The sequence below is a fragment of the Scomber japonicus genome, chromosome 15, assembly GCF_027409825.1.
Source record: "Scomber japonicus isolate fScoJap1 chromosome 15, fScoJap1.pri, whole genome shotgun sequence".
Taxonomy (NCBI): domain Eukaryota; kingdom Metazoa; phylum Chordata; class Actinopteri; order Scombriformes; family Scombridae; genus Scomber; species Scomber japonicus.
This window is the reverse complement of record NC_070592.1, coordinates 11,757,531-11,826,079: the sequence shown is the minus strand read 5'-3', so window position 1 is coordinate 11,826,079 and position 68,549 is coordinate 11,757,531. Positions and strand designations below refer to the sequence as shown.

The 68,549-nt window shown below is 38.5% G+C and overlaps 2 protein-coding genes across 3 annotated transcripts; both read right to left on the bottom strand.

Annotated features, from left to right (window-relative positions):
• Positions 1–9,529: 9,529 nt before the first annotated feature.
• atp9b (ATPase phospholipid transporting 9B) lies at positions 9,530–54,644 on the bottom strand. Of its 2 annotated transcripts, XM_053334289.1 has the most exons (30): positions 54,555–54,617; positions 54,054–54,125; positions 47,241–47,414; positions 43,643–43,793; positions 42,503–42,616; positions 41,969–42,077; positions 41,214–41,272; positions 40,447–40,498; positions 38,833–38,927; positions 37,027–37,107; positions 34,861–34,936; positions 33,391–33,467; positions 29,956–30,116; positions 29,459–29,601; positions 27,808–27,920; positions 24,899–25,150; positions 20,859–21,020; positions 20,472–20,564; positions 18,821–18,904; positions 17,005–17,175; positions 16,655–16,753; positions 16,447–16,536; positions 15,916–16,060; positions 15,432–15,496; positions 14,919–15,074; positions 14,589–14,653; positions 14,221–14,329; positions 14,046–14,103; positions 12,408–12,611; positions 9,530–11,458 (listed from the first exon to the last, which is right to left on the bottom strand). In XM_053334289.1, exons 2-30 carry the CDS (start codon positions 54,059–54,061, stop codon positions 11,322–11,324), a joined length of 3,303 nt encoding a protein of 1,100 aa, XP_053190264.1. In that variant the 5' UTR covers positions 54,062–54,125; positions 54,555–54,617; the 3' UTR covers positions 9,530–11,321. The 2 variants fall into 2 exon arrangements, with proteins under 2 accessions (XP_053190264.1, XP_053190263.1); XM_053334288.1 differs by lacking the exon at positions 54,054–54,125 and having other exon boundaries at positions 54,555–54,644.
• A 1,729-nt stretch (positions 54,645–56,373) lies between these two features.
• Positions 56,374–65,377, bottom strand: sall3b (spalt-like transcription factor 3b). The gene is made up of 4 exons (XM_053334452.1): positions 65,296–65,377; positions 58,002–60,980; positions 57,541–57,878; positions 56,374–56,766 (listed from the first exon to the last, which is right to left on the bottom strand). Exons 1-4 carry the CDS (start codon positions 65,375–65,377, stop codon positions 56,374–56,376), a joined length of 3,792 nt encoding a protein of 1,263 aa, XP_053190427.1.
• Positions 65,378–68,549: the final 3,172 nt, after the last annotated feature.

Sequence of the window (68,549 nt, the reverse complement as noted above, 5' to 3'; positions counted from 1 at the left end):
GTGTCTCATGGGGTTTTGAAGTTGTTGCAAAGGCAAATAATTGCTTTTCCACTTCCTACTGACAGACTGCATGTCTGCGGGGCATGAAACACATAATTATCCATACTTGCATAGAAGTACTATATAAAAATCAAGTCCTATACCCAGTCATTTGACACGCTGAACTGAGAATCTTCATAGAGTTTTCCATAAGCCGCTCTATGCGGTTGGTGTATACTTATTCGGCTTGTCTCCTCAGCGCATTCAGTCCCATGCAGGCAGGGTTGTTGCTATCTTTGGCAGGTCTGGACCTTTCAGCAACTGGCAGTAGGCCCGTGGTTTCTGTGATGACAATAGTCACATGGTGGCTCTCTAAGAGTCTGTCTATCCTTGGAGGTGGGAAGCTACTTTACAGCAATGCAGCATCTTATCAGCTGACCCTGTTTGGTGTGATCCTTAGAGGTGGTTGTGTTCCATGCAACTGTTATTCTCAGTTATGGGGTGTCAAAGGTGCAGTTTGTAGATATTAGTGGCATCTAATGGACTGGACTTAGCAGGAATGGAATATAATTTTCACAAGTATATTGTATTGTATATGAGAATCCTGTTTGTCACCTTAGAATGAGCAAGTCCCCTTCCATGGAGGCTGGCATATTGCACCGCCATATTTCTACAGGTGCTCAGAATGGACAAACCAAACACTGGACTTTTGCGTTCTTTTCAAGTTAAAGGTTGTTCTTGTTATCTTCAGTGTCCTAAGTAATGTTTCTGCAATACAATTTTCATCTTTTTGGGTCATTTTAGATTTTCTTTGTTGATTCTCTGAATGTATCAGGATAATAACTTGCATATCCAAGATCTGTCATTCAGTTGAATTGGAGAGGGGCTCAATAATCTCACATTCTGCTCTTGCATCTGCTATATTCATGTGATCATTACATCAAAGTAATGTTTAGTGCCTGCATGCCTTCATTTGAATGTGAGTCTTCTGTCACATCCAATAGGGAAACAACATTCACTCAATGCATAGCTTGTTTAAACAGATCAAACTTTGTCTCATCTTGTTTTATAATTGTATATCTCACTTATAGATCTTCTATTATCCTCCCACTGAAGAATGCTGCAGAAAGCAACCTGCAAAAGATCAAGAATATGAGAGGCAGATACATTTCTTTTACAAAATGCAAAAAATGCAAAGTGTCTTGCATCAAATTTGAAACATTTTGATAAGGTACATGTATTATATGCCTCACTGCATCAAAGTGCAAATTACTTCCATGAATGTCAGAGCCTAACAACATGATTATCTTTCAAGTAGAACTTTGTCTTCCCTGTTTGTGTGATTTCAGTGACGAGCAGTGGAGAAAATGTTTTTGAAATCCCCTCTTAATCCACATTTGTCTCCATTGTGCAACAACATGGCATGCATGCCCCACATCCAAAGCAATATTCCCTCCTCACCCATTGGGATCTCATTTTGGCAGAGCTCACTTGCCAGCAGAGTATCTGAGGGAGTGACGGCACTTGTGAAATCCTAGCTGTCTGTTTCATCATGGGGACGTGGCGTGGTGCCTCCCCAGTCATTTAAAGAACCCCAGTCATTTCTTTGACCTCATGGAAAGCTGTCATGGGGGTTAGAGGTCTAATTGGGGCAAAAAGGGGGGGACTGCTACTCCATAGCTATGTGTAACTGAAACATGCACTGCAGTAAACACTTCCACCCATCTGCAGTTAATAAATAGCTCTGCTGCTGATTGACTCGTGGGCTCTTCTACGTCACAGCGGTGCCGGGCCCGTAGTTTTTCCAGCCAGGCCTGTTGCTGGTTAGCGGACACCTTGGTAACAGGCCACTACAGACCAGATGGATCCAGAGCCCCAACTGAGAGAAGGGCAGAGGAGATAATGAAAAACACCACCAATATCCTGGTCTGATAATACAGACGAGACGGAGAGAAAAGACCCTCTTTGATATAAAAAAGAAGCTGTGTTTCACTGCTGTGAGTCACACAAAAGGTGCTGATGTGATTTCATACCAGAGCTGGTTTTAAGTTTTGTTTGTCTTAGTGAGATCTCATGTCTTGAAAAAACAAGTCTCTTGTCCTCCAGGGTAAGTCCAAGTCCAAGTCTGTCAGGTCTGTCATTAAAATGACACGGCATTTGGCATCTGCCTTTCAAAAGTTGAGTCTGAGTCCGGGAATCCAAATAAAATATTCAAAGTGTGTGCCTATTCAAGTCCTGCTTGACACTGTCAAAACTTGAGACTCAAATGTCTCAAGTCTTTATTTTGTCAAATCTGTCGAAATCGAGCATCAAGTCCTTAGTTTTATGATTTAAAGCTGCACTAATTCACATTATTCATATTAACAATAAATCAAAAAAGTATCCATGATGTAAAAGGGCTCAATCATCGTAATGAGCCCACAGAGAAAATTCACTTAACAGTTCCCTTCAGCTGTATGCAGTGTTTTAGCAACTTTTAGCTCATTGTTTTGGTTGCCGCTGCTCATCATGTTACTGTTTGGGTCTACTGTCACTGACTCTCTTGGTTGTGTCAGACCACGAACAGCAGCTGCATGTTTAAAGAGTAGTTTGATACCAGGCTGGTGTGCATTGTTGCACCTGTAACCCCATGCAACAGTGATGTCATAGCGTACTGACACACTCAGCAAAAACACTACTGTCAACTGCTGCTCTGTAATACAAAGACTGACTTTCACATATTGGGGCTTTAAGGCAGTGAAACACAGGGCAATTGTTGAGCAACTTAGACGGATAGCAAAGACTTGGCTCTGAGATGTCACTTTAATCCCACAGGATTTTTATTTAGCAGCAAGTGAACAGACACTGTGGCACACTTTTGTTGCTTGTTCACATTCCCCAAGTGCATCTATATAATAAAAAGATTGAAGATGGATTACATATACACATATGTTTTTGCAATGACAGGATTGTCACATTATAACTGTAAAGGGTTGCAGATTCCTTAAAGTCAAACTGTGTTTATTGTGTGTCCTTCACTATGAGCTGACAGAAGAGCTTAGAGATGGCAACACAATGCAAATACAAAGCAATACTATACACAGCATCCTTTATGGTGCAGTCTTTTTCTAATGAGTGGCACAGTCGCTTGGCTAATTTAATCAGAGTGTAGCTCATCTTGTTTCCAGGAAACATTCAAACACATTTTTGTCCCGTCGTCTCAATGTGATCGCTGCTGCCGGGAGCTTTGCCCAACTGTGTTTCCCAAAGTTTTGCCTGGTGTATCATAATATTGAAAGTCTGGGATAGGGGTGAAGCATCATTGGTTGGGGGTGGTCTCACTGTGACAAGCCCACACATTTTTGTCTTCTGCTATCCCGTATGTGGCTACTGCGAAACTGTTCAAATACCCTGCCCGGTATGACGTGGTTTGGCTGCAATGAGGTGGAAAAGACCTAGACTCGCTTTTCTTTCCACAGTTCTAACCCTCAAAATCCAATGCCCGACTTTATTTGTGTCTGAACAAAAACAAAATGGAACACTGGACAGCGTTGTAAGTTATTCATAAACTGAGAAACAAGCAGCCCAAAATGCCGGCTTTCCCACTGCTGAATCACCTGCTTGTTTTGGAAAACAAAATTGGAAGGAAACTGAGAAATTATTACTGTACTTCTTTGTGTTATTGAGTCAGCTAACACACCCCTCGCACCACATGTGTACTCATAACTGCGATTTTATAAAGTGTTTCTTGACGTCGAATAATAAAACATAAATATAGTTTCTATGAGAACAAGTTAAACTCAAACTATGATCAAATATCTGGTTTCAAGGGACATAACTTACTTATGACTAAGACTTTAAAATATGTTTGGCGCAGGTTACAGTGGCCTGAAAAGACACAGCGAGATTTAAAAAAGGCAAGTGGTGAAGTCAAGATAGTGTATCCATATGCAAAAATTCTGCATTAATAATGCTGCTTTCGTCACTGCATAGGAGGCAGTAAATATTGTTCTTTTTGCACCTTTAAAATTGGCTGTCATTTTGTTATAGGGTAGGCAGGTTGAGTGTTTTGTTGTTATTCAGCAGTCAGAGCAGTGGTGACCCCCCTGCCACACCTCACCGCCATCCCCGTTCTTACAGTCAGACTTCCTGTCTCCCATCAATGTTCTCCTTTTTTCTCGGCTGCTGTGACGGAATCCCCTGCTCTGTTTCCTGTTTTGAAGGCCCGTTGCTAGGTTACAGCCAGGGGAGGAGTTTTCAGCGCCGAGGGAGCACTTGCAGAGGGCCGGGAGGTTCATTTTCTCTCCCTAACAGTCCCAGAGCCGGCATGAAATTCAGGCACAACACTAAGCAACAGCTCCCCATGGTACACAACACTTTACTGTCTCTCTGCTGTTGGTCATGGTTGCACAGGCCCTGCGTGTCCAAGGTCGTTTACATAAATCAAGAATGGAGCTAGTGTAACTGCAGTGTGGTTACCATAGGCCAGTTTGTTACTGAGAAGTAGGCCTATGAAGACGCCTGTTGGCTCATTTGAAAGAGTGTGCCTACATGATTTTAATCGTTACATGCAGTTACATCCTCAGTATCTGTTCAGCATTTTGAATACATTTCCTTACTTCTGGTGATAAACAAAGACTGAAGGAAGTCAAATAATATTAAGGAAAGACCAAAAAAAGTTCACAAACAGAATACTTTTTGGTCAAGACATATTATTATAATCAGAGAAAATGAGTCACTATGAGTCCATAAACAATCATCCAGTGGGAGGATGGAGCCGAAAAATTTAAGGAGGAATGATGTTGATTAGTATGGTATGAACTAGAAAAGGCTCAATTGTAAGTGCAGCATTGACATACATTAAAATGTTAATTCTTTGCATGAGAGTGTAAGTGCCAAAATCAGTTGAAGTGCTGTTACTGAAAGCATTGTAGTTAATGCCCTGTAGGCAGCTAAGATGTCGGTTTTTACTTGAGATAGCTGAAGAGTAAGAGCTGAAAACAGGTGAAATGTCAGCTAAAGAGAAAGAGATGAAAGCAGCTCAAGTGTCACTAGATGAGTAAGCATGGAGTTGAAGAAAAGAAGCACTTGAAATTAAACAGGAAAATGTTATTGAAATTCTAGTTGATAGAGTATTTTAACAGTCAGTTGAAAGGTAAAAATTATTTATGTGTTAGTTGATGAGCAGAAAATTAAAGACTGAGAGCAATGTTATCTTTTTCTGGAATTGCTACAAAAACACATAGTTACACACATTCACATCCCGAAGCTTCCCAGTACAACCCGAGTGATAATTACTACCACAGCTTGAGACTGAAGGCAATGTGGAAGTATGTGAAAGTGCAATGCCACAGACGGCCACTAGATGCTCCAACTGAATCCAATTCAAAAAGCATCTCTAGAAATACTAAGATAGTTTATATATAATGAGTCATTATGGTCTCAATCCCTAAATTAAGGCTCTCTAATATGTGCTGGTGGTCATTTTGGAAATTATTTAATAAAATTATAAAATTGAAAGATTTATAGAAGGCTTTGATGTTAGCATAATTTAACTAAAGTAGTTAACGTTAGCCCAAGTGTGCAGCGCTTCGTGTTCCCAGATTGAGTCCGAGGAAGCGGGGTGAGTTGGCAGAGTGTGAAAGGCAACACCCAACACTCCTTGTCTGGAAGCTCCTGGGTCCAAACAGAAAACATGGTGCCGACCAGAAGCTGCAAACTGCCTCCTGTGCAAATCAGTGGTTGACATCACACTACACTACATCTATATGAAAGTAGTTCTCAAACCTTTTCACACCAAGGACCCCTAAACTGACACAAGTTAGATCACAGACACTAATTGGATTTTTCCCTTTAGATGTTTCACTACAGAAAGTTTATGAAACCCATGACCAACATAATCATACATTCTGGCAAAGTGTTAGTTATGGATGGATTATAGTGAAAATAAATCGTTCCCCTTTTTGCTGGGGACCCGTTGGAAACCCCTCAAGGACCCCACTTTAAGAAGCTCAGCTCCATGGTACAACCACAGTCTGGCACCTGCATTTAGGAAAGACAAAGCAAAGTTTATCTTTAATAAAACTGGGCATTCTACAACAATTGTGGCAAGATAATATTACTAAGTGTGAATGTAATAATAAACCTTTGTGTTACATAATGAATGTTAAACGTGTTATTGATAAATCCCACATGCATAATGTAGGATTCTCTGAGTCTTTCCCAGACTATTATTTTCCTGGTTGAATTTAATTTGCATATATATATTTTGTATGTCCCATGATTAACTTATGCTGTCCTCCATTTTTATTATTGTCTTGTTGTTATTGGATAAGGTCAGTGATATTAATGGTTTATCCAGTTAGTATGGGACTTAAACCAGCAAACCTGCGGTCACAGCAGCATTACAAAATAACACAATGTTGAAGTTCTTCTCTGACAAAGATGGAGACACTGCATGAAATTAAGAAATTACAGTAACTGATATATTTGTATGAATAAATAACTGAATGTTGGAAACACTTCCCAATTGGACCCCTGGATTGAGGAATAGTTTTGTCTTCCTTAAGATTTATACACTCCTCTCCCCCATCAAGCCAGTTGGGGAATATCATTACTAGTAACTTTATCTCTACTGGTTGTTGTTTCTTAATTCAAACGGGGTGCTGTGGAATTTTAAAACAAGCCCAGTCTGATGGAATATGGCTGGAGAAGCCACTTAGCCGCTCAGTAACAAGATAGCATAATGGCATAATGACAGGTCTCCCTCCAGCATATAAAAAAGCAGCACAAATGTAACACAAAAAAAAAGAAAAGAAAAAAGAAAATACTAATTTGACAAATGTTCCATCTGAAATTTCTGCAGCATAAGTGTTTTGTACCCCACTTCTGGGCTGGATAAAATCTCATTTAGTTGAGAAGTGTTTTGCAAAAACGCCTCATTCTGCAGGGCTTCAAATTAAGTTATGAAATCATTTTTTCTATTCCAGGAGATAATTTGTTGTACAAGAGATGAAACGTCCGATTGTTAACATCCATTCTGACAATGTAATAGCTCCTCTGTCATGTTTTTACATGCACACAATTAAATCTAAGCCTACAGATCTGTCAGGAGATTGTGCAGAAAAAAGGCTCAGAGTTGTTGGCTTTGCAGGGCACGTTTGGACACTCATCTGTGCAGGTTTTACATAAAGTATGCACTGAATATGTGTAAACACATTTGACTGTCAAACTGCTGCATGGAATAGCCTGCCTGGGTGAGAAATCCATAATGATCTGAACATTTCTAACACTATTAAACCTAAATAGTCTTGTTAAGGAATACAAACGCAAATTTGTCTATAATACTGAAACAGAAGCTACATCATCTTAAATGAATGATATAGTCTAGTATAACTCTCTCTGTCTTCATTTATCATAGCCATGTCTCAAAGTGATCCTCAGGATTCAAATATTTCTAATTGGTCCACTTTGCATCCTCTTTTAGAACTCCTAAAGACTAATAATCTGTGCTCACTTGTATTAAAATTTCTGTTTGGAATTTATAAAATCTCAAAGTTTAAGTTCAGATTCATTAAGATATTAATTAATTAAGTTAACTTCAGAATATAGTTTTTGTGGATTTTATCCCTCATCTTTTACTATACAGGGAAATCACTTAATCTTAGTTCAAACAAGAGGAACAACTAAAGCTACCAGTAATGCCTTTAGTGTATATGTGGGCTTGTGAGTATTACATTAATATAGACTTGAAAAAATGCGAACCTGTCCTTTAAGTTGTACTTCTACGTACACACACACACGCACGCACGCACACATCTTCTAATATGTGATGGTATGAACCTGAAAGAAGCTTGACATCAGCAGGTCAAATGTTCCCTAGTTTTATTGCTCTTTTTACTGCGAAGTGCTAAAATACGTGATCATATATTGTACATAAAACGAAACGTAAAAATGTTTCATTATTAAGCCGTAGATTAATTCTTAAAGCCCACATGAGAAGAAGAACCTTCCAACACAGACAAACTGTTTTCTGTTAGCACAATAAATCATTATTCAAATGAACATGATCTGGTCCATCACTGCTCCTCATGCAGCACATTAACTCTCAGCTTGGAAAACGCACCACAATAATCTTCCAAGACACACATAAGAACAGTTAAATACAAGCTATATGGTGCAGCCCTTCTTTCCCTCCCATACTGTGGATGTGCAGCCACAGAGTGAACACGAGGAGATGAAAGAGATCATTTCTTAACATGTTAAAGCCATCAGACCATCACATTCATCACTGGGTCGCCCTCTATCCAAAGTACTTCCTCCTCTAGGGGAGAAATTGATAACACATTGTCTGTTTACTCAGTGACTGTCTTAGATTACATGGTTAAACATATCCGTCTTTTTAAGTATACATTAAACCTTCCTCTATAGTGCTTTAAAGGCACAATCTGTAATTGGACAGTGAGCTTTGTTTAAAAACTACTTCACTATGGCTCTGTTTATGTGCAGCTCTGCTTATACTTTACTATATACTCAGATGTTTTGATTTAGAGGCCTACGGCATGTGACAGTGATACATGTGTGCAAGTGCTTCAAGGGCTTACCATGGTGTTAAAGGTATTACTTGTTAAAATTGAACATAATACTTAAAGAATAGGTTTGCAATTTTTAAAGTTTTTCTTAAACCAACAGTCAGTCACCCATATTTACATTGGATAGGTTTTTCTCACTGTAATCATTCCTCCTGTTCATACAGGCCTCAAATTGTGTTAATACTGTAAGTGATGGGAAAAGAAATTCACAACCCTAATGATGTGCAAAAATGTGTTGAACAGTCTTCCGAGTTAGTCAAATAAAGTGGGTATCTTTCAAGGTTAGTCTTTTTAGTATAACATTTGTGTTTTATTGTTCGACTGTAGTGAAAATGTCTTAACAAAGAGAGGCAATTAGGTACTAAAAAGTCAGTCAAACAAAGTGGAGTTACTAATTTGATTTTGTTCCCCATCACTTACATTGAAAGTGCTTAGTGAAAGGATCTCCTAATGCCCAATGTGAACAGAAGGAATCATTACAACAAGAAAAACATGTATTAATGTGAATATGTTCACCTAACTATTGTTTTAGGACAGACCTGAACATTTTTTACTGGTTTTTTACAAAGAAATATATACATTTCTTCTACAAATGAAATATACATTTAAAAAAATAAATTACCTTAATGATGTGTCAATCTTTTAAGTTTAATAATGTGCATTTATGTCATATTATTGGATTGAAAAGCAGTGACCAAGGGGGACTTTAAAATCCTCATATGCCTTTATACACCCCACAACAGCAACACATCAGACATTTTTTAATCTCAGAGGAGCAACAGTATTTTCATCAATCACAGAAGGAGAAAATCCTCTAAAGGTTCAATAATACTGTGTACTTTTGAGTGTAGTACTCCTTTACATGGTGCCACATCCTCATTCTGTCCAGTATTGAGCCTCTACCTCCATCTAGTGGCCACATGATAAAATCTTGGGTTCCAGTCAGACAAAACAGAAAACTTTTTGGCATCTGTTGTTTCTTTTTATTATTCATTAATCAATAACAATATTATAAATAACAGACATACTGTTAGAAATTGCAGTGTAAGACATGGAACGCGGAAAGTTCACGAGAAAGAAAAGTTTATACAACAACACACATAAAACACGTATCTCAACAGAAAACACAGGGATTGACATCTGGAATTGCTCTTCGTAAGAATGGAAATCACAAATTTAAAAACACTGAATGTGATTTGAATTGAAGTGTAACAGTTGCACCTCTTTCCCAAATAACTACATCCACTATTTGTCTTCATTGTTATAGAATAGCTACATTTTACAGTATGGTTGCCACAATTTAAACAAAATGGTACAACGATTGAAGTATTTTAGGAACGATCAACCTGAGTTTAACTCAATTATGATTCTTGACAACCTAACTAATAAACATAGCTAAACTACATCCTATTATAACTGAATTGTACATTTTGAACATTTTCCCGATTGTGATTTTCCCCACTGTGCTTAACACATGCTTAACACTTTAAGTACATGAGTGAATGATAAAACTCATCCCTCTTCAACAAGAGCTGAATGTCAATGTCCACTAAAGGCCAAAGTCACACAAAAACCCAGGGGTCATATAGTGTCAGTAAAGCCCTAAAAATACACAGCTTTCAAGGTTCAGGGTCCTTTTTGTGACTTTTCGAGTAGTTCAACTATCATAAAAAAAATGTTTTCTGAGAAGAGCAGCAGCTTTGAAGCTCCTGGAAGTTCAGATGTGGCTGCAGAGGTCATAAGAAAAGCTCTGACTGATTGTTTAACATCCAATGCTCTTAAATGCAGCTTCAATACATTGACATACATCATAATGAGGCACAAAGTGAGCTGCCATATCCTAGCAAGAGGACTGGTGATCACCCACAGACATCATCAATGTAAAATAAATGCAGAATAATCAAGGCCAAATAAGCAGACAATACAACATTAAATGTAATTATGGAGTGCTGGTTTTATACTATGTATATGATAGACTGATTATGTCATTCACGGACTTAGAAATGTAAAGGATATACAGCAGAAAATGAATTCAGTTTCAGGGTTGTTTTCCCTCCCTGGACAAATTAGCATTTTCTTTCTGAATGTCGTCGTAAATGTTCTTATTTTTGGTTAATGCACATTTGTACAAGTAGAGTTAAACGCAGTGAGGTTTACATTAATCGCAGTAGTAATCAATGCTGCATGTAAAGGCTTTATTTACAGTAACATTAAAAGGAAAACATTAAAGTAAATCTTTTTTTTGATCCCTTACAGCAACTCAACACTGTTCAAAGACGCACGCTAGCAAATGTAATTAGTACCTAGAATAAAAATAACACTTAAAAAAATTCTGAATTCCACATATAAAAATTTTAACAGTGAAAGTAATGCGTCAGAACTGTATAAAATGACACTTTAAGCTGATTTGTTTGAAATGCTTTAAAAGAAAAGAAGGCAGAACGACCCTTCCTGACAAAATGGGGTCAAAGAGTTTCAGGCCTTCTAAGTGCAGTCACTTACATCATTTCAATCTTGTTGTGTGGCAAAATCCATCTTTATAATAAAGTCTTTCTCATGTGCTCTGTCTTTTCAAGTAATCCCAAGTCTCAGTGACATAAATCCAAAGATTAATCATTTAATTTCTCTTCATTTTCGATTGTTCCAGTGGTTCCTTGACCTCTATGGGTCGCCTGTCCATCACTGAGAGTCAGTGAATAAAAAAAGTGCTGAAAATAGAAAACTCAGAGAAGCACATAACTACAAAACAAACACAAGTAATCCACGCTTGGCTCATGAGGATAGTTTGGAGTAGCTCGGCGGTGAAAACTTGCGTTTCAGGTATTTGATTATGTAGAGAGGAAGACAGCTGACCAGCGTGATGGCGGACACCTTCCACAGGAAAGGCCAAGTTGTGATGAACGACAAGTCTGGAGGAGCAAAAGTAGTGGAGAACAGCTTAAGTACACATGTCTCAGTATTGTAATTGCACAGGATGATAAGCATTTAATCAAGTAATGCTAGAGTCAACATCACTTGATTAGAAAACAGACCATCAACAGTTGCGATATGGTTAGAAAACTTAAAATCAGATGCTGGTTGAATGAAAGCTTTTTTTCAGAGCATTAAAATGAAAACTGAAAAGTGGAATGAATGGCAGGACAGACAATAAGACAATAAAGAAATGCATTGCGAATATCCTAAAAGACACATTAAAAACATCAATCGAACACACAGAAAAAGGAAATACAGAGAGATGGATGAGATGAATTTACAGGCTGCAAAACCTACCAAGGAAAGCTCCAAAGGACACCCTGCCTATGCCTGTTGCCAACATACAGAAGCAAAAGAGGTGCAGCAGAAACAGAGTGCAATACAAAGGTTAGCAGTGAACAGCAAAGCAAAGAAGGACATTGAGAGAAAAGAGGGATAAGAAATAAAAGCAGAGCTGAAGGCTGAGCTACTGCACAACACTTAGGTGCCAGGTTGTGTTACATCAAACTGAACAGAAAGGAGGTGCTGAGAAGAAGATTGTGATCCCCTTGAAGTGCTCCGTACAGTCAATACCGGCCTTAACAAAACCAAGAGTAAAGTTATCCTTTGCACAGTTACTGTATTTGTAGTTCTCTGGTATTTGTAGTAAGCAAACATGACACAAAATAGCTGCATGCTTCATGAAAGTAAGTAAATTGCTGTTGTGCCAAAACTTGTGTATTCTTGTGAGAATTTAATGAGTATTTTGCACAATTTTCATCAAGCTTGAATACGAGTCTCCATTTAATTCTAATGCATACCTTTCAACTTCCTTTAACTTTTTCAAAGATACAAGGTTATACTGTATAAAACTTCTGCATAACCTCTGACATAATGGATACCTACCAAAGTACTCATTGAGGAAGGCGAGCGAGGCCAGGTAGCAGCCCAGGCTGAAGAACTCAGCCACCACCATAAGATAGTGCCAGGTGCGAATCGTCAGCGCCACCATCAGCAGCTCCGTCACGATAAGTGCTGTGAAAGAGATGGCAACCACGTGCACGAACTCCGACTCAAACAGCACCAACCCGCCGTACATGAGGATGCCACCTGGTGGCGCCAAAGGAAACAAATCGACCATACGAAATCATCAGAATATAGTTTGTTTGAGGAGGAAGAAATCGCCAAGTCAGGATAAGTTTTAAGTGGTTAAGCATTTTCCTGCAGGATTTCAGTTTCATGTTCCACAGGATCTTAAACATGGCTCTGAACCAAATAGTTAATGCTTGTTTTAACCTTATTAACTTATCACAAGTTTGGAATACAAAAAATCTGATACACACAAATGCCCTAAAATAATTTAAAATACTAATAAATACGTAAATTCTGATTATTTTCTTGATAAATTGTTTAGTTTATGAAAAGTCAAAAAGAAGTGAGACACCCATCAAAACTTCCCAGAGCACAAATTTATGTCCTTAAATAGTTTTTTTGTTTTTTGTTTTTAATCCAACCAACAGTCAAAAACATGAATGATGAGAACAAGCATCAAACCCCCTTATTTGAGAAGGTGAAACCAACAAATATCTATAATTTTTGATTGAAAGAAAATTAATCTGCAACTATTTTGATACATTTCAAATGCTACTCGTTGCAGCTCTACTGCTTATCCATGTGGGACTAGTATTACACAAAGGTAGCTGATAAGAAATCACAAAAGGTACATTAAAAAAGCCATCTGGCCCAGGTCTGTTCTAGTCAGCACAAATAGTTGCTTGGGACATTGAGTTAAGGATTACTGTGTCTGGGGGAAAAGGACTGATTCAATAACATTTTATGAGGGTGAAAGATACACAATGTGCTCTAGTGTGTCTCACCCTGTTTAATGTCTTCAAGCGTCCAGACACTCACTCATCTTTGGGCGCCTACTGTATTTTGATAGCCTTTCATTTGATCATAACACAACACAAATTGAGCTTAATCGCCTCTAACTGATCACATAATTGCTTTTTCATACAGTCTTCATACAGTGCATTCCAGCGAGTCAAACACTGTAATGAATTAAGCTTGATTGGTCCCTAATATTTTCCTCCTTCGCTGTCGTCCTCTCATATCGTCTTCACATTTCTCTCGTTTTTCTACACAGACCTGGTATTGGCCTTTAATTAAAAACCTCGAGCTGTCAGGAAGTCATGCTTGAGCAGGAACATAGATCTTTCTCACACGCTGCATGGCTTAGCGATTACAGAAATATCGATTTACTGGTCAGACAAAAGCCTGCATGTAAAAGCGGATGGCGGTTGGAAACCTAAGATACTGAGAAACAGAGTTTGGAGGGGCCAGGGGACCCTGGAATTAGGCACAGTAAAATTGATGATATGGTAGGTGAAGAGTTGCTTTGACAGTATGCAAAGCCACACTGGTCATTTGTAACAGAAGCTTTTATATTGTAGGTTTTGTTAAAAACGTATTTCTAGTAAGTTATTTGTACTTGTTTTTATAAAACTCATGTTTTCACTTTAAGGAAAATAGTGTACACCTTACCTTGATACACACTGATCAAAACCCAAATGAGGAAAGTCTTGAAAGATAACGAACGCCCCTGAAAAAGAGAAACATCATCTATGAGTGCAATATACTTTCACCTGGTACAACCAACAGGAGCAGTTAGTGGAAAAATGAGGATGAAGTGACTTTATTCTAAATAAGGGTAAAGTACCTTGGTGAGGTCTTTGTAAAGCTCTGGGTAAAGCAGAGCCATCTCTGGCTTTACATCCTGGTCCAGAACCAAGGAGAACACAGGAAACATGGTGTAGATGGTGGCATATCTGCAGGACAGAGCAGCAGAGTACATGAAAATGAACAATATTAAGATGGAGAGGATCAAACTAAAAGGTTAGATTATCTTTTATCCAAACATCTGTTTCCTGCTGGTGTGAAGCTGTAATTATATAAGCCATACAAGTGTTCACAATGCTTACAGGCAATAGTACAGTCAGCCTCTCAGCTGAGTCTATGTATGGAGGTGGTAGGAACAATAAAATAAGTCAATATGTTTATCATAAGACATTTGGAAAATGTTCATACCCAACCATGAGGAAACCCTGGTACAAAGGAACAGAGGCGAAGAAGAATATGGAAGAGAAGACAGCCTGAGGATGGAAAACAAAAACAGTGTTATAAAGTTAGTTAGTCAGGGAACTTTATTGTCCACAATGTGGAAAGTTGTCTTTGGGTTCACCACACAGCACATATTAAAAACAAAATAACTAATTAAGAACAGACATCCAGAACAAAACATCAGCAAATGTGACTTCAAAAGAGAAGAAGCAGTTCAGAAATAAAAATCATTAAAATCCAGCAAAAAAACAAAAAAAAAAAAAAAATGTCATCATCAGTGGTTTACAGTCACTGTACCTGCATGGTGGAGATGATCATGCCTCTGTGCATCACAAACTGACCCAACGCTGCAGAGCGTTTGTAGCTGTTCCTGCCATGAACCATAAGCAGACGGCCAATGTGCTTAAACTGAGTGATGGAAAAGTCTGCGGCCAGCGATGCCTGCTTCCCTTCCTGTTTGAAAAACCAGGAATATAGAGATGAAGAAATGTTACTGCTGTGTTGAACAGCACTAAAGGAAGATACAATATGTGTAAACATCCGCTCAAGCTCTTAAATGTCATTTCAGTGTCAATAAAGTTCTTTATAGTTTAAAAAGACATGAGGCTCTCAGAGAAAAGTATCACCAATAAAAAAGGTAGGCTTTCAAGTACTTAAATTTCACTACTTAATGAACTAAGCACTTAATATGTTTATTCAAGACATATAAGAGTTCCTTAGCCTACGTCAAGTTACGAGCCCTAATGCAGGAAAACACTTGAGGTCATAATGAAGCTTTGTGGTCACTGGTTCACTTATGAAACTCTTTACCTTTCCTTCTATTCCAATACCACAGTCTGCAGCCTGGATCATACTAACATCATTTCCCCCATCACCTGTCAGAGAACAGAAACATACATTAAAATAATAAAAACAGCAACATGATGTTTTCAATATATGCATGTAGTTACACAAGTAGCAGATGGAGGGACTGTAAGTGCTACTCTTAGCAAGCTTTGACTGCCATCTTGTGGCTACAGGAAGTAATATACTGCAGTTTTTGTGCATGTGTTAATATAAATGATCAGTTCAGTTAAATAATTACAACTGAAGTTTAGCAACAGGTGAATACTGTGTCTACCTCAGAGGCACTTCATCAGCAGTAACCAATCCACCATCCATTGGACTTCCTATTAAATTAAACTGTCTGATAGATTGTGTTACACATTGTCTAACTTTTCCTCTCTGGAGGAACAACAGAATTTCCCACGCTGTCTGTGGATTGGAGCCAAACAAACTTCCTGTCAACACTCACCTATGGCACAAGTCCTGTTGGCTGTGTGCTGCTGGAGGAGGGTGACAATCTGGGCCTTCTGAGTCGGGGAGCAGCGACAGCAGACCACCGCTGGACACTGACACGCCAGCTCCACAAATTCATGCTCGTAATACTTCAAACACACCTGCAACACCACAGAAATAAAGACACAAAATATAGTTTACTGGATACTAAAAGTTGTGGATTATTTATAGATTTTCTTTCTATATATTGCTCAGTTAGAGAAGCTCATTGTTTAAGTCCAATTGAAAATACATATCCTGCAGAGGTGTTATAAACTCTTAGCCCTTGTTGCAAAGCTTCAGATTGTTCTGTCTCATAACAAAATGCTGATGTTTTTTTTGTGTGATTCTTTTCCCTCTACTCATCCTCAAGGCCTTGGTTGAACTCCAAAGTGTTAGTTTTGGCTGAGGTTGACGTTTTTATTCTCTCTTTGCCTATTTGGCTGCATCCACAGCATCATCTGTTGTTCAAGGAACCGTCCCTGTGTGCTGCACTGTGTTGTAGTACCTCTAAGGAGTCTCCAGAGATGACCAGAGCACAGTCATGTTTCCTTCTGAAGGCGTTGAGCTCCAGATGGGCCTCTCCTCGGTTTGAGACCTGCTCGAGAGCCACACAATACAATTAGCCATGAGAACATTTAGGCTTTTTATCTCCCATTAAGTAGGCGCATCATGATTACAAAGCTCTGGGACAGAGAGGAAGTGAAACAGCGTACCGGTCTGAAAACATGGATGTCTTGGCTTCTGGAGACCAAATGGGAGCTTTTGGCGATGCATGTAGCCGTTTCAAGCTTGTCCCCAGTCAACATCCAGATCTAAACACAAGACATGTGAGATGAAGCATTTAAGAGTGCTGTTCTATGGATTTAAGTATGGTCTCAATCCTTCCTTATCTTTACTAATATTTTAAATCTACTGGCATTATTAATACTGTTTGCTTGTGTCAAAGAAAGATTACCATCTCCTCCTTTTGTGTGTTGCTGGTTACAGTATATTTCAAAGTCTCAGTGGTGGTAGATGACCAGCCAAAAATCAGTATACACCAGTGTTCAATTTGCTTGCTGACCTTGATGCCAGCGTTCCTCAGCAGCTCCAGCGTGGGCCTGACGTCTGCTTGTAGCTGGTCTTCTACACCAGTCAGACACAGAAGCTCCATCTCCCTCTCAAGGCTCTCAACGACCGCTGCGACCTTCAGGCCTCGGTCGTGGATACTCAGCTTCGCCTGGTTGTAGCGGTTCTGCACACAGATGACGAAGGAAGATAGGGGGGATCGGTGGGGTGAAGAAACGGAGAAGTAGAGAATTTAATTTGTTCATAGACAGCAAAAAATGAATAAAACAGGGAATAATGAAGAAAAATGTTGAATAATGCTGTCAACAAAACTGTTTCTATCCTGAGGGAGGAAACAAGAAAGGGAGAGTTATGTTTTGAATGGGGCTGGTAATAGTGACACAATTTTCCTTTTCTTTGTTTTACATTTTTTTTATTTCAAAGTGCATTATTATTACTTCCACAGACAGTATGCAATGAGAAAAAATGTAAAGTATATTTTAAAAAATACTAAGGATTTATTTAGTACCAAAAATATAGTCTCTCAGTCTCAGTCACCAAGATGAACTAACTATACATCATCCAGAGAGGGAGAGGTAAATGGAAAAATAAATTAAAATGCATGTAGCAGTTTGGCTTCACACAGTTGCATACATGTTACAGTGAGATATTTTGACATCCAAGATAGAAAGATACATATAAACTTTATTCGTATCATCACCTCTTCCTTATGTTGTTGTATATGATCCATAATATATAAAGTGTTTCTTATATTATCTTGTGTGTGACACGTGTATAAATCCTCTCATCTCTAATTAACATTAAGGATCGAAATCAACCTGTATGACCCACATTCAGTCTTATCTTTTCCCTCTTTAGGTGTAATAGATATGATAGCCTCTTTCCAAGTAAGGGCAGTCTCTGTTCCTGGTGATATGTTAGCTTTTAATCTATTAGTATTTAAATTCTTTTAGTTATTTCTGCACTCTGGACCCTTTTTTTGATCTTCAGCCTCTTAGGACAACCGTGGCTGCTTCCATATCATAGGCGGTGAAATCTCTCTGTTATCATTTTCTATTATGTACACTTGAATTTCATTACTCATTTGCTTTTTTAAATGAATGCTCATTAAGAAGGCCCAAATTAAATCTCCATGTTGTGTTTCTTCGGCAGTTCTCCAAATTGATTGTAATTGATTGTAATATATATCGGAGCATGGTCACTTAGATCTATCGTTCCAATACCTGAGTCACTGATCCTTGACCTATCTTTACTAAAAATAATGAAGCAGTCAATTCTGGTGTAAACCAAGTGAGGAGTAGTATGTGTGCTGCCTTGCATTTCTCTCCATATATCCATATATTTTGGTTGTAGATGTATGTTCAGATCTCCTCAACATATAAAGACTGAATTACTGGATTTTTAGGTCACTTCCTTGAGGAGCATAAACGTTAAGTAGGGTGATTTCAGTTTATTTCATTTATTGTTCCACTAAACAGAATAAATCTGCCCTCTTTATCATTCTGTTAATTTGTCTGTTCAAAAGATCTTATTGTGAATCAGGATGGCTACCCCCTGCTTATGCTTAGATTTGTATGATGAATAATATTTTTGTGAAGCCTATGTTGTGTTTCTTATTTTTTCATTTTGGAAAGTATGTAAAAAAAAAAAAAAAACTACATTAAAGATATAATCCCACATTATTAGCAGTCCTAATGTTGATTTATCAGCTCTAGTTCCAATTCCAAAATACAAATAGAGAGATTAATTTAAGGAGAATGGAGTAAAGGATATGAGGTATATACAGTACATAGAGTAGTGTTCATCCATACCTCAAAGTCCTGATACTGCTCCTCAGACAGACTCTTCTTGGCCACCACCAGCGTTCTCAGACCCTCTCTGGCCATGTTCCCACACTGAGAGAAAGGAGAAAACATTGTTGAGAATTATGTATTACATTTTTTTCTAAAGCTTTATTTGTGGTCCAAATGTAAACATTTTGGTTAGAATAACCAAATAATCGAAGCGATATGTTTTTCTAAGACAAATCTAAATCTAAAATCTTAATTAAATATAGGACAAATCATCTATTCTTTCAGAGCAGCTGTACACTGTGTACAGTACAGTCAATAGATGCATATTGTTACCAACACCAAAATAAATCAATAGTGAATAACATAGCCTGTGGTGAAATTTAGAGGACACATTAAAACAAAGGGATGGATGGCGGTTCATTTTTGATATGAAACACCAATGGGGCGAATCTGCCCAGTTGATTGGTTATTGACAAGCAGAGTAACTGTAGCGCCGACTGATTTGACAGCGGGATATTACAGCCAACAGGACATCATTAGCACCATTGTTCGAGAATATGACATACTGTAATTACTTCAACTTTATCTAGGTCACTAATTAAATCAAAAGCTGCCCCCGGTGGTAAATGACTCAATAATGCCAATATAATTATGAACATATGCACACAAGACCTTCGACCACCAAACTGGTGTAGCCACAGCCTGTTGATCTCCCCATGAATGTCCTCATTACCGAAGGTTATCGTACCAAAAGTCTACTGCTATGAGCAACTACTCCTATATTAATATGTTGTTAACCCTTGGTTCATTTCAAGTGAGCAAATAAGCATCAATAGTGTTACTAAAAGATTATTTAAATAACCCTGAAGATTTTTTATAAAACCAAACCCTGTACTTGACAAGATTTAGGTCAGTTTTTTTCAAGCAGTAGCCACTCAATATATTTATATTGTGTAATTACATCTATATTTAGCCGGCGCCATTGTTACTAGTGGAGTCTGCCATTCCTGTGTGGGATCCACATGAGGGGTTCCCATGAAACAACATCCAGCATTACAGTTTGAAATTTTACCCCATTGATATCAGCCTCACTGTTTACAGTTCACTCTGGGTTAGGGTTAGGCAGCAGATGAGATTTAAATATTGCAGGCAGTATTGGAACAAGTTTTTTTATTGTGTTCCGTTTTTGTACTTTCATCACGTGCAATTATTGGCTGACATAATAATCTGTGTGAAGTTTACATGTTCTCCTCCTGCCTGCATGGGTTCTCTTGGGTAATTCCTGCATGGGTTCTCTTGGGTAACTCAGCTTGCATGCATTTTAGGTTAATTGGTCACTCTAAATTGCCCGTAATTGTGAATGGTTGTTTGTCTACTATACGTTATACCCCTTTGATGGACTAGGGTGTACCCCTCCTCTTGCCCAATGTCAGCTGGGATTGGCTACAGACCCCCTACAACCATTTAGAGGATAAGCGGTATGGAAAATTAATGAATAACTATTTAAAAGATGTTAATCACTTTCTCTGTAGCTATTAGATACATCAGATGCTCTACTGCTGTATTTCTGAAAAAAGGCAGCTGTTCAAGGAGTTTTTGCTGCGCCCAGAAATCTGGGATTTGTAGTCTTTTTGAGGTTAATTTGTTATTCTCATGATGGAGTCTTTACCTCTTCCTCCAACCAATCGTTATATTGTACAATGCTCGCCATAGCAACATCAGCGCCTTTCATGTAGAAAGTGATGTCCCCCGTTGACTCCTCCTAAATCAAATTACAAAAAAGACAATTAGTCATCCTGAACTATTAAATGTAGATTTACAGCATAAACATTCATCAGTTTAATGTACACACGCAGATATGTCTGGGTACTAAAGATCAATCAATCTTTATGACATTAAATCCACTAAAGTAAAAAAAAAGTCTGGTTTTAAGGGATATTAAGGTAGAAAAATGTATTGCATCTATACGACTGACCACGCATCTATAACCACAAACCAAAGAAACATGAGACCACACAGAATTAACACATCATTTTGTTATAGAGAAGGTCCACACCCTGACGATGATGCCCATCCTTTTGCTCTCTGAGGTGAAGGGAAAGATCTGCAGGATGTAGAAAGAGAGAATCTGTCCTGAAGGAGTCTTCAGCTGCAGGGAGGTCAGGTCTCTGTTCACCAGGGTCAGGCCGACGCTCTCGGTCCACCGCACCAGCGCCACCTGAGGAGAAGCGTAGATGAGCATAAAGATTTAGATTTTATTTAGTGTTCAACTTATTGGTCCTATGGAGAAGATGGAAAAAAACTGCATTCTCTACACATTTGGATGCATTTTAGCACAGTATTCATGCTTATAAGTCTGGCTTTGCAATAAGTGTGATTTAGTGACACAAAGCACAGTCTTAGATTGTGAGAATTGATTCAACAAAATTATGGGACTTAAAACTACATATTTTTTCATTTATGTTGAAATCGGTCTCTATCAAAGAACTACAAAAAGCTCCTTCCTACCCACTGCATCTATCTATCTATCTATCTATCTATCTATCTATCTATCTATCAAAAACATTTGACTTATATATAAGGATGACCATCAGTTGATCATCTACTTTCACTTGCAGTGGAAAGACAAGACATCAGAGAGTTTGGGTATCTTCAGAGCAGCAGGGCTCTTCTCATTCAGCTCTAGATAAGTGTTTTTCTGTTTCTCTTTCCTCTTTTTCTCCTCAGCAGGAACTGTGGCCCCCAAGTGAGCGTTCAGCTGCACACGACTCAATTCTCAATGGGTTCATTTTCAATTTGCTCACTCAAAGGTTGTTATTATACTCTGACCTACAAATTGGAACTTCCTGTTAATACCCCATCATTTCTCCTGCTCCCCCTTTGAGCTCCGTAAAAAGGGCTGCCTATATTTACTTAACACACATCTGTGTGTCATTATCCTGTGTGTGTATGTGTGTGTATGTGTGTGTGTGTGTGTGTGTGTGTGTGTGTGTGTGTGTGTGTGTGTGTGTGTGTGTGTGTGTGTGTGTGTGTGTGTGAGGGTGTACATAGCTACGCATAACACTGGAACACACAGCATGTGCTGAGGAACCTAACCTTAGCGCTTCAATCTACTTTAACAGCTCTACAAAAACTATTTAAAGCTTTGTCAACTTTGATACAAACTGCATGTGAATCATGTGTTACGACAGTAATAGAAAAGACTGCTGCTGACTACTTTACGACAATGGCAGACTGGATTAAACAACCCGATCAATCATTTCAACTGTGTTCACAATGTTCTAGTGATCATGTAAATCACAATGGCAGACTGTCTTTAAAATGAACAGCAGCTAAAGCATGTCATGATGAAAATGGACCCTTAACAGTAAAAATCTCCTCCTCTGATGTCACATATAATATAAGGGGAAACACTCAAGGGCTGAATTAATTTTGGGATATTTTGACACATTTTTTGTTTGGATCTCTTTTTAACAGTTTCCCTTTATCAAAAATGTGTGTGCATATGTGCGTGTGTGTGTATGCTTGTTTTATGAAAGCCTCCAACAGTAAATTCTGCTTCAACTGAGGTTAGCGGTCAACAGTAACAGTGTATATGGATCACAGTCAACCCCTTTGTGCAGTCTAGTTGTACCTGTTGGCAATGACTTAACCTGTGTATGTAAAACGCTATGTCCTTCATCCTCTTTGAATCCTTGGGATTAAAAAGGTCTGGTGAAAACCCTTTAACATCAGATTTATGAATTTCACAACATTATCTTCTTTTTAATATATGCATTGAGACACTTGTGATTATGCACTTTAAATAAAAGTTAGAAAATAACCTACAACATGATACTAACGTCAAACTTAAATAAAGCATGATCATGAGCATGACACATTTTATATGAGTACTTAAAATTAGGCTATCCCTAATTTCCAACACTATTAAACACTCCTTGAAAGAATCCGTCTCAGCCATTTTCTATCCCTCTAGATCAAAAACGTACTTTAATTAGCTATTCTAATAGATTACTTTGTAAATACTCAAATCTAAAATCATTTAATATGGGAAGCTTAGTCACATCTTAGTGAAATCAATTTTATGACAGTGTGGCACATTGCCCATATGATCACGTCTTAAAGAATTTTTCACATCGAACCATCATTATCAACATATGGGCTCCATATGCACAGGATGATTATCAGTCCATTATGAATTATTAAAACATGGCACTATTTTTGTCAGTTTGGGTAATCATAAAACTCCTGGCTGCTAGCTTTGCGATCACTTTTTAAAAAAGGTAACTGTCAGGTCCAGCCACTTTATTTACATATACAAGAGACAGTTTTCCTCCCTCATGGTTCATATGTCTCATACAGTCACTGAAGCTGCCAGTTACATCCAACTCAAAATGATGAAGCATCCTCTTTCTTGGACATGGCAGTCATTAAACACCACAGTAAAATGCTCTTGTCTGATATTACAAGGATCAAAGGTCAAACAAGGATGCTGTTCATAGCATGGCTGACCAGCAGGTCAGATGACCCCTGTTCTGACCTTGGTGGCCAACCCACTTCATCTCCTTAATGACGCCTCATTATATTAGACAGGCCGAGCACAGAGCCAGGGCCAAACAAACTGTCGCTAACAGAGGTTCAGTGGCCAAGATCTGATGCTGTAGTCAATGAGACCGAGGAGACAAGAGAAAGAGAGAGAGGGAGAGGAAGAGAGAGATAAATAAAAGGACAGGGGAAGAACAAAGAATATAGTAGAAGGGGAAGGGAGAGCTCCACCAACAATCACAGACCTCCACCTCTCATCGTCTCTGAGAGAAAATTAAATATTGATCAATCCAAGCAGTGTGAGACAATGGAGAGGGGGAGAGATAGAGCAGGGAGTGAGCAGGGATATAAATAAATATATACATCAACTCCGGGAGGACACACAGGCAAAATGGAAAACTGAGATTTATCTTTCGCAGCCTTTTTATCTTCATTTTGATTGCTGGACTTGGCTGAGAATACGACACAAAGTATGCAAGTCCCACAAAGGCTTTACGAAGCCTCACATGTCATGGGTAATAAACATGCCAACGGTTTTAACCTGTATGTGTGTGTGTATGGGAAGATTAGCTCCCCTTCAATATACATTAACACCTCTTTAAATAGCTGTCAAACTACTCCAGATCAAAAATCTTTCCATGTGATCCTCGCATTCAATTATCAACAGTATTCTAATTATACTTCTCTATTAATAAAATCAAGGTCTATATATAAAAAGCTTGGCTGCACCCTCAGTCATAAACACTACATCTCTTGGCTTACACAGAGAAACAGCCAGAGGAAAGGAAGCTATGGATTTGCATTTGGGGATCGTTTTTGTGCTGCATTCTTCCTTCAGTTCGAGCAGTAAATTCTCAGGGAGCAAATACAGATGGTTAAATGGCTTAACCTCTACTACGAGTTCATGACCTCTGACTTTCGCTTCATGAAATGACTATTATGACCAACAAGGGTTATTTAGCAGCATCGCCAATAAAACATTAAGACCGGGAGGAAACTGTCGAGGAGGTCTGTTCGTTCTTCAGCCAGAGCGGCAGAGGAAGGAACATAAAAGTAAAACGATTAATATTTAACAGCTGTCAAAAACTTGCAAAGGTGTGACCTTCATTACGGGCTCTGGTTTGTCTCTCTGGTTTGAAAATAGCATATGGCAGGAAATAAAAAACACTGGAAGAAAGAAATACTAGATCTGGATGAAGTTAAGTCTTAACAACTGATCCAAGTACCAATCGTGTCCACAAACCCTCAACAAAACCTGACTGGAAACCTTTTTCAATATGTTACATCATGTGAAAAGTGAATTCTCTCTTACAGCATATTCAGAGATACAGTATACACACAGTGACAGGTTGCAAATATTTTATCAATTTTGTCAAATCCGAGATTTTTTTGAGTGTAGCAGTAAGTTTGGCATTCAGTGCTTTGCTAAAAAGTACTTTGAAAATAAAAGCGAGCAATGGGAATAATGTTTTTAACCCTAACCCTTTAACCCTAACCCTAACCCCCGATTGAACATGCTAAAAAAAATCGTACATTTTAGCCCATAATTACCTCATCAGGACTGGAGGCCTGGTAGGTGCGGTTGTCATCGCTGAAGTCCTGATCGGCTTCGGCTGACTCCGTCTCTCCGTTCACGCCAGCGTGTGATTCGTAGACAGGCGTGACATTGTGACACAAGGCGATCGCCTTCACAGCCTCATGGATGCGGCTGCTGACACTCTTGCGGACCTTCGGGCACGATGTCTGGGTCTTCCGGGATGGTGTTGAGCCACTGGTGCTACCATTGGAGGGCTGGGAGGTCACCTGACATCAAAATAAATAATGTGAGACTTCAAAAAAAATCATAAATTCATCTATGATTTATATGAATTGAGTGTATTTGACTCTAATCATTTTATTGTTTCCTAAATGCTTACACATCAATTCTTATACGAGACTAAGAGGAACAAGAGAAACAGTCAAAAAAACAAACTTGATTAAATAAACTACCAATAAATAACATTTCCAGTTAGTACCAATTTCTAAAAATTGGACATGAACAATATTACTAAACCCCTTCAGATCCAGATATTGTATTTCACATTAAAAGCTATGAGATACTTGCACATGATAGACATAGATTTAATTTAATCCCACACTTGCAGCCAATTCACTCTGACACCCTAAATGACACACTAAATGACACAGCGAGGGGAAGTGGTGTATCACCGTCTTTATCGTGTCATATCTGGCTTGAGGGCCTTTTATGTGCTCCGCTGTTTTGACATCAACCATCAATTTAACTGTGCGGTAACTTGCGAGCAGGCAGACAGCCCACTGTGCCAGCTGCATTTGACAGAGGCGACGCGCTCTACTGAAGCATTTGATTTTGGCATATTATTAACCTTCAGTGCTGCCAGGCAGGAAAGGAGGGGCAATGGGATGGCGGGGGGAGTACAGTAAGGACACAAAATGACAACCTTCATCAAGAGCAAATGAGAGACATATGCAGAGATCATTAGGTTATGTCGTTATATTAGTGTGATTAGAGGTTATCAACTAGTCCAACAACACTGTTCAATTAGATACCTTGTCAACTTTTAGATACTTATTATGTAATAATATGCATATGAGACAATATTTTATTTTAACCTCTCAACAGTATTAGTAGTATATTACTCACTATTAATAACTGCTTTATAACATGCTATAATCTATTTGAAAGGCTCTTTATACTCGATATGTATATTTTTATCTACAACTACAACCCTTTCTTTGAAATTATTACATGCTTGATAACACAGCTGCAGTAAAATAAACATTATACACATGAATAAATCCTGGTGTTATAAAGCATCTATGAGCTATTCACACGCATGTACAAATAACCAGTTTCAAACTCTTTATAGAAGTGTTTTAACTGATCATTAATCATGTTATCAAACATTAAGTATTAAAACATTTCTTATGGATGTTTCATATGAGTTATATTTATATACATGAATAACCAATTATATCATAACCATCCAAATACCTGATTACAACAGTGTTATAATGTGCAGCAAACCATTTAATACAGCATATAAATGCTAAATGTAGCCCCACTGTGTGTATGTGAGTGTATATTTTACATGTCACTGTGAGAGCAGACTTGAATTATATCAATAGTAAAAAAAAAAAAAAAAAGGTTAAAAACAAAAAGTATCATAGTAAAACTCAGCTGGATAGAGGCATTACTGCTTAGTCCTGCTTTGGCTGCGTAGCGCTAAAAAGGACTAGTCATTTTTCATTAGCTGAGATTACACATAAGGGTGTGGGGCAGATGGTTTCAGTACCGACCAGCTGTTTGGAGCTGGCTGAGAGCAAACAATATCATTCTGTCAAGACCGCAGCCAGATCTGAGCCACCCAGTGAGGAAAACACTTGCTTACAGTACAGGGAGTCGCTCAGGGACACCACATGATGAATGAACAATATGGGCTTCCTTCCTGGAAAACTTATCCTTAGCTAAATATAAAAAAATGATTAAACCAATGTACATGGAGAGGAGGGAATAGGCAGGAACATCTATATGGTGAAATATGGTGCATATTGGTATTCTATCATCCAACTGGAATCTCATATTGTAAGTGACAAATTTTGCTTTGTTCTGTTTGGTTCGGGCCAGTGTTACATAGCTTGTCATCTATATTTTATAACATTTGAAGGGGGCGTATCATGCACATTTCCTGTTCTATATTTACATTGTGAGGCTCTACTGGAACATTTAAAAGGGGACCCATTATGCTCATTTCCAGCTTTATATTTATTTTTTGGATTCCACTAGAGTAGCTTCACAGATTTACAGTTCAAAAAACTCCTCATTTATCTTATACTGGCCCTTGTCAACTCCTCAGTTCAGCCTCTGTTTGAAATAGACTACTTTAGCTCATGTCTCTTTAGGTCCCCCTGCCGATGAGACAACCCTGCTCTGATTGGTTAGTTTAAGGAAGCCACATCTAAGCTGACTTCCACAGGTTCGGGAGGCTACATAACAAAAGAGCAGTAGCAGGATTTCACTCCTTTTTTTCGTTCTTTACTCAAAATAGAAACTTCTCACATATATTTGTACATGTTTGAGACTGAATCCGATCTGAAATATGGAAGTGGACCACATGAACAACCTGTGGAACAACCTTAGCAACAAAGGCTACAGAAGAGACGACCATTTGTAGACATACAGAAACAATCTGATGTCACCATGAGTAGGAAATAGAGGTAATGTAGCAAACTAAGAGCTCAGAGCAGGCTGAAGCCCTGACCTTTGACTTGTAGGGAACTGTTTTACATATGTTCAGCTCATGATTAGGAACTTTGACCATGTTTGACAAAGACAGCCGACATCATTATAGCATAAAAAACAATAGAAAGTCACAAAAAGCATCCAAAAAAATCTGAGTGTAGTGTAAATACGTTTTTTCTGTGACTGTAAAATGACTCACCAGTGCATATGACTGAATTATATGACTCTGTATTTCATCCATAGTATCAATGCCATAGGATACTGTTCCCAGGTGCAGCCGCTTGAAGATCATTTCATTCTGTGTCAGAGTTCCTGCAGTTCAAAAGACAAATTGAGACATTACAAACCAACAGATCATAAAGAAATTGTCACTTAATGATTTGTGTTCTCATCAGAGCCCAACATTTGGGGCCCATCAAGCACCAAAAGCTAACAAAATGTGTCTTTCAAGAATACACCTACAGTATTAAGGTGAGTCCGCCACACTAGCTAGTAACATTTTAAGATCATAACATTTTAATTCCTAATTCAATTCCTCATTTAAATATAATTTTAGGTATAAGAAAATCAAATCAAACAGTTAATTTATCTGTTCTGTTCAAAGCTTAAGCTCAAACATGTGAAGTGAGATACAGTTAATTCTATGACAATTTAGTGAGGGTAAAAATACATGACAGATGTCTTAATTGAGATAGTGTCATGTAAATAAAAAATATATATATTCTGAGGTATTCAGCAAATTTCCTCAAAGCTTACACATGCACATACACACAGTGAAAACACAATGTTTGTCCTCACAGGACTGCCTACAATGCATCATGGGACCTGCAGGGTGGTGTGACTGCCTTCTCATTGACCTAATCTCATTACCAATATGGACTGCATGTCCTCTCTAACTAACACACAAGACACAACATTGCATACAAAAAAGACTGAGTGAATGTTCAGAACTAAAAGAAAAAAAAAAAACTTTGAAAACGAGGGCAATGGTGTTGTTTAATGGATGCCGGTTGCCAGAATGTGTGCTGATAAAGCGTAAAGCTGATTAGAGGGCATCTAACTTCCAAAAACATTAAGAGCCACAGGGTTAACCAATTCTAATGGATTGATTGTTCTTCTTTCCATGTGCTTTAACTATCAACCTGGATAAATAGGCGCTCAAGCTAATCTATTCCTACCTAGATCAGTGGTGTAAGACAAAGAGGCATGTTAGGACCACCACAGGAGTTTGTCACTCTGACACGATGTCTAGCATCTGTAAAGAGCAGCTATTTGTTATTAGAGAATTCGGCCACGATAGTGAAATGAGAGAAGTCAAAGGAGGCCTAAATAGCACCTGGAAACTCTGAGGATTTATTGTGCTTTTTATTGGGTTTATTAAATTATTTTGTTTTATCATGCGCTCCGTTTTAATACACTGTGTCAGAGGAACATCAGGTTCCACTTTGTATGACTCTTATGAAATGTTACTGTGGTTCAACTTTTCTAAGAGAGTGAATTCCACAGAACACCTGATATGCATTCATGGCTTGTACAGAGTAACGTGTTGCGTATGCTTGCAAATACAGTCATGATCGAGGATTGGATGTGTGCTACGCTTCATGAGTAGAGCAGCCGAGCATAAAACTGGGCAAAGGGTTTCGTAGTTTCTCTGAGTTCACCGTAGAAACAACTGTGGAATATAAAACCTACTGTCACCCTATGCAATTAAAAACACATCCTTCATACTTATCCTTTTTTAATGTGAAATATAATAGTGCACAGAATGTCAACTTGAATAAAAGCTTTAACTTAAGTGCCTAAAATCAACTGTTAAATGTAATCTTTATTCACCAAGTTTGCACTCTTACCCGTTTTGTCCGTCAGGAGATAGACCAGCCGGCCCAGTTCTTCAGGGATGGTGCTGGTTCTCACAACAGTGCCCGGGATATTTTCATCCTTCATGATCATCCAGCCGTAGGCCGACTTTCCCATGTCCAGATTCACACGCAAGCTTCACAAGGAACAATAAAATTATAATCCATCACAGACAAAATAACAGTAAAAACAGAAGCCAAAGTGTAACAAACACTGAAAAATGTCAGAACAGTGTCTTTGTACAATGTACAGAGCTGAAAAAGAAACACATGAACAGCTAATGTTTCAATGCAGGGATGGTAGATGTTCAATTATTTTAAGTATCATTTTCCTTCCCGTACTTTTAATTTTTTCCATTTTGAGAAAACATGTTCTCCTTGGAAAAAAACATCACTGCACGGCCACGGTTATTTGGTTGTGGTCACAGAATAGCAAAGAAATAACAACAACACGATTTGAAAGGATTTAGAAAGTCACTGAAAACAATTACCTGATGGGAATGATGTAAGAGAAAAGTACAACAAATCGGAAGAGGTTGCGAAACCACGGGCCCACGAACCCTTGCAGTGCTACCATGACCACAGACAGAACCACCTGGGCCAAGAACAGGGCCTTAGTGAGGCGGTTCAGCTCCAGGTCCAGTAGGCCAACCTATGAGGACAAGAGGTCAGAGGTCAAAAAGGGTACAAATAATGGTCCTTCTCATTTCCTTGAAGCAGGTTAGAACATGCTATTATTTATAAAGATAAATTACCGGTAAGTAAAATATGATGCATTTTACTTGATCAGGAATCACAGACTTTTTAAAATCTTATTAATACTGGGTAGTTGTGGATTGCCCACCACGGTTCAGCAAAAGAACCTTAGATGTCTTAGATGTATGTAGTGGGGTAAGTTTACATGCTGTTTAACGTGCTGCAGCAGAATAGCTAATGAACTATCTAACTGCTAACTTCAGTTACTGGTGCGTTTTTTACCCAGTGAATATTTATTTGGTGGCTTGTTATAGTAAGGTGCATGACAAGACTTGTGTTCATGTCTGTAAATTATCATCAAGTTTTGATTATATGGACACAGGTTATTTGTTTTATTCACTATCATGTTTAATTGAAGAAGGTATCAGGCCTCATACTGCACTTTGATATAAGAACCGAGTACTGAATATTTTAAGAGTATATTTTAATAAGTGGACATCTTGAATGTTGTTTTCATTTAAGATCATGGGCAAAAGTTGCTTGCATGTTTTACAGAATAAATGGAAAGTAAAGTTACATTTTTATTTGTCTCCTTTTTTTTTTCTTTTTTTCATTGCACCTCTACTACAGCCTGGGTACAGACTGGAGATTAAGAGTGAACATCTTAATCCTTTTCTGACAACCTATATTAGAGAAGACTGTTTGTTACTTCCCCATCTGCTCCCAAAACCTTACAATATGGTACACGGGGAGGAAAAACAAAGCCAATGAAAGACATTCTTAGCTGCAGGCTTTTCTCATGCAAACTGTGTGTAAAGCATAAATAAGTTTAGAGGTGGCACTATTTTGTGACAAACTACAAACTGCATATTATCATGCTCATGTATTGTCCCTGAATGCAACTGAAGGTCAAAAGGTCTCAAAGATAGAGAGAGTTCCCGTATTGAGATGGCTTTTAAAAAAAAAAAAAAAAAAAAAGGGGTCAGAGTTGTCTTTTATTTTTCGAGTGTATCTCCCAGCCAATGGAGCATGTGGGAAAAAGATGTCAAATAAAGAAGTGCCTTCCCCTTTCTGGCAGCGTTCACAGCAAAGCCCTGTACACAGAGGGCTTTCATCTGACGCACCATGCTTACAAAAACAGCAGAACATAACATCTCTCCTCCCTCAAATAAAGGAACTAGTCTGAAAAGGAGAGGAGGGGGCAAGCACATATAAAAAGCAGGAAAATTCCTCCACTGCCTAAACCCCCACCAAGCCCATTCCCCTGAGGACTGGGGAGAGCTGGGAGACCAGTGTGACTGATTTATCAGTCGCTGTTAAACTCCCAGTAGCAGAGTGCGGAGAAGGGTAGGGTAAGGGGAGTGAGCGGGTGGGTATCTCCCCACCCCAGTGCCTCACTACATGGTTCATGGTTGAGCTATTGAGAAAAATAGGGGGTTTGGGTGGATTAAAATGAAGAAAAATTAAGACAGAGACCACAGTGCATGCCTGAAAAGCAAAGGATCCCCTTCTGCTTGAACAATGGCTAGTCTAAATTTTCCAAGCCTTGCCGGGGATCAGATGAAGTCATTATTCATTCAGTCAAGGGGGGAAAGGGACTCAATTACCTCAACCCGAAAGATGCTATCAATGAATAAAAGTGCATATTTTACTCCATTCATCTCCCAGCCATTAAAAGTAAAAGGAATGATTCGATCTGCCTGTGTGGTTTGTATTTTAACATGTGTGTGAAGTCCGAAGAAGAATTACAATTACAAGGGACATGAATATTCATCAAGTTAAAACTAAAGAATATCTAGACTTCAGTCAGAAAGTAGTGTGTTGTTTAGTGCTTGTGACACCGGCAAATAAAGAAGGTCCAGACTAAACTAGCTGAAATAGATTCTCGAAACCTTAGTAAACAACTTTACATTTTCGGTTCCTCACTGTAAGAGTTTGAGAGACGTGTGGAAAGAGCAGAGTATTGAAACGTGGAAATGTACTCCAAATAAACAATCTTTATTGGAGAACAGCTCCTTGTCAAATGACATTGTTCTGTCTCTTTACTCAGACAGACCTCTGTCTAACAATACTGAGACAAAGAGTGAGTCCATGTCTGACGTCCTGTCAGATTGATCAAGTGCAGGCATTGTCCTGGCTGGTGTCACAACAGATTATATGAGGCCAAAACGTTCTTGCGACTTTAGCCGCATTGTATCGACTTTCTCCGCCAATCTCCAGTCTCCATATTGGCACTTCTGACATCATCTCCTTGAAATATTGAATTCCACTCAGCCGTCGAGCTTACACAAAACACCGGCCCCCACCGTTCGACCGGCCACATCAGCGTTCTTAATAAAAGACACTGGTGTCAAAACTGTGCTGCGGCAGGAAGGGGCTCTGTGTTTTGCTGTGTTTTAGAGGAGCAAACAGTTGTAGGTGATAACTTTGTGTGTAAAAGTCATCGTGTGGCAAATGCACCGCAGCCAAAACATTGCCTCTGAGATCCTGCTGATGCTCGTCTCTATCAGTTGACCCGTGTCTATCTACTAACCATCTTCCAGGTAAAATCTTATATTTAGAATCAAATTTTCATTAATCTCCTCAATCTGGGGACAAAACGCTCAATGGGGATTCTGTAGGATTAACTTTCTGCTGAAAATGTCATTTAAATCCTCTGTTAGTTAATTTCCCTTCTGGTTAATTAGCAACTGGCTCTGACCTTTTGCATTGACAGGTCTAACTTTATCTAGAAAGTCAAGGTTAAAAAACCACCTTGCCATAGTGATTGATTAGTGATTAGAGGCAGGGGAAAAAAGATGGCATGAGGGGTACTTAGAACAGATGTTACTTTGTGTGAGGTGTTTCACCCTCTGCAGCTTTTGCAAAACATGTATGTTTATGCTTGGGTCATGTTGATGCTTTGGGGAAAAAAATATTGAATTTTTCCAAGTTTGCAAAAAATGCCAAATGAACATATCTTCATTTAAAATGTATATATATTAATTTCATCATTTTAAATCAGTATAAACCTGTTGGGGTAGAGAAAGACACATTAACTCAGGAGAGCAACTGAGTGCTGTCAGCAATGAGACACTTCAGATATAAATTTGACATATTAACCCTTTTAATCACATATCCTGTTATTAAAAACATCCTTTCAGTGAAGTTATCTGCAAACAAAAAGTCTTGAACGGATCACAGAATTTGCAGTATTTCCTGTTGAATTACAAAAACAACAAAGTATTCACCTTGTTTTTGGCATAAGATGTGTTCAGTACGCTTCTGGTCTCTTTGCCTGTGTAGATCACCACCCCTATCACCGTGCCTGCCAAAGAGAGAGACAAGGAAAGTAATGCTGCTCATTAACTGAACCTCACCCCCACCATCTCACACACTCACACGCACACACACACACACATGCACACACACTCATCTTGGTCAAGTAAGATGAACTGCATGAGAGGAAACACAATAAGGCTGAGCTGAGGCAGTTTTGTCCCATTGCCACTCAACCCAACAGCCATGAGTTTAATACGCTTAGACTCTCAGGGCCTTCAGACACCCTATGGAAGCTCATAAAACCTGATCAATATGCTGCCATCTTTATTTGCCAATTCATTACGGTGGCCTTATTACAAAGGATTAATGAGTCGTTAATATTAAATGAGTTTAATGGGAGTGCAAAGGCACTAATAAACCTTAATGCTGCCCCTCAAATCCCCAAACTATAAAAAATGGCAAGAAAGTTAAAAAATGAGGCGAAAACAAAACTAGCAAAGTGATGCTCAGACAGACAGAGAGCGAGAAAAGGGAGCAAAGGTTACAGGACCTGAGGAGCAAGTTGATGAATTGCTCTCGTTGACTTCTAACTTCAGAAATATTGAACAATGTGACAAATAGTCTGCGGCTCAGCATGCAGAGGGGCTTCAATTTGAATATGCGAATGACTAATTCTCTTGTCACAGCTGGACTGGGGCCCGTAACAGAGTGAATACACAGTGATCTGGGCCCGGTTCAAGTGCCCAGGACGCCACTGTAGAAGCAATGAAGTGTCTGTCAAGGAGAGGCTTGCGGGGGAACAATGACATTCCCAAGCAAAGATGATGTAAGGGGTCTAAGTCGGGCTTTTTGTGCGAGTGAGTGTGTTTGTTCTTCTGGTCAAGGTCAGGCCAGGGGGGGGGAGAGCAACACCGCAAATCAATGGTATGCCCATCGCTGGGAGCGTCACAAACACTCTCAACTGACACAACCGTTTTCTGTGGGGAGTCGCTCATTTGAATCAAGGGAGGATTACCTCAACTGTGGATCTCTGAGACTTCTACAAAACAGGCACTATATTGCAGTATCGAATCAAACCTCTCGAAGGTACGGTGACATAAATCCTTTGTATTCTACACAACTTCAGTACATCAATCAGAATCATTTTAAATCAGGATGGTCCACATGAATTTGTGCTGTTGACTAGTTTTGTTTCCATCAAATATTTGTTCTATGCAAATTTCATTGAAATAAAATGTGAGTCAGTGTGTTTAAGAGGATGTGACAAGATATAACAGTTAACTGAGCACCAGAAACCCCCTCTTTCCTCATGCCAGCTGGTGCAAACTATACATAAATACATTCTATGGCAGTAGTGGGTTAGGGTTAGTAAATGTGTCTTTGTGGCATTGTCTAGAAAATCAGCATCAGATTTCAAAATGAAAATGTCGTTCACTTACCAGATGCTACAACTGTGCTGGCCCACAGAGTGTTTTCAATGCTCAGACTCTCGTGGATTTGGGGGTCTGTGTCTTCCTACGGGAGAAAAATAAATAAATAAATAAATTGATAACTTAGCAATTTGTGTGACGTTGACATAAATTGACCTGCTGGTATGGTTGTGGCGGAATCAAAGTGCAGCTAGTCACCGCCATTATCATGCTCCAATAATTTAGCCTAATGTAGTTCAAGTGGATGTAGATTTTTTTTTATGGGCGGCTGCTAATTCTCTATAGTTGGACACTCTAGTAACATCAATATCTAACTCTAAAATAAGTTAGCTGCTGTTAAAGGACTGGTCTAGAATATTCTGTGCTTTTTGAAGATGTAAAATGTGCTTACTTTAAAACCTGCCTTTACATTTGAATACTTAATAACTCAACATGTCCCTTGTTGAAGACCTTACCAAAAACCGAGTGGCAGAGGAGGGTTACCTGTTTAAAAGGAAATACCTCCATGTTGAGAATTTATTCCAGCAATTAAGTGACTTCCAATTAATATTGTATTATGTCCTCCAGTGTAGCCTCAGAGGAACAAAACTAAGACCAGACAGACATGAATTTTGCTCTTACACAGTAAAAGAAAATCAATGTGGTTTAACAATAAATTATCTGCAAAAGTCAACTTGAAGCTGAACTTATTTTTAGTGTTCCACTTCTTTATTTAATTTAAATCTGAGGGCTCATATACAGATTAAGTTAGAGTGTCTTCCACTACTGAACTGCTCTGTGCTTTAGCTGTGTCCATAGGAGAGGACATCAGGGACATGTTTTGTGATGGTATTGATGGATTTCAATATTCATAGTGACCTCTCTAAAATAATATGGGAATTACTTATTGTTATGGATGTTTAAATGATGATTTTAAACCCAATTTGAAACCTTTACTTAACCTTTACAAAAAAAGAACGTCTGTATACCTTTTTTTATTTTTGTGGTTATTTTATTCACCATTATGGATAAAAAGCCTTTGTTAGTACAAACTAAATTGACCTCAAATAAGATTGTTAGTAGTTGCATACAACTGATGTAAATGAATTCAAGTGAGTTTATACAGTCAGACCAGAATGGCCAGGCTCTGTTGTGCCATTAATTTTCACAAGCACCTGACACAGTTGTGCAGACTATAGCAATACAGTAGCTCCTTTATCAATACGTTCACTAGATTTGGCATGTTGATAGAGGCTCCTTTTAAAGACAGTATACAGAGAGCACGTAGATGAGATTTCAGTGATAAATAAGTCCCTTGAGAGCCTCTTGTTTCACCCTCCTCCTCCTTTTTTTTTTTTTAACCCCTCTCTCTTAAATAAAGACGAATGCTGAAAATGACTCGAGTCAAGAGTGCAGAGTAAAGGCTCCAGTTTCGTCTCAAATTGCCCGACTGATATGATAATTATGATACCTAAGCACCCACATCCTGTCAATCCACTCAGACATGGGAAGAGGTGCATGAAAAATAAATGGCAGGTTGCAGAATGCTTGACCGCTCTGACATTGGCATCGTACTACGGTGTTCATAACTGCAGAGGGTCTCAATAAAGACCACAGAAACAAAGCCACCATATCCGTCTTAAGGGGGGGAGAAAAAAAAGAAAGAAAAAAGAAACCCTCATAAATAGGTAAGTTCATTTGCTGTGGATCTGTGGGAACCCATTTTTTTCCCATCCTGCTCAGACTAAAAGCACACGCTATGCAAAGGAAGGCCGCGGAGGATGAATGAGCGGAGGAAGTGCTCGCTCACTAAGCCTGGTGTGTGGCCAAGAGTGAAGACGGGCCACAAAGCCTCCCTTTGTACTGCAGCTCTCCTCTCTGTGGGGGCTGCGCTAATCTGCTATTAATAAAAAAAAAAAAAAAAAGGGAAAAAAAAGAAAGAAAAAAAAAATCACTGAGCAACAAGCAAGATGGGATGGATGGAGCTGAAGTTAGGAGGACCTGTCTGTGATGTAAGAGGCATGCCTGCTGGAGATAACAACAGGCCCAGATGGACACACAAGCACTCATTGTTGCCACTTGTCAACACATAGCAGTGATACACATCTTCTGTGTCAATCTAATTTCTATAGAAAAAATCTGCATGCGTTTAAGATTGGTTTTACAGGTCATAAATACATCAGCGAGCTACTGTACCCTTGTAAAGTTTCCCTCGAAACTGTGGATGTCCAGCTGAGGCTTCTGGGCGTAGACGTAAGAGCTGATGGAGAAGAGGTCCTGAGACGAAAAGAGAATTGACATACAGAGAGGAGATAAAGTCTTTAGCTGTGTCAAACACAGGATTTATTTCATTAAATTACCACAATTAGTTAATCCTTTACCAAACAAGATTTTTTTTTCAGTTTCAATATGTAATTAATTCTTCATGATTCAAATTTTGACTGGGGACTAGGTATGATTTTTACACCTTTTAGTATCCTTTCATGACTGCTGTCTGTACAATTTTCATTCTACTGCTACAATCACTTTAAACCACTGGAAATGTAAAGCAATAATAATGATCATTCAACCACCTTTAGCAATTATAGTCAGATGGAGTTTAGTCAGTTCTCATGGAGAAAATCAAGACAACTCTTTCCTTATTATGAGGAGCTTGAGTTAAGATTTTTTGTAAAAAGAGAAATATGTAAACTACAATGTATGTACAGTGTTTATAAATCCTGGTATCCTCATTTAAAAATACATTCTGAGTATTACTGATTAACAGAAATGATAAACATGTGAAAGAGGTTTGAATATGAACAGAGAAGAAGACACAAAAATACAAATATTTTCTCTCAAGTCATCCTGACAAGTAGGACTGTAGTCTAAACCCTGTCAAGCACCTCACACATCAGCACCCACCCCCCCGCCCCTAAATTATTCAGGCAGACAGGCAGGCAGGCATGCAGCCTCTGCAGCGGCCCGAGAACTCTCAGTCATGCTCAGATAGTGTTCTCCTGGTGAGAACATGGGCAGAGCGGTTAGAAGAGGAGCAGGGAAGATTATTTTACTCAACCCCCGATGGAGAGTAGAGTTGCTACAGCATTTTACACACAAAGGAACTACAGAGACTCTGAAGGACCAAAACACATTCATAGGCATCAAGGTGGCTGATGAATATATAGACTTTAACAAAGTAGACTTATTAGTTAAGACACAGACACTTCAATTGCTTTGGTTTGGTTTTAAAACTACAGATACAGAAAATAGTTTTTAGGGATGAAACTAGTTTAAAAAAAAGAAAAGAAGACTATTTTTATCCAAGAATCTCATACTTTTGGAGAAATTGCAACATTATTATTAAAATCAGTTGTTACCCAATACACACAACTGTTATGACCTTTAGTCATTTGGTATTCACAGTCAGTAGACTCTGACTAATAATCTGAAGTCATATGCTGCTCATGATATGCATGAAAACAATCTTACAAAAGCATCAAACTAATTCGTTTTGACTCCTGACAAAACAAATCAGTTTGGTAGAAATTCTTAAATATACTGGAAAGCGATCAATCCATTATCTAGTATGAAATAATCCAAAAACTGATGGATAACAGGCTAAAAAGCTTGAATACTGGCTAAAACCAAAGACAACAGTGGCTTTCTTCATGTCTCTTGAAACCCAATATGGATGCCACAGCTCAGTTATCAGATGACTTGCTGAAACTTTAATTCTCTGATCACATTAAGTGGCAACAAAAAAAACCCCATCAACTCAACTTAAATCTTAAGATCTTAAGTGATGAGTATCGCCTCCAGTTAAAGGAAGCTGCTGTCAGGTCTAGATTGTTCCTGCTGTCTGTCATCGGTGATTAGATTTCCGTCACGGCACAGACAACTTCATTTGATGACCAATGCTTTTAGTGACAACAGAGCACTCATTTACAGCAGTCACTTCATCGGTTACCAGAGTCAGAAGAAAGTTAAAGAAATTCAGTACATTATATAGTTTATCCATACCCCAACTGCTGGAAGCCGCTGCGTGCAGCCGACAGCGACTTTCAGTTTCCAGTCTGTTTCTCCATCCAGCTGATCTGTTCTGATGAAACATGAACCTGGAATATCAGAGATAGAAACGTTAACTTATGTATTGGGTCCAATATATGTTTGACACGGTCTGCACTGACAGAGAGTGACATGAGTCTTATTGTCATTATACAGTGCTTAATGTGTTTATGTAAATGTACTACCTATAACATTTATGGGTAAATACGTGTATCAGAGATCACACTGTTGACCTTGATTAATGTGAGTTAATGTGTTACATTATCTGCTTATTTAAAAGCTTCACTAATCTAATATCACATTTATAAACTGGAATATTTAAATCAAAAGAGAAGAAGAGAGATCCTATTTGGCTGCATCACAAACTCCAAATAACTATACATATTTTAGCATTATTTTATCCATATTTTAATGAAATTCAGCAATAATTATTATTATCTCTGAATATTGTTTAAATCAAATATATCCAGCCAACAACTGTTTCGATCAATTTGCTAAAGCATTGTCTTGATTAGAGAGGTTAAATAAGATATCATGTTAAATATGCACACACCTTGATAAGACATTATAATAAATTAACTAATTATAAAATACATTCAGCATGTAAAATGAAGATACTGTAATAAACTGGCATGTCAATGTGCAGCAGCAACAGCATAATACATTCAACACAAAGCATCTGTGATGGTGTGGACAAAACAAGGCCCGATAAACGTTGAGCAGTCATGACCTGTATTGATCGGAGGTAATATTACATATGAAACTGATGGATGAGAGCAAGTATTTGACAGAGAGGGTAAAGGGCAGCTATAAACTATCCCTGGAGAGTTAAGTATGATGGAAAACATTAACACAAGGAGGATGATTCATTCTTTCCTTCCGCTGCAATGGCAGTTCAGCTTGTCATATAGCTCCACCGAGATGTGTGTATATGTGTGTGTGTGTGTGTGTGTGTGTGTGTGTGGGTGTAAAAGACAAAGTATATGAGACGCTGAGTGTGAAAGACAAAGATGTGTTTGTTTGTGTGTGTGTGTGTGTGTGTGTGTGTGTGTGTGTGTGTGATGTCTTAGAGGCATAAAGACATCAACAACTCCCTGCCAAGCATATTGGCATATCAAAGATTGATGGAAATGATGTCCTCAGAACATTTCCTCCCGATGCCCCTCAGAAAAGAGCGGGGATCTGACGCAGCTCATTGATTAATTGGAATTTGCTTCATCAGTCACTCGAACAATGTGACATAAATCATATGAATCACAGGCTGCCTTGATCGGATGATGTCAAAGGACTGGAAGTATGGGGAAAAGTCACATTTCTCACCCAAATGATCTTGACACCGTTCATTAAGGTGCCACACAGGGCAGACAAAGTTCAACTGTATAGCATTCAGTCCATTTCTTATTTCTAATTTATCTCATCTGTGGGAAAGAATGTAAGTTTATGACAATATTTTCTTTATTTTAAAATCTTTTATCATTCCAGATGGTCTTTTGCTGAGCATGACTATGTTTTTTCCAGCACTGTCCTGCTTCACATTGATAAAGTTACACCAACACTTTCTCTGCTCACCAGTTTTCTCTGATGTTCTCAGGAATATCATGTCTGCAGGAATCCTTTGGTTCTACAAAAAGAAAAGAAGAAGAGTGCAAATGGTGGTGTGTTATTGAGCACTGTGGCAAAAAGCCCTCAGAATCTTCCTGAATAATTAAACAAGGTCAATACCTTGACCAGAGAGTGAGAGAGAAACAGTTTTTGAAAGTCTGACTAACTAAAATGGGAATTTAACTTTTTCCTCTTTACGGCAGCAACAAGATTTCATCACAACACTAAACAGTTGAGTATCAAAAGGGAATCATCAGTTTCACATTCACAAAACAAATGTGATTAACACAGTCTGCTGTTCATCCAAATCTTGCTTTTAAGTGAATAGCTATTCTATCTACTTTAAAGTGGTCGACTATTTAAAAAAATCCCCTTTTTCTTCTTTGGAGGGGGGAAGAATGTGAACTGATGTGTTCAATCATTGATGTGAATGGAGAACACAATTACTTGAAAAACTTCTCAAAAAAGTGCAGAAAATAATTGCTAATAAGTGTTCTTTATATGAGCTCAAAGTCGAGGAGCTTCCATCCTGATTAATTAAAGTTAGAGAACTTCAAAAGAAGTATATAAAACAGACTCTAAAAATAAAATTTTACTTGATACAATTCTGCCTCTTGAGTCTTTTGTGTTTAACCCCAAAACTAACAATAAAATCTAACCTGGAGGCATAAAAGTAGCCTTCCACAATTAAATATTGCATGCAAAGACATTGACAGCAAACACAGGAGCCTTACCTTCTCAACAATAATCATGTCTCCAACTTGTATGTCAGAACTCTTCACTTGTATTTTACCTGAAGAAAAAAAAAAGGTTAGATGTAGAGATCTGTGAAAGACTACTGACAGCAGCAGAGAGCCAACGTAACATTTTTTTTTTTTTTTTTTTTTTTTTTAAATCGCTGTGAAATTAAAAGAGGGTATTGATTTCTGACCCTTGAAAATGACGCCGACTCTTAAAACCACAACCCAGGTTTTGCTCTTGCTCTTCTTTCTCTCTCACCTTCTAACAGATTGATTACCTCCAGCATGATAATGTAATACCCTTCTGTTTTCATCTCTGGTCTGAGCCATAGACAAAAACAACGGCACATAGGGTCATTCTCAATTATATTGCCTCAACATCCAAAGCGACCCTTTTTCCTTCTGCCATGCCCACAAGCACACATAAGTGTGTACATGCACATGAGCACACACACAGGGTGTGAAAGCTACATCCTCAGCATGGGTCACAGATATCACACGAGGGGATTTACCACACATTCAACAAAGGGACAGATATTAGCTCATACAGTCTTGAGAAATGGAGAGAGGAAAATCAATGCAATTACAGCGAGAAGAATGACTTCTGTTACAAGTGTAGATCCAGAGTGTGTCTCTTAATTGCATGGGGAAAGCTTGACTATTCACTGGAATATCCGTTATCGTAATGTCAGCAAACAGTGACAGCCGTGAGGAGTGCGGACAGGTTTCATTTCACGTCCTTCGCTCACCTCGCACTGTGAGCTTGCTGTACAGTTGAGAGTTCATCTCTTTGTCCCGTTGGTAGCGTCGCACTTCATCCACGGCCTCTCGCACCATTGTGACGGCTAACACGAAACCCTGAGCGACAAGAGAGGATTTCAGAAACAGATCCACCACCATCAAGATCACTTACAAAGCTACACTGACAACAGAATACCTTATCATAACATATACAGCTTACATTGTTTATTCTCTAATGATGCCAGAACTACACAAACTGTTTTTCCTCTTTTAAACATATTTTAAAACATATTGATCATCAGTACGACACAGGAATTTAATTTAAACTGTGGCTATGGAGGTAAACAGATTAGTCCAAAATCTTCTGAACTGTGTTAATTATTTTCACTATTGATGGATTGATTGTTCACTCTAGGAAGTGAAGGAACAACTTGTTTTGCCTGGCCGACAGCTAACAGCTCAAACCCCCAAAATATTTCATTTACAATCATGATCTTGATTTTAATTTTCCCACAAATAGAGTAAAAAACACATTTATTTACCAGAGGTGCCCAGTATGTATACAAATATCCGATTTTCAGCGATGGCACAAACTGGGAACAGGCCACCACCAGAAAGTAGAGATTAAGGAAGAACTTGAACTGCTGGTAGAGAACCTGAGAGGGGGACAGAAGACATGGATTGAGTGAGGTGAGTGAACACGTCAGCGGGGTGAGTCAAAGACGACAACAGCTGCCAGAGAAGACAAAGAGGATGCGGCGACAACAAAGCAGGTAGGATGGGTTACTGTACAAGTTCCAAGGTGGAATAAGATACATGTTAATGCTGTTAAGTTTACATTAACCTAATGGAAACTCTGACACTTCTGTTTCAATTGGCACAAAAAGCCTACGTACGTGACGACCACAATAACAGAAATGAAAAAGCACCTTTCCTTTGATAAAAACCTAGCTGAGTTTTATAGCATCAGATATCGTGTCAGGTGGAATTTACCAGAGAATTTCTAAACTCACACATACCAGAGTCCCACCTGTGACTTATTAAGGTTTCTTTGCTAATGGGCTATCCATCAGCAAGGATCCCTTACTACTCTATTTATCTAAGGTCACATTTTGAATAATGTTTGCAATAATGAGAGCCTAGCATCTAGTCACAGATTATCAGAGACAATGGGATCAATGGACGATGCTCTACAGTTAATGAACCCCCTGACCTTTAGGGAAAAATGCACACTGCTAAACTCAATTTGTGTGTATTTAATAATTCAAAGTGGAGGGAGGAAAAACAGCCGTTTTGTTCACCGCTGATGAGAATATCTACGTCTCTAATAGACAGTTGACATTTTATAGCTTAGGAAAAAAGGCAACCCTCTTAATCATGGAACCATTTGCTTTTTAATAAGTAAGTCTGATGGACCTCTAATGTCCCCTACAGTGTAAACCCTTAACTTAATGTCAGAACAGTTAACATTAGAATAGATGCAATGAACGCTCCTGTGCTTTACATACAGTTCATCTGTAAAGATCAACATATTTTAACTGGAAGCATGAATTGCCACTATGGGGACTATAAAAGCCAGAACTCAAACAAGAGCCATAAATGAACCAAAGATTTGAAGTTAAAATGTGCATTGTATAACATGAGGAAAGATGGATACACTTAAAAAACAGAAGCCAACTCACCCCAGGCACAAAGGTGACGATGTTGTACTTCTGGTTTTTGATGGCGTTTTTGGGGTATTTCTCTTCACACTTCTCCGGGCAGCCGAGCCAAACCGTCCTGGCCTTCAGCTCCTTCTTCCTCCGACATACATGTGCCAGACAATCGCAGCAGCTGAGGCAGGAAAACATTATCCAGAGTAAATACAAAAAACACCAAGCAAATGCTGATAAATGTAAGGTTGTGATTAGTTTGGTTGCGTACATTCTCAGACACTTATAGTAACCAACTCAAATAATGAGAGATACTGACTGCATGTGAATTTTGATTGAATTTGATTCATGCAGCTGCAGCCCAAAGACTGATTTTTCACCTGACACACAGCAGAATTAGAAAGGGAAGGAGAGGTAACACTGCACAAATTAGGAAACTCAAGCAATAAATTATATGGTTAGCTAATATAATAAGAAATATACGGATTACATCCTATCACTGAAAAATACAGATACTTTTTAAAGAGCGTATAGGTTGATTTTCACATGGGAGGCCCTGTTGGCATACTTTTTTCTCTCTCTATTCATTTCCTATCTGTTTTTACCGTTGAGTTGAGTTATTAAACAAAAGCAAAAATGCCAAAAAGCAGTTTTTTTCAGCTGCCAAAGGACACCAAAGTTCACCACAGGACCTCTGATGGGGAGGACAACTCAAAACATGCTTCTAGTGATAGAAAATGAAGAAATAAAAACAGATGTCAGCCAAAGAATTAGTTGAAAAAAAAAAAAAAAAAGATGTTGCTTTTAATTATATTTTATTTTAATTTATATCATTACATTATTATTTTATTTATCCATATTGTTTCCATCTATTTTAATAATATTCAAATACCAATAAATAAAGAAATTCCTGGATTTTTCTTAATAAATCACTGAAATAATGACCTCTTGTTTTTAGTATGGGGCACATTAGAGTGCACACACTAAAGTGGAGATCTCCACCAGGTGTGTCTGGGAGCATGTATAGTCTGGTAATGATACAGTAGTCGAGCATCCTCCTAGATTCATCTAACTGTATAAACTGTATAAACTTAATAAACTATAAATAAATTAAAAATGGGATTATTAGTCCTAACTTCTCAATTTAAACATTATTTATTTAGAACATTTTGTTGTAACACACCACACAAAATAAAACCTCTCCCCTCCCAAACAATGAAAAGTTGAATCTCACTCAGTTGTCCTTCCTGGCTTCCTTACAGTCAAGATGTGGACAAAGCTAATGGAATTGAGGATTTACTCATCTTGTATCATGCTTAACTTTAGCGGATCATAACATATCAGGTATGGAATTAATCTGCAGACGCTCCACTTCAAGATGAGAACATAATTTTCAGTATGTCAGTTTGTGAGTGCAGACTTGTTTTTAGTCTAGTCGGTTGACGGAGGTGTCTTTTGCCGTAGTTTCTGATCACTTGCGCCCCATACCAGCTGGTTTCAGGAGTGAGAGTCTGCAGTTAATGGCGCTATAAAACACGTTATAAAATAGGTTTTTCAACATTTGTGAAATCACTGCAACCACGAGAGATCCTTGAGCATACAGTTGTAAACATGCACAAAAAATATTAGGCTGATGGGTCCAGTAGTTTGTGATATTAGCAGCAGACAGACACACACAACCAAACACATGATCTACAACAAATATCAAGACTTTGCAATGAAACAATCTTATTTCATCTTAATTTTCTCCTTAATTGTGGCCAATAAACTCCACAGCTGTGCCCTGCTACATCCTACAGTAGCGGTTTTATTTATATCTCCCAGCTTGTCAGTGTTAATTAGATCTTCAAGGCTTCTATTGACACAATTTTATAAAAGAAGTCCTTTATTTCTACCGCTTTGAGTGATCTGAAAAGGTTAGTATCTCTCTAGGAGGGAATTTCCTTGCTAATGCTCTCGTTAGCTGACTTATTTCAGAGCTGAATGAGTCGGCTAATGTCAAGAACCAGACATGCTGTGTGTATGCAGGCATCATGTTTAACACGTCTGTTCCTTCTTCCTTGTTAGTTTTACCTTTCGTCAACTGTTTCTAACATGCAAGGACCATTTTTTCTCTGTGTACTTGTATTATTAGTGTGACACCATCAAAGTTCTATGAGGAGATTAGAGAGATGATTGTAGATTGAGGTTTACTTTCGAAAAAAGTATTTGACTTTCTATCAACCTGCTAATGACTACATTGGAGCTTATCTAGAATATCTCCATGAAATGCAAACATGCTGTAGTGTGAGGGGAAATTACAATCAGAGCAGCCTGATGTGAGCATGACCTAAACTGGCACCTGGGGGGGAGAGAAGGGAGAGTGTCGGTGTATACCGTCATGCTGATCGACTTGGCTTTTCCACTTTTTAAGCAAGTTGGCAAAACATGAAACTAAATAAATCAACTTTGGTAAAAGTCTTGTTTATATTGGCCTCAATGTTCTCAGTCTCTGTGCACTCTGAGTCCAGATTCATAAGAGAGATTATTTGAGCAAATGAATACTATTTAAATAATATGCCATTTGAACAGTCAAGGCTTATTCAGTGTGAATTATTTGTGTTTTATAATCCCACACAAAGCACACATAAAATTACTGGAAAGCATCAAACTGGTCAGCTGTGAAAAATCCGATTTGTTCATTAGTGGGGGGATGGGGAGGGGGGGATCAATATGCTGCTTCAACTGGAGATGCACCACTAACAACAAAACGACGATGAATACGCAATATTCAGCTAAAGCAAATATTCCTCTTTTTTTTGGCCAATGAAGTGCTGTACAAACATTTGTTTACAAATGTTACACTTTATTGTTCTGGCATAAACAAACACTCCTCTCTTAGCCAGAAAGGAGCATCTTTAGAGGGCAAAATCTGTCAAATTAATCATTAGCTAAATAAACCGCACCGTTCTGTTTGACCTGAAAATCTTTTTGGACTGCTGATGCGCATCGAGGAACTCGACCAAAAACATGCCCTTATCCTCTCTTTGCACTTCATGCACAACTACCAGTGCGTTTGAAATCCAAACTGATCATCACAAGCATACTTACTGACAATATACACTACACATAAATTTACAGAATGACAAAACTCAACTTTCAGAGTCAGTTAAGGTCCGAATGGGAGGAGTAGAGTAATTTATTGAGGATAAAAGCATTGCTCATCTGTATTTCCTCTTAAAATCCCCGACTTGGCAACCGTTCTTGGACTATGCTGAACTTCAGTTTTTAAGCATAACTTCACATAATATCCTGTGCCCTTTATGTCTGGAAATCAATATGATGGATAGGTTTCAATTTTTAAAATCTTGATAATATTGTGTAATAATAGTAATAAGTTCACTATCTTACATCAACATGAATATCCAAAGCTCTCAAGGACACTGTACTTAGGTGGTAAAACTATGTGACAGAAATAGCAAATCTCTTAAGAAATTATCTCTGCTTGTTTGTCTAAAAATGGGATCTCTCCTGAGAAGGGGAACACGAAGAGCTATACAAGATTATGCTGTTGATCTGTGCCTAATTTCTTTGAGTAAAGTCATTAAAAATCATATGACAAACAATAATGTGATGGATCTATAAATACCTGCCACAGAGGACTTTCCATCCTCCTAGGAGGAACCATCCGAGCCCTCTCTGTCTCTGATTGACTCTGGCACGGGGCAGTGTCTGGTAGTCGCTCTCGTCATTCTCAAAGCCTTCCTCCGACATCATCAGAGGCATCTCATCCAGGTTAGAAGGCTCATCTTCTAGAGAGTATCTGTGATGACAGAGAAACAGTCAAATAAAATAAAATATTAAGACAGGGTTGTGAAAGTGAGGACTGACAACAATTTTTGGCTGGAGTACAATTACACATACTGTCCTCCAGCCATGTAAATATTAGATGTAGAGCTGCAACTATTAGTCCATCAACAGAGAATTCATTGTTTCAGTTATTTTACAAGCAAAAATATCAACAGCTCTCGAGTCAAAGGGTATAAATACAGGCTCTAAGAAATGGTAAGTGGTATTTTTCACTGTTTTTTAGGATTTCACCGACCAGCCGATAAATCGAGAACACAACGAGCAGATTAATGAAAATAATAGTTGCAGGTCTGATTTAATGTTACAACATTCCCTAGAGATGAATGAAGGTAACGGCACAGCAAAAAAAGATATACTCTACATAATAATAATAATAATGAGAGAATTATATGAAGCATTTTTAACATTAAAATCCTCTCTTGATCCACAAGGATTATGAAGTATACAAATATATATACACACACATCTACACACAGGCTGTGTGAACAAAGCCTGCCAAATTTTGTAGTTGGTTGAATTCTTTTCACACCACCAGATGTGAAAAATGTGGTGAAAGACTGAAGAATAGCACGGATTAAAGCTAGTTAGCACAGTTGGCTCAGTTCCTCTATGGCTAAGTACTGTATAGCACACCTCCTATTCACATTTTAAAAAGACATTGGAAACACTCTTGAGGAGCAGATAATGTCTTATTCATGAGGCCCCTCTAAAGACTCGAGGACGTCTGTTCATCGGGAGAAGCCTACATGAGCTCACAATGACGGCTAAGTCACTAGAAACCCAGGCTATATGTTCACTGAGAACACACAGGAGGGATTCATATGTTACTCTGTCAAACAATGAAACACACAAAAGAGAAAAAAAAACAAAAAAAAAAAACAAAACCACAGCAACTTACAACAAAACAAACTAATCATAATATGAGGATGATGAAGAAGGACGCGTCTAAAATCTAAAACGGAATCTTAAATGAAAGTCTTTCCTAATAAACTTGATATTTAAATGAGTAGAAATCAATAATCCTCTACTGAAACACAGCTTAATGTGACAGATCTAGTGCAGACCGCAGTGAGTATTGAGTAGCAGAGGGGATATCAGGTTCACTATAAGCAGAGCTGCTCTCTTGGTTACTATAAAGTCAAAGCAGCTTTCTTTCTGTTGACATGCAGCAGTGCCTTTGCTGTTCACAACTTCCCACTAAATCTCATCTATTTCTGAGCTTTAAAAGTGCATTAAAACATTATACTGGGTTTTTTCTGAATGTATTAAATCAATTAAAGTAATTGTAACTCTTTCAGTATCCTGTGAATCTGCTCAATCTAATGACACTGACTGATTTCACTATGGTTGATATTCACATCTTCCTTTCAATAAATATGTATTGCCAATTAATTATGATGCAGAAAAACTAAATTAGGTATTAAAAGGGGAAATTGCACACTGTGAATATGATGGTTTCTTAAAACTAAGTCACCTACAAAGTAGAAAAGTGCAATTATTTTTAAGCTTGGAGCAAACTGGGGGGGGGGGGGGGGGGGCGTATTGCCCATGTCACTCTTAAAAGCGTAATCCTACAACAACCAGAAAGCATAGCGCACGTCCCATCTAATGACTACTGACCAGTTTGACACCAGCAGAGCGGTTGTTTATCAAAGATTGAGGCTTATTTTCACTTATAAAACGTTCTTCCTTATCAAGTCTGGGTATACATCATACCGGTGTGCAAGGATAATTTAAAAATGGTCATTTCGATCATTGCGAACTCAGAGAGCTGCACACAGGAAGTCAAAACAGAGTTTGTCGTCGTCATTTTAACTAAATTTGGGAAACAATCAAGGATAAAGAAGTGAAAAACTGCAACCAAACACACTTTCTTTCACCCATGTTTGACAATAAGGAACTGGATCCTTGATGGCGCTCAAGCAGAAGTTCACGTACAGGTAACACAACGCAATCGCTGCTCTGTATTGAGAGTTAAAGCCTGATGTAATACTCTGTGGAGCTTTGTTGAACCGGACTGTGTTTCCCTGTCAGTGTAGTGCTGAAGAGCAAAGTTTTCATCTGTCTCCTTTCTCTCTGACAATCCTCACAGGTCACCAGTCGATACCACAAAACTACCCCAGCTGCAGCGCCTGCCTTTCAGCTGTGGCTGTCACTTCCTCCTCACTAGCTATGTTTTTAAATATGCTGATATTTTAAAGTATTTAATAGTTTGATATATTAGCGTCTGTTTGTCCATATCGCTGGTGTAACACGGAGACCCACGTTTCACAGTCCTTGAAGGCACCACTACAAAAAATGAAGAAACAGAGTTATTATTCAAAGGCAGATCTCCAAACTTCTGCCAATAAATGAATGAGGAGCTCTGGATGAAGGCAAGATGGAGGGAAGTTAATAACTGCTCATATACTACCCACATTGTAATGATACAATGTTGGTTGAAAATCATCAAAGTTTCCCTTTAACAAAAATCTGAATTAAGACGGCTCCCTTTAAGCCGTTCCTTTGCATATTGGTCAATGACGTGACGCAACCAGTATTTTATCATAAAAATCTGATTATATACAGGAAGATACATGTGAACTCAATAAAATTCACTTGTGCAACCCAACACTACATATTTTAACAAATTTTACATCATTTGTCAAAACTTGAAAATGGTTGTTTTTATGATATGGCCTTCTCAATATTGACATAATACTTGAAAAATTAAATGTATAAATACTATTACTATATATTTTTCATTTTCATTTGGTGTTTTTAAATTAAATAATTTGTATAAGTATACTTAAATACACTGTAGGCGGATAAAATATTATCATCCTTTTGTGGTTACACCATTTGACATTTTCAGGAGCATTCAGTCTTACTTTTTTTTTTTTAATGGTGCAAATGTCATTTCAAATGCAATAAAACCAACAAAAATACAAAATGTACATTTTAACAAACCTGGTGCTGCTTTTAAAGCTATTTCAGATATTTTTGAATTGCTCATCTTGCCAAACCTTATTTGTCACTGACCCATACACATTAAACTTTCCCCAAAGCTGTGTTGCAGGTCTTAAAAGGGAATTTAAAAAAAAATGTACATCTGAAAATATGGCACCAACAAAAAAAAAGCTTTGGGTGCTGAGATGATACATTTCTAAATCTGGAACATCAAATCCTGATTTGTGAAGCTGTCTGTAAAACTTCCCCCCCTAATGTAACTTGATTGGGAATGAGACGATCATGTGCTTTAATTTTTGAAACATAATCACACACACAACATACACTCATACAAACACTGCATTCATGCATAAAGTGAGTGAATACATGCCACTAATGCAAAACAACTTACTGTAACAACATCAGCCAAAAAGACACTAAAGTAGTGAATAAACCTCCTGTGATGTTGGTTTAATGTCTGCTTTAATTGGGTATGAAGGCTTGCTAGACAACATGTTAGCTGGCCCTGCTCTAAATAGTGGCCTAAAAGAGCAGCAGAGTTTAAAACCATGTGACATTCAAGTATCTTCCTTGCCAATCTGAAGCGATGCATTTGATTTGGTTAAATGGTTCCTCCCAAACACTAGGGGGGACATAGGGGGGACATGGTAAAAGCAAGAGAGGCAGGATTATTTAAGGTCATGCCAGTCATCACAGGTGCGCTGATGGTCAGAGGCAAAAAGCTTTTCGACTGTGCTCAGGAGTAGAGCTGGCCAATAAATCCATACTATATCAATACCATGATATTTTATAGATATCATCTTAGATTTTGATTTTGAATATTGCTATATCATGAGATGATATAAGTGTTGTCTTTTCCTGCTTTTAAAGGCTGCATTACAGTAAACATTTAAGTTTCTGAGCTTAACAGACTGTTTTATTATCTGCCTTTATCCACTGTCAAAATATCCATATTGAGGTATTTGGGTGAAAGGACTAATTTTTTTGTTTTTTGTTTTCTTTTATTGTTTATTTATTTATGTAAAAGTGTAACGAAAGGCGCAGACAATGTGCACTATGAAATTTGGTAAAAATAAATAAAAACATGATTAAATCAACTGGAAAAGACTGAATAAAGCATCGAAATCATCAGAGCTGTTAGTGGCTAAAGTTTGGAGCATAGTCATTATACCAACAAGAGGCAGAATATGGAAATGGCTCTAGAAGTGTATGTCGAATCATCATCATAACCAACCACAAAATACTGGATATCTTTCGGCAAATTTAGCTCATTCTAGTCCCTGTTTCTGCTGGTCTATAGAACCAAGCACCAAACTATTAGAGAGGGTTAATATCATAAACCTCCGTAATGATGAGAACCATGAGCAGCAGGGAAGAGGCAAAAATCAGATTTCAGATGGCTCTCAAAGATATTGATGGTATACTGGAATACTGGATCTCAACATATAGATCAAAGACAAACTAAGGTAGAAAAATGTATGACGAAATGCAAAAGTTGAAACCTGAAATACGGAAGGATACAGACATAATCTGGGAGGGGAGGGGAAGGGAGGTCAAAAGGTCTGTTTGAATCAGCACTTTAACCAGTACAATGGTTTATATTTTTTAACTAGCACTTTATAAAGGTCATGTGTTTTTATAACAGATTTTAGTATTCTTATTTATATTTAGACATTACGTATGTATTTTTATCTTGCTATTGGTTTTATTTACTCTTACACATCTTGCCTTTCATGCTTACATTGAGCTGCTGGAAACCTATATTTCCCATTGGGATCAATAAAGTGACTTGAATTAAAAAATGTAATAAATAAAAAAATTAAATAAATCTGAAGACCCCCACTCCTCAAAAAAAAAAAAAAAAAAAAAAAAAAGGATATAAAAAGTGATTCCAAACCAGACTGTGAAAATGAAACACCCACATCAGCGGGGTAAACAAGCACTGAGTACATTTCGACATTAGGATGTAAAGTTGCAAATCAAGTCTTGAGGTTTTGGACTCAGCAACCGTTGCACTTGAGCCAACATGGGTGTCACCAGCAACCACCAAAGAAGATCTTTGAGAGAGAGTTGTGTTGAAACTTGCAAACAAGTTGTGTGAGCCACCGTGTTCCCTGCCACACAACTCCCACAAATGATTACATAACTATTCAACTTTCAAACCAGTGTGGTTTGAAAGGGCTGGTTTGTAAAACACAGTGTTGCTAGTTGTCCTGTGCAGCATCAGTACTGTTGCAAACCATAAATGGAAAAGCTTCATTTGTGACATTTCATTTGAGTCTGACCTCCAAAATGAGGCTGGACAAGTTCTCTACGGGGCCCAATAAACTGTCATGTGCATTTTATGACCGAGAGCAAGAGAAAGGAAAACAGCATGCATGGCAGAGGTGTTTCCCTCATAATCTGAGATCAAGTGTGATTTTGGCAGAGAGGAAAGGTACACAAACATTATCATAACTCAGGAGGAGATGCTTACATGCAAAGCCAGTCGTGGCAGATACTTTCGTAGTGGGCTAGCCAGTGGTGGAAAGTAAACAAGTACATTTACTCAAGTACTGTGTTGAAGTAAAATTTGTGGTACTTCTACTTTGAGTATTTCCATTTGATGCTACCTTACTTGCACTCCACTACATTTCAGGAGTAAATATTGTAATTTCTACTCCACTACATTTATCGAACAGCTTTAGTTACGTTTCAGATAAAGATTTGACACAGTGGATAATATAACAAGCTTTTAAAATACAACACATTGTTAAAGATGAAACAATAGGTTTCCAATTTGTTTGTCTTTTAACGTCTTATAAAAATCAGTGTTTAGTCAGGTTCACATTTCAGATGTCTGAGTTAACAGCTCCATCAAATAATTATTTTTCCCTCTAACCTTCTCACATCGTTTCATTTCAATAAATGTTCAAATGATCCAATATTTCACCAAAAATCTAAAATTTAGAGAAAAAGTCCAAAAACTGAAAGTTTTCTAAATCAAAACTTTGTTTTTTCTTCTTTCCTCTCCCATCAAGCCTCTCAAGCCTCTCAGATTTACCTACTGACACTTTAAAGGGCTCCACCGCTAGGTTGGGGATATATAATAATATATCAGTCACAGGGATGAAACCACTACTTTTACTGTAATACTTTAACTACATCAGGCTCATAACACTTACATACATAATACTGTAGTTTTACTTAAGTAGGATTTTTCATGCAGCTCTTACTTATAATGGAGTGTTTTTACTTAAGTAAAGGATTTGAGTACTTGTTGTACAACTGTCAGTTAGGAATTGTCCACAATGCGGTCACATGACTACCCTCCAGCTGCTACAACAGTCACGTGCTGCTCTAACACGGATGTTTCAACATTAATAATCAAATGATGTCATATATAATAACATATTAGTCACATGGATTAAATGAGTATGTTTATTCTACTACCATGACTACATTTTGCTGTTAATACTTGTGTACTTTTACGTTAGTGGGATTCTTTATACCGGACTTTTACTTGTATTTTTATATAGCTTCATTGTACTTTTACTTTAATAAAGGGTCTAAATACTTTTTCCACCACTGAGGGCAACTAAATACACATGATATTAACTTACTATTATCGACTTCAACAGCTTCCTACTTGGATTAAAAGTACCTGGTCATGCGCCTACTTCACTTCCTGTCCATTCCTCACCCTGATGGCTTTATTAGCTCATCCTTGGCCAGTCTGAAAAATGAACAGGCTGGTAAATGTCGACCACAGCACACAGAACAAGTTTCTACAGCACATGACGAACTTAGTTTAACAAACAGCAGCTGTCATTGACTTTGAATTAAAATACCAGAGTGAGGGACTGAGCAGTGCAGCTTTCTAAAGACATCTGTCACTACATTTAAGTAGTACACATTTCTGTCTATTAAAGTCAGATTAAACATTTGACATTTTAGCCTTGAGGACGATAGAGAGATAACAAAACAGAGCAGAAAATGCGAAGGCAGAGCTAGCAACACAAGCTAACAGCCAATACCCGCACACAAACACAAACACGGACCCTGGGAGCAAAGCGACGCAGCGAAATATAAACAAGTTATTTTGACAAAGGTCTGTTTTTTCAGTACTCGACCAATGGAACAGGAAAAACTGGGCCCTCCATACCTTGAAGATCTGGCTGAGTTGTAATACGTGATTCTCTTCGAGTTTTTCCGCACTGGATTTAACGGGATGCTGTCAGCCATCTTGGCTGGGCAGTACACGTCATGACGTCACACGGAAAAAACGTTCAGGAATTATGCTGCGTTCACTGACTGAGCAGACATGCCGTAACTGTGACAACTCTCGACCAAAGAAGGTCCAGGATGCAATAGGCTATCTGCCTGTTTTTTTTTTTTTGTTTGTTTGTTTGTTTTATTAAAATGATGTCTGCTTCTTTCTGTTGCTTTAGCACAATGTAGCTCTTAGTAAATTGTTGAGAGCTAATAATGAAAGATTTATAGAAATGTTTTTTTCTCACTGAAAATCGGGCCTAGGAGACGGCAACAAGAGAGAAGTATGAGCTTTCCAGAAGACAGTGAAAGTGCCATGCACGATCCCTTGCTTAAATTCACTTTGGTCACTATTTAATCAATTAAGTCTAATAAAATGAGGCTGTGAAACATTGGAGCTTTTAGGAGACTCTTAACAAGTTGTTTCAACTTGTCCGCCTTTATCCATCTGGTTTGTTTTCAGTTTAGTTTAAAGCTATCAACTTGATCTTACTTTGTTTATTTTTCATAGCCCACCATGCTATATTCCATAAATGGTTTAATGCGTTTTTAATCGGCCTGTGTTTCCCATCAGACTTTGTAACCACAATTTCCAACGAAATCTCGATTTTTTCCCCCCAAAGAATTTAATTGTCTGATGTGCTTCTGATAAATTAATAGTTGCTCTTAGAAAAAAAAGAGACTTTTTTATTCCCCCGTTCACAGTCGAGATGGACTGCACTGCAGGGATGTGCATACAAAACGTATTTATTGTACCAAAATGATTAATTGGTTAATTCAAATTATTATTATTGTTGTTGTTAGTATTATTATTGTTGGTGTTTTTGTTGTTATCCAGAGTGTTGTGTTTTGTAGTATGCTTGAAAAAGGTACAGTTCACTGTATGGCTACTATCAAAACATTAAGATAAATAAGAATGCAGGAATAACATGTTTGCAAATGCATTTTGTCTGAGTTGAATCGGAACAATCTTGAGCCTCTTCTGTTTGTCCTTATACAGATTTTTGAAGATATTTTTTGTCTTGAAGACTTTATGGGATTGCACAATGCATGAGGTCCAGTAGAGAAGTAAAAGTAATAATTAGTTATGCATGTCAAGCTCAATTAAATTAAATGAATGCAAGAGCTCTGTTCATGTTTTTACTTTTTACTCCAGGTTCTTTGAAGTAGTGTGTTAAATGACAAAGACAAGTAAAATTCTTTTCAGTATTTAAACAGTGTGTGGGGTTGTGAATTGAACATACAGACTGTTTGTTCTAGTTTTTATTCTGTTCAGCTGTTGTTCAAGAATGACAAATTTTCACCATAACATTGACAACAGATCATTGCAGTTTGTAATTGTGGATATTTATGAGCATATTTTTGTGCTTTGCACCAGCTAGCAGCATTGGGCAGCTGTCCAGAAGAGAGCAGACTCTTTGCATTATTGATCTGAACATATGTTCCCTTCTTCAGAGCAACCATACGTCAAAGCACCGTAGGAATTCTCAGGTACAAGTTAAACAACTTATTTACTGTATAGAAAAGAAAAACATTCACAAATGACTGTAAAGTAAAATAGCAAAATGTGAATACCCTACTGTTCTCTGTCAATTGATAAAAAGTTCTTTTTTTAAGTCTATATATAATATATAAGAACAAACAAGATGTTTTACAAATATTTTAATGTCCATAATAGTTTGCATAAGTATTTCATCACCATTTAGTTTTATTCAATTGATTCCAATTTCTTTACTGTCATCAATCAGCATAGAAAAATGCCTGTTATTTCCCAGGTCCATGCCAGTCTTGTTTAGGCTCGTTATTGGACTTCCTGCGGTGCTCACTCTGTCCATGCCTGCAGTCATAGGGTGAAGCTGAGAGATGCCTCTATTCTGAATCACTGAGATCTCATTGTTCTTCATGGCCAGGCTGTTGGTGATAGCTGTCGCGTACCGGTTCCAAAATCCAGGGTCTACATTCATTGCTCGAGCTGCTAGGTCCTTCTGAAACATCTCTCCAAACTTCATCGCCTCTCCACCTAGCAGGGCCATGGGGTTCTCCACCGACAGCCTACGACCTCTCCTGGCCGGTGCATTGTTCCACATGTGAGTTCCCATATGAACCTGCAGATTAAATCAGAACATGTTTAATGTGGTGGATGTATTTTTTTCTCCAAAATACAAAAACATTAAGCATGGATGGCCCCAGTAATCAGGCCAGCTCCACTAGAACATTTGGTACTTTATTCTCCCCATTAAACTACTTAACTATTACTTCACACTTTTTTACTGATATATTAGGTCTACTGAAAAATGCAAAAATTTTCCAAACACATCTCCATGAAGTTTCAGAAATATTGCTTAACTTGGAAAGGCATTTCATGTCCAACCATATTTACAAGATCGGACAATGCCATAATTCAACTGATGGTTTTTTGAATAGCTTTACTGATATAGAGTTGAACTATTCTGATAAATGGTCATTTTTTCTTTTTTCTGAGAAACTGTGTTAATTGTGATCATTTTTGTAAATATAAAAGCATGTATTTTTTGAGAATAAGTATGTAAGTATGCAATGTAGAATTTGTATCCAGGAATGTTTTAAGTTTCAACAGTTTAATGACTTGTTTTATGAACTTGCTTTACTTCCTCTTTTTTTGTTCTTCACTTTTCCCTGGCAAGGTACACAGCGCATTTATGCAAGAGAAACCCTGTGAATGCTTTGTTTCTCTACAGCTGCAGAGAGGTTACACTGTTGCCATGTACTCTATGGTGCCTTGCCCTGTGCTGAAAGCATGGTCCACTATACAACACCACATAGTTTGAAACGTGCAGTGGAAACACTTGAAGGATTTAGTTTTAGAATGTAGTGATTAATTTAAATTCATTAAAATCTACCTTAAGATTGCCTTTAGTTGTGAAAGCTCTGCCACAGATGGAGCAGACAAATGGTTTTTCGCCGGTGTGTGTGCGCTCGTGGATCTGAAGGGCGCTGGCTGACGAGAAGTTCTTTCCACAGGCGTTGCAGTTGTGCTGCTTCGGTGTTCGGCGAGGAGGCGCAGCGCCGAGCAGGGAGGTCATTCCTGGGCTGACGACTGATGGATAAGCTGCAGGGATGTGGACACTGAAAGGTGGGTGCTGCCCTTCGGTCAGGTTGTTTGACTGACTGTGACCGTTCACCTCCGTTTTTATCATGCCTGATGATGTGCTGGTAACCAGACTGGGAATGGTTTGACCTGCAGTAATAAAATGTTACATTATTCAAACTTTCAACAAATATTAAAATACTTCAAACACCAAACTGAACATTCACAGGATATGACAATTTCACTAAATGAAAACATGACATTTCAATGTACCTCTTTCTCTGCTCAGTTGGAGTGACGTACTATAAGGAGTCTCTTCTTTCACACATAGTTTGCCCGGCTGTATTCCTCTCAGCTCTTGGGCCGCTGAAGCTGCTGATGCAGAGTTTGGAGACTCAGGTTGTTCTCTCTTCACTGAGGCTGCCAAAGACTCTCGAGATGGTGATCTCACCATCATGCCTTCTGAGTTGCTTTGAATAGGAGACGCTGAAACACCAGGTGAATAGGAGGATTCGGACACATTTGGGCTGTTTGCACTAAAACTCTCCACCCTTTTCTCTGATAAAGAGCCTTTAGTATTGAGTTGGCGGCTGTCATTAAAACCATTTGTCAGAGATTGAATACCAAAGGAGTGGTTTAGGCTTACTGTGGAGTCAATCATCCTCATTTGGTTCTCCAGGGCTGCTATACTTGAAACAACAGCAGAGGACTTAGGAGGCGAAATGCAAACAAAGCTCACTGGTTTAAACAGATTCACACCTTCCTCCATATTTTCTACCTCCTCTTCCTCCTCTTCATTATCATCCTCCATGGAAATATCATCATTGAGGTCATTTCCATTGCTGCTGAGACTGTCAAAGTTCTTCTCATTGATACAGACGTCACCATCCATCTCCTGCAGCCCGTCCACCAGAGTTGAGTCTGGAATCTGCCCAACCATATGCATACGGATATGCTGCTGAAGAACAACAGCGTTGGTGAACTTCTTCTGGCATATGGGACATGAATGTTGCACTTGAACTGGTGGATTTTCTCTGTGAACGCCAATGTGAGTCTTTAGGTTGCCTTTGGTGGTGAAAGCCCTGCCACAAACTTTACATTTAAAGGGCCTCTCACCAGTGTGAATGCGGTAGTGCATCTTCAGCGCACTCTGACAGCTAAGGACACGGTGACAGAGGACGCACTGGTTGGGGTCTGTTATCTTTTTATCAATATTCTCCACCAGCTGCTGAAGCTTTGAGGTTTCAGATGTTTGCATAGAGTCCATGAGGCCACCTGCTGTGAATTTACTTTCTTCGGAGTTTAATGAGAGAGGTGGAGAGTTGGAGACCGGTGATGCTGAAGTGACAGGTTCAGGTGTGGTGGCCACAGATGGGATTGTGGTGCTGGTTGCCTCTGTTACTGGGTTGGCTCTCAGTCTCAGGGTACAGTTTTGAGGCAGGTGTACCCCCTCGGTTTTCAGTATATTGGATGCTTCTGTCTCACGGTTAGACTGCGGAGACTCTGAAACAGGAGAGAAATTAGCCTCACTGCCTCTGTGGTTAGGTGACAAAGATACACATTCACCAGTAGCTGACTGGTAGGGAGATTTAATGGATGGTGTTACACTTACAGGGTCATTTGAGCCTCCAGTACTGGTAACACTGGAGGAAAGCGGAAGACCTATTGAGCCTGACAAAGTTGCTACAACAGGTTTGTTATCCAGCCATGAGGAGACAGGTTTTTCTGGGGGGATGGACATCCCATAGGGAATCCCAGAACTTGTTGGCACATTGTCTAGATATTCTGGCACAGGGTATGGGTTCATCTGGACATGAGGATACTTCTCTTTATGCCTCTGGAAGTGCACCTTTAAGTTCCCTTTTGTGGAAAAGCGATTGCCACAGATGTTGCATTTGAAGGGCCGCTCTCCTGTATGGGAGCGCAGGTGGATCTGCAGAGCACTGTCGCTGCCAAACACTTTGGCACAGAACCTGCATTTATGCTTGAAGAAGGGATCCTCTGGGCTGGGCTTCGTTTCGAACAGGGACACGCTAGGCAGTTTTCCTTTCCTGTGCTTCATCAGGGCTGCAAGAGGGTCAAGTGCATTAGCTGTGGCGGCAATGCTAGCCAAGGGATTGGGAAAAATGACACTGCTTGGGGGGCTCTGAGGTAGAAATGGCAGGCTAGAGGATGAGCTGAGGAGACTACTCTGCCCCAGGGAGAGTGGGCTGGAGGAGCTCAGTGTCTGAGTACAGCTAAGGCTGGACGTGTGTGAGCCTGTATATGGAGGCAATAATGTGGAGATGCTGCTGCTGCTGCTGCAGCTGGAAAGAGGTGGGGCTGATTTTTCTGAGGAGGCTGAGGTACATGTAACGTCTCTAAAGGTGGAATGCCCACATACAGTTTGTGAGGAGAGACTTTGTGACTTTTCAAGCGCAGACGACAAAGAAACAGCAGCCTGTCCATTGATGGTTGAGGGCATCGTTCCTGACAGTGGCAGGATTGGAGGAGGGATGATGCCTTGGGATGGGAAAGGGGTAGGTGCTAGAGACAGGGATCTGGACATTGGATTTAACGCTGCCTGGGTTGGTTGTCTGTTCATGATGGCTACCTGGCTGCAGATCTGCTCAATAAGCTGCAGCTGGTGGACCTGTTGTTGCTGGAGAGCTAGCAGGTGTTCCAGGATCACTGGGATGGCTGCTGAAGCTGCCTTTCCTCCAGTGCCACTGCTGTTGATCCCCTGGGAGAACTGTGCAACAGCCACCCTGGTACTATGAAGGATCTCCAACGTCACATTTGTACTCGGCCGGCTGTAGCTGCCAGCAGCTGACATCTGGGGTGATGTGGGCTCAGCTGAATCTGTAGGCTGAGGGCTGGAGGTTGTAGTGTATTTGTCCTGCGGGCAATGCTCGAGCTCCATGGCTTCTTCCCGCTCTCTCCCTTCCTCTAAATTATCCAGGCTGTCACTGTCGTTCACCAGCGTCTCTCCCAGCTCAAAGCCAGCGTCTGTTGACTCGACTGCAGACGAGTCACTGGATGCGATGCTAGGGACTGGAGAGGGTCCGATAGGAGATTCCTCAGGAACATGCATCCCCTCATTGTCCTTCACTATCAGCACCAAGGGATCCTCAGTGCAGACTTTCTGATGTTCACTCAGTTCAGTCCAAGTGAAGAACTCAGCACAGCATTTGTCACAAATGTGTGTTTCTTCACTGCTGTGGTGACCCTCAACTCCACTAGTCTCCTCTCTCTCAACACCTTCTGTGAGGCCTGAAACCAGGGGGAAAAAAGAAATATTAAGAATATAAAATTGATAACTAATTGCAGAGATAAATATCCTTTACCACACTGTAATTAATTCCCACAGACCCACCAGCGAGTCCATCTTTCCAAACATTGTTCAAACACACAGAACTGTAAATTCCACCAGAGATCCCAAAGATAACAAACATGTCAAGCTGAATGAAAAGGAGTTTCTATAAAATGATGCAAAGCACAACTTGGAACAGATAATTTGATGTAATGCTGCTGCAATGAAAAAAACATCTGGGTTTCTATAATTTGCCTAATACAAACATATACATAGGGAGTGTGGAAGAGTATACTGTACGTACAGTATTTTTACACAGCGTTTTGTTTTTTTAATCTTTGAAGCCATTTAAAGTTTTAATTGCAAAGTGTAGCCACTTTATTTTTCTGAATTTATACGCGGAATTGGAAAAGTAAATGTTTTCCCAAGCACTTAAAGTTTATAGCTTGTGCAGCTGCATGACAGTTAATTTTTACTACGTGATACCACAGTAAAACTTTAAATTCAACAGGCTCTATACGAACATTTCTTTAAAGTACTAACAGTTTTTAACTCACACTGCCTGTTTTCAAATGTTAAAATCTTTTAGAAAAATCAATAAATCTCAATTGTGTATTCAGACAGATAATGACATTTCATACCGTGTATTGATTTTGTAAACATTTATATAATTTAGTAACGTGTCATCCAAAAAATAAAAAGTGGGCTTACAACATTTTGTCTTCATTTTACCCTGATTAGGGATCCAGAAGTTTAATCAAATAATGTGAAGCCAGTTGACACTATTTTGATTCACACTTTCCTGTGACTGACGTTTGTTGTTTAATTATTGATCATGCTCGAAGTTCTGATTAACTTAATTACCTTTTTCCATTTCTCGAAGAACACAACTTTTTGTATCAAATGATTGTAAGACAAGCAGTAGCAGGCAACAGAAAATTGATATATTCTTAATATTATATTATTTTTATTATTTGACTCCTTCAATTGAAAGTGGGGTTATTTCTATTCTTCACTACATCTGAATACCTAAAGTTTATTTGTAAAGTTTTACTGGAACAAAATCAAAATTTAAAGAAAGAAAATAAAAGAAAGCCACTACTGATTATTACATTTGGTTATGTCTAAATCTTATAACACATTTATCACTTGTGTATCACATTTCAAAAAACATTCATAAAACTTGCTTTCAGTTTTACAGTGAACTTTTGACATCTTAGCTTGCTTTCTCCTCTTGTGGTACAGTAGCTGATATGTGACATTTTTCTTGAAAAAATTTTGACTTTACAATCACTGTTGCATCTGCTCAGGCTCTGCCCCATTAGGAAACAGACAGCGATAGCAGATGGAAAGATTGTGGGGGAAATCAATAGTAAATCATTTTAACATACACTCGGGCTTCCCCACACCAATTAATGAATAACCATTTCATAACAAGTAAAGGAGTGGAATGGATCTTATGAGATTGTTGAAGTTTGACTATGCAATTGGATTTTAGAATTAAATCATTTTGCAAACATGTTTGTTGCACCATGACATTAAATACTTATTTTAAAGATAGAAATCCACCGAAAGAATTCTTTCTGCCACATACTTCTTAATAACAAAATAATTTATGACACTGCAGTGTGTGTGTGTGTGTGTGTGTGTGTGTGTGTGTGTGTGTGAGTGTGATATATCTTAAACACAGTACATTTGGGCCAAAAGCAATTTAAACATATGTATATGTTTATGTTGGAGTGAAGATGAATATATATGTGTGTCTTCATGTGTGTTTGCAGTTGTAGTCAATGTACTCCAATTATCACCAGGTTTTACCACCTGAAACAATGAGTCCCAGTGTGCTCAAGCGAAACATATTAGGTACATTAACAATTATACCAAATCCTCATTCAAACACACTGTGCAATGTCTGCATTAACTGAGATCATAAAACCTGATTTACACTCTTTTCAGCTCAGGAAAGCAGAGTGCAATGAGTGTGGACTGAACAAAATCTATTTGAAAGTACGACCTGTCAGAAGTAAATAATCAGTCGTTGGCTAACCAAGTGGGTGGTCTGAAGATCACCAAGGCGATTCAGCAAACACAGGAGCGAAAACGCTTTCCGTGTTTTAGCTCGGCATTTTGTCTGCACTTTGTAAGATTTACTTCCAGAGAAAACAAAGAAAAGATCAGTTTTGATTTAAAGCGTTGACTATATGTCCAAATATAATAACAATGACAGAAATTTATTTTAAAATTTCACTCTCGTAATTCACTCTATCCATAATTTTGGGAGCAGAAAACAGATTTATGTCTGTTTCTTGCTGTGTGGTTTGGCAATGAGGGAAGAAAAAAAAAATCATCAAGCTGCAGCTGCAAAGCAAACACACTCTCAGCCCAGCGATAATGCCTCTTTGCTTCTCTGTGTGACCTCTGGGCTTCAGAGGTTGATGGTTCAGATGTACTAATTGTATTATGATCCAGACACGGAGCACTTGCCCCTCACAGGGTGAGGCTGACAAAGGTTAAGTCAGCAGGCTCTATCAAAGCCCATCTCAGAGTGGCGGAGCCCCCCGCCTGGCTGCAGGACTGTGGGAGGGCATGAGTGAGGAGGGCCTTTCACACTCGACACCTTTTCACAGCTTCAAATAATAAGAAAGTGACATAACACTGTAAATAAAGACACATAAGAAGAACTGTGAGTGTAAATTGAATTAATCTGTTATAATGGTTTCTTGTTTACAGGCCTTTTGCTTTTGAGAATAAACAGACAATGTCGCCATAAATATGAACAAAGTCGACAATAATATAAATTAACACAGAGATGCGAAATGAATCATATTGCATTATATTAATTTAGATGAATTTAGATTTATATACTGCCAGTTATAGTCTGCTAGGATGCAAAACCGTGGCCTCATAGATTTTGCACCAAATGAAAAGATCGCAGGCCAAATTCAATTTTACAATTCAGTCATTTTTGGATAAACATTTGAAATCAACTCAGTGGTTTAAAGGTCAATTTATGGTTAAAATGTTCTTGCAAATTTGATATCCTCAGCTGTTAGAGCTGATTAAAAGGTTCAAATAACATCCAGGCTTTCCTGCAGGTACAGGAAGAGAAAATGCAATTGTTTGATTAAATATTAAAATATTAGAAATTATGTAAGGCTGCTGGTGTATCATAACATAGGCTGCTAATATGATTGAGTAAGTGAGGTCTGGTTACAAATAATATTAAACATGCTGATAATTTCAGATAATTATTTTATCAGTATTGTCTCCTGACAAAACATTAAGAACAAGAAACAATAGACGCTGTGAATCATTTCATCTTTAGTTTTTATATTATTTATGAAATTATTTTCATTTCATATATATAAGAAATGTTAATAAGGCATTACATTAAAATACAAGAGTCCCCATGCATGTAAATACACTGAAAACATTTCAAACAGACTCTGCTTTTCTTAATGTTACATGTTCATGTAATGTTTTTCTAGTTTATAGTGTTAATGTCTTTCATTTCAATTTAAGTTGAAATAATTGTCAGGAAGGCCTCGAGCCAAAACACTGGATAACTTTGGACATCATCTGCAGAATTAAAACATTAAATAATATTAGATATATGTCATTTATTGTTAGTGGCTATTTTTGTGGGTTGATTGTGTATTTTGATGTTTTTGGCGGTACAGTGCGTTTTACATTAGGCCCTGTTTCCACCGCCCCTAGGACTGTTCAACGTAAATTAAATTAAAACATGATGATGGTTTTATTTGGTGTTATTCCTCAGAAGTGCCATCATCTTCACAGCTGCTTGTTTGTACCTCTCCACGAGTTAATAAATCTGGATGTTTTTTTTAAGACACGTTGAAAACTGATTAAAATATAACTCAGTCTCTTTTCCTGGCCTGATCATAAACTTTTTTTAGTCTGGCAGAGATTCATTTGGCACACTTGAAACTGAAATCTTACTTGTGGAAACTAAATTATGTTAAAAAATATCAAATTAAACGTTTAAAAGTCAGACAGAAAGTGAAAAGTTTAGCAAGTTGAATCACTCTATCGTTCCTCTGACTGGCGACATGAAGTTTTACCGACTTTTTTACATTTTCTAAACACAGTTTTAGTCTTAGTCTATTCCTATACCTAAACGTGTTCTGTGTAGTATAATCATTTGAATGAAGCATTTCTTCTTTTTCTTTATGCTGGTCATCCAATCAGATATTCAGCTGTGTCAAACAGCAACTGAGGTAAAAAATAGTCGTCTAAAGACTCCCGGACACATACCATTTTTACGCAGCAGTCCGGTCTGTGGCGCTTCTTCGTCTGACTTGAGGTGCTGCGGCTTGGCTTGCTTGCGGCGGGACATGTTGATCTTTCTCTGCGAGTGGCAGCTGCCTTTCGTCGGATCATCTACAACCAGCGAATGGGACCCTTTAGAGGGAGCGGGGTCGGTGAAATAAGCGAACAGTGTCTGGTGTTGATGCCCGTGTGCAGATTGCGCATGTCAGTGTAATTATGATGGAGGAAGGATAATGCTTTTACGACTCTTGCTGCCCTTCAGTGGGTGATTGGCTGCGGTCCAGCCAACTCACGCTAGATATGGAAATGAGGGATGGGGTTTAATAATAATTAGTTCACTTCCTGTCCGGTGAGCAGCTGCTTTTACGCACAACTCCGAGCAGCTCCATCATGGTATAGTCCGACCTGAACTCCTGAGACTTCTCATGCGTTTTGGAGCAGTCTTGGCTTTAACTTTGTGCTCAAATGCTGCATCTTCGTATAGTCCATAAATGTTTAAGATGTACTTTTCTTTCCTTTGCCTGCACCTGAGCTTTTTTTTTAGGTGCGTTTATATCAAAAGAGACGCTCCAGTTTGAGCTGGCTTCTTGGGCTGTGGATGGGTGGATGTCCCGGTTGTATCTCTCGCCTTACACACACACACAAACACACACACACAAACACACACACTTAAGACAGCAGAGCCACCTAGCAGAAGCAGTTATCCTTCCACAGGAGGACAGGCTGTATGTTGCGTCTTCACAAAAAAAGAAGTGTAAAGTCCCGAAGCGACGAGGCAGAAGAGGCGATTCTTGCGTAAAAAGATGAAAAGCCTCGCAAACCAGAAGTCGGCGGATTAAATACGTGTGTAAAGTCAAACTTTGTGCGTTAAAAGCTCACTCAGGTCGCAGAGAGGTCCGACCTCAAACTGGTGACTGTCGGAAGTGCCCGACTCCCTGGTTTGTCCGAGGCACCGGCGCTCTCCTTGTTGCCTCCGCCTCCGGTCCATCATTAAATGCCCTTCAGCCGACTGCGATAGGCTACTGCCAGGATACCACAGGAGGTGTTGGAGCCCTTGCTTCATTTGTTACGACCTCCCACAATTTGGCGCCATAAGAGGCTGAAAAATGTTTCTATGCTGTAAAAGACATCTTACTGTGAGTGATGAAAGATTTCAGTGAACTCAGTTTATAATCTTAAATTTTATGTGAATATAAAAGACAAAAACTAGGCCTACCAGACTTTCGATTTTGTAGTTTTATATAGGCTAAGTTTTGGTTGTTGGGTGACTTACAAGCACCAACTACTTTGATTGTTTAGCACTAAAGATATCACCAAAAAGTCAAAATGATAGATAAAGCCAAATACGAGTATGGATTGTATAACAGAATCTGTATTAATGTTATTGTTTGATCCTCCTCTTCCACAGACTGTAGCTATTTCAAAGCTGTGCGAAGAATGAAGCATACTTCTCTGGAGCTGTAATCCCTTTTCATCAGGCATTGTCCCAAAACTTGTAATTATGTGGTATTAAAAGATGCAGCAGGGGGAGGACAGAATCAGCTGTTGATAATTGCAAGTACTACACAACAGCCTGGTATTGATCGGCATGTCTCCTATTCCCCTGCTATGGAGAGATAAGGAGGCCCCACTCCTGCTGGAATATAATTTCTTCTGACCTATCAGGTTTCTACAGACTTATGATGAATAGCCAGAGTGGCCAAGAGCGCTTATCTAGAAACTCAACCCTCCTTGATTCGATATTGATTCTTTGTAACCAGCGTCGGCACACAAAAATCAAACTAGCAACTACTTGACCATGATCTCTTCCAGATTCTAACTTGGCCTGCACCAACGCAGACTCAATGCTCACAGCCTAAAGCACCACTTGAATTAAATGATTGTGTACATCTGTTAGTGAGAGGAACAAATACATTCATTTGTGTTGTTTAGCATGACGAGCTATGGAAATTTATCTGAACACAGAAGTGAATAGAAGGTGCGTGCTTTTGTATATGCAGGGATTGATTCAAGTCATTTGAATAACTTTTAAATGTATCAAAACACTGCATGTGAATACATGAAATTAGACACAATCTAGACTTTTAACATAATATGTACCTGAATAAACAGTCATGCAACACATATTACTACTATGAAGGTTTAACTGGAGACAGTATGGCAGGGACATGTTGATTCAACTCTCTGAATTTTGAGGCAGTGTTCAGTGGAGTTGCTGTACTAGATATCAATATAAGCAGGGCCACAGGATTTTAGAAAAAAGTCATAAATCTTGGATGAGGCTCTTATAGATAAGAGTCTTTGATCACTTCGTAGAATGTCTTATTAAGTGATTAAATATCTTATTTTTATATAAATGTTGCCAAAAAGGGTTTCCAAGTATATACAATGACATATTATACACTGTTCATTTTAATCTCACCAAATTACATGATTATATAAAGCTGTATACACAATGGGATCTGACATAATAGAGGAGGAAGCTTTAAAATATGAGATGATGTAGTCAGTGGCCGACTGTTTCTACACCTGATTTCACTAAAAAATGAAAACTTTCCCTCATCCCCCAGAAATACTGAGGACATGACGTCAGTGGCCACAGTGGAAGCTACAGCCTTGAATACATTTGTTTGTCCAGGGGATGCACAGAACAGCAATAGTGCATTACACTTCAAATTGTTTCTCTTATTTTGTCCACCCTCTAGACATAATATTGATAATAATAATAATAATAATAATAATAATGTAACATAATGATAACATATAACATAATATAGTCGAATACAACAGCACCACAGAATCACCTAAAAGTTCAACCAACATTTGTTTGAAATAACACAAAAATGAACATGGGGGAGTGTACATGGTATTCTGTCCACTCTCTTGGACTTCTTTAACACTAATGAAGTACTCTGAAATGCTCAAAATAAATGCAAAGATAATACAAATCTAGCCCTACTCCTTCATTGTAAAATAATATTTCACTTTCTAGAGCCATCTCATTTAAACACGTAAGAAAAAGTGGCAGCAAACACACTGATTGCTAAATATTTATTAAGTAACTTCTAGGTTCCTCTATGTAAGTACACAACCTTGTAGTGAGTCATTTTTGAGTGACATGGTTGTCATCAAGGATGATATACTGTCCATATAAAACTGAAAATTGAGTCTGCAAAATTGAGAAAATTTCCTGCGACCACTTTCTGTCCATGTGAAAATTACAGTATAGGCTTTGATTT

Coding starts and splice junctions, on each gene's coding strand:
- atp9b (XM_053334288.1), bottom strand. CDS start 54,634: ATGGCTGACAGCATCCCGTTAAATCCAGTGCGGAAAAACTCGAAGAGA. Junction 40,499..41,213: donor ACATGATTATTGTTGAGAAG/GTAAGGCTCCTG, acceptor TTCTTTTTGTAG/AACCAAAGGATTCCTGCAGA. Junction 11,459..12,407: donor CTTCCTCAATGAGTACTTTG/GTAGGTATCCAT, acceptor TTGCTCCTCCAG/ACTTGTCGTTCATCACAACT.
- sall3b (XM_053334452.1), bottom strand. CDS start 65,377: ATGTCCCGCCGCAAGCAAGCCAAGCCGCAGCACCTCAAGTCAGACGAA. Junction 60,981..65,295: donor CGGACTGCTGCGTAAAAATG/GTATGTGTCCGG, acceptor CCCTGGTTTCAG/GCCTCACAGAAGGTGTTGAG. Junction 57,879..58,001: donor CCAACTGAGCAGAGAAAGAG/GTACATTGAAAT, acceptor TTATTACTGCAG/GTCAAACCATTCCCAGTCTG.